This window comes from Littorina saxatilis, linkage group LG4 (assembly GCF_037325665.1).
Source record: "Littorina saxatilis isolate snail1 linkage group LG4, US_GU_Lsax_2.0, whole genome shotgun sequence".
In the NCBI taxonomy this organism is placed as follows: Eukaryota; Metazoa; Mollusca; class Gastropoda; order Littorinimorpha; family Littorinidae; genus Littorina; species Littorina saxatilis.
The window spans coordinates 13,943,130-14,015,218 of NC_090248.1; the positions used below are offsets into that span (position 1 = coordinate 13,943,130).

The following is a 72,089-nucleotide window of genomic DNA, read 5'->3' on the forward strand; positions in this document are numbered from 1 at the left end:
CTCGCCTGCGCACACGTCTGTCCAATTCATCCCAGAGGTGTTCTATCGGGTTCATGTCTGGCGACATGGATGGCCAGGGAAGCACCTGGACATGGTGGTCGGTGAGGAACTGGGTGGTGAGTCGTGCTGTGTGCGGGCGAGCGTTGTCCTGCTGGAATATGGCATCCTGGTCAGCCAGAAGAGGAAGGGCGTGTGGGCGCAGAATTTCCTCCACGTATCGCTGGGCAGTTATGCGCCCTTGGACGTGCACCAGGGTGCTCCTTCCAGCGGTATTGATCGCCCCCACACCATGACGCCTCCACCACCATGAACGGGTGCCTCATCCACACAGTTGGGCGCGTAACGTTCGTTTACTCTCCGGTAGACCCTCCTCCGACCATCATGTCGCTGGAGCAGGAAGTAGGACTCGTCGCTGAACCACACGTGTCTCCAGTGATTCCGGACGGTCCAGCGAAGGTGCTGGTTGCCCCACTGCACTCGGTTCTGGCGATGGCGGCGGGTGAGGACAGCTCCTCTGTGAGGTCTGCGAGCTCTCAAACCAGCTTCATGCAGGCGGTTCCGCACGGTCTAGTCCGATAATCGGTGTGGCCCGGGGAGAGCCTGGACAGAAGATGAGGCCGACAGGAAACGATTCCGGAGGTGGCGGAGCCGTATGAAGCGGTCGTGAGCAGCAGTTGTCGCCCTTGGTCTTCCCGCTCGTGGCAAGTCAGCAACGGAGCCAGTGGCTTGAAACCTGACCCACAGTCTACTGATGGTGCTCTGGGACACGTGGAAGTGCCTGGCGATTGCACTTTGACTTTGGCCTGCTTGTAAACGACCCAATGCAATTTGGCGGTCTTCTCTGCTCAATCGGGCCATCTTTCGTCGGTGAATTGTCGTCTGATTTCTTTGTGGCGAACAATCCGCTTTTATGGGTTTTGGAAGACATGGTGAGAGCTCAATATTCCCCGAGTTTCACGAGATTACACTGAAGCATGACGAGTGGTCATGCCAAATGAGCAATTTTGACATTGTAGCCACTGATAACGCATGCGTCACGTGCAGAGCTCACTTGTGGCAATGGACGAAAGGTCACGACCAGATAAACATTTTCTGCAGTTTGGTGGATATCCTTGTAGCCATATAACTAAATTAACCAAATATTACAAGCTATGCGTTTCTTTTTTTGAACAGTATATTAGAAGTAAGGACCGGTTGTAAGAAAAGGCGTCGCCTTAAACCTCTATCCTTGAAAAATAAAGTTCCATCATCATCATCATCATCATCTCTCTCTCTCTCTTTCTCTCTCTCTCTCTCTCTCTCTCTCTCTCTCTCTCTCTCTCTCTCTCTCTCTTTCCCCGTCTCTCTCAGTCTCGTTCTCTCTCTTTCTCTCTTTCTCTCTCTCTCTCGTTCTCTCTCTCTCTCTCTCTCTCTCTCTCTCTCTCTCTCTCTCTCTCTCGCTCTCTCCCTCTCCCTCTCTCTCTCGCTCTATCTCTCTCTCTCCGTCTCTCTCTCTCTCTCTCTCTCTCTCATTCTCTCTCTCTCCCTCTCTCTCTCTTCAAATGTAGAGCACTCTCTCTCTCTCTCTCTCTCTCTCTCTCTCTCTCTCTCTCTCTTTTATCTATTTAGATAGGCATCAACGTTTTTTTAACCGTATAAGTGACTTTTTCCTGACTTGACGTCACTGGGCGAAAAGTCACGTTTTGGCACTATAACGTGGCATATAACATGAAACATGAAGTTAATCAACTGAATTTTGTGGCATTATACCTGTGCGATTCACATCAAGTTAGAAAAACTGCCGTAACGCAATAAAATCCCTGAGATTTTAGCGGGCTGCAAAACACAGTAAAACATCGAGTTTGGGTGTCTGCGTTTTGGACGTTTTCGCTACATTAACGCACGGCGATTCACGTCGTGTTAAACGCGTTTCAGCAGTGCGCAAAACACCACGAAACCTATGGAGTTTCGATAAGTTTTTCTGGTTTCTAAAACTTGATGTTAGAGTGTTGTTTTGATGGATTATTCTGCGTTTTCATCAGCCTGGTGCCGAACCTGCAGAATCAGACGATTATCGGCTCCCTCTCTCTCTCTCTAGTTTCTCTCTCAGCACGGTCACACACACACACACACACACACATACACACACTGCACATACATCATACACACACACACACCGTCACACACATTCACACTGTCACTGCACACGGCACACACACATGCACACACATGCACACACACACACACACACACACACACACACACACTGTGACTGACACTGACTGACCGTCACACACACACACACACACACACGGGCACACACTGACTGACCGTCACACACACACACACGGGCACACAGTGACACACACACACACCCCTTCCCTTGAACTGACACACACACACGCACACACAACTGAACACACACATACACACACTGATCATCAGTTTATAAATGTGAAAAAAAGTGCAGTGCACAAACATTTTTGGGGGTATCTCTTATTTTCTCTATAATTATGAGCCTTGTCACAGTACAGTGTACACGAGAGACTGCATTGCCCGTGCGTTGAGCAGAGAAAGTAGGTCATTCTAACCTGACTATTTAGCGCGGTCAGATTTTAGTTTTCTTCTATATTCCTTTGCACTTTTGCTGGGGTAGGCTACTGGCCGAGTTAATCGTTTTCCCATGTGTGTGGGACCTGTAAGGAATTCGAAGCGGCGAAGGACCACAGATAGGCATTTGTTCTACTCCCCCCCCCCCCCCCCCCCCCTCCCCGAAACATCCGTCCGAGATGGTGGCTACTGACTGGACTTGCAACTTTCTCAACTTGTACAGTACGAACTGCAGTGACTCGAATTTGAGTTTTGGGATTTCTCTTGCTCTACCTTTTCTGATAATGTTTTACTTAGCTCGTGTTTAGATGCAATACATACTGTCTCTTTACATTTAGTCAAGTTTGTGTGTGTGTGTGTGTGTGCGTGTGCATGTGTGTGTGTAGAGCGATTCAGACCAAACTACTGAACCGATCTTTATGAAATTTTACATGAGAGTTCCTGGGTATGATATCCCCGGACATTTTTTTAATTTTTTTCGATAAATACCTTTGATGACGTCATATCCGGCTTTTTGTAAAAGTTGAGGCGGCACTGTCACACCCTCATTTTTCAATCAAATTAATTGAAATTCTAGTCAAGCAATCTTCGACAAAGGCCGGACCTCGGTATTGCATTTCAGTTTGGTGGCTTAAAAATTAATTAATGACTTTGGTCATTAAAAATCTAAAAATTGTAGAAAAAAAATGTATAAAACGATCCAAATGTACGTTCATTTTATTCTTCATCTGACATCATTTTCTGATTCCAAAAACATATAAATAAAGATATAATTTTTTTTATCAAAATTAAATTTTCGAAATCAATTTAAAAACACTTTCATCTTATTCCTTGTCGGTTCCTGATTCCAAAAAAATATAGAGATGATATGTTTGGATTAAAAACACGCTCAGAAAGTTAAAACGAAGAGAGGTACAGAAAAGCGTGCCGTCCTTCTCAGAGCAACTACTACCCCGCTCTTCTTGTCAATTCCACTGCATTTGCCATGAGCGGTGGACTGACGATGCTACGAGTATACGGTCTTGCTGAAAAATTGCATTGCGTTCAGTTTCATTCTGTGAGTTCGACAGCTTGACTAAATGTTGTATTTTCGCCTTACGCGACTTGTTTTGTTTTAGGATCGATTTTGATAATGATTGAGAAAGGAGAATAGCCGGTGTTAGTTTTACAGTCGGTTTTATGAAGTTTGAGTAAAGAAGTGCGTGGTTTTTACCCTCCCTTTCGTTTCCCTTCCCCTTCTTTAGTTTGCTATTATTGTGCCTAAGAGCCGAAATGGCTGCACTCTAACTCATCTTTGATCTCCCAAAAGACTCCATAAACAAACTAGTGTATCAAGAGGCTGGCTGGCTGCCCCTCGATGAAGAAAGAAGACTAAAGTCGGCCCAGTACGTATCAAGAGCAAGTACTTTTGACAATGCTGTGAACGAAGAGCTCACTGCTGAGTTCGACACAATAACCTCGGCCTCTTACCAAAACCTAAAAAGAAAAACACCCAAAATACACGAAGCAACGATCCCACTAGCAGACTATATGTTCAACCGATATTTCAAGAAAGTGGGGGTAAACCCAGGTAGGATGGCCCACATTCCCATTCACCCCTTCCCATTTTGGTTCATGGAATCCCCCATTATCATCCCTGATCATGATCTGGGTGTAACAAAAAAAGATAACCCTGTACTTGTCTCATCAATAGTAAAAGAAATAATCTCAAACAATAACAAAGATCACCTACAAATATTTACTGACGGCTCCAAAAAAATGATGACCAAGCTGACTGTGCTTTTGTCATTCCTGACCTCAAAATAAGTTAAAAAAAATTAAACTCAACAAGGATGTGTCCATTTTCACTGCAGAAATGCTGGCTACGTTATCTTAAGAGCATGCCACTATATCAATGACCCCCCTCGACCTCCAACAAGAGTCGTGATTCTCTCCGACTCAAAACCAGCATAACTGCTCTTCAAAATGGTTCCAGAAACCGAGAAGAGCTTCAGACGGAAATATTGTTCCTCTGTCACCAGATCATTGCCTCTTGAACAGAACTGACCCTTAGGCTACGTACTTCCCCTCACACACATGGATCAGAGGCAAGGATATGGCTGACAGAGAAGCAAAAGAGGCTGTTACAGATCAAGCAGCATTTCATGACATAAAATTAACAAAGACGGGAGCAAAACACAAAATGGCCAAAGTTGCCTGGCGTCACTGGGAAACAGAATTGAAAATAGAAGGCAATGCCCATGGTTGGCTTATTCTGCCCCGACAAACAAAACAAAACAGGCCTACACTCCCCACCTCCCTCCTTAAAATACTTCTCAGAATTCGCACGGATGGCCATGGATGCGCTCACAAGTGCTTTCCCCGTCTCTGTGAATGTGGACAGTTTATATCTTTGTTACACCTCTTTGACCGCTGCCAATCACTCCAGCAAGATTTCTGCAACCTACACACCCTTGTCAACGAACATAACCTGAAACCCCATGAGTTTTTTTTTAGATAAACATTGCACGCTTCAATGGAAGCTAGCATACACCCTGTGTCTCTCAATAGTAGAAGGCTGAAATAGGATATCTGTTTTAAAAAAAAACCCTGATCTCCGTTCCTCACACCGAGCTTTTTCTTCTTCATTGTATTATTTTTCCAGTTATCTATTTACTTACCTATTCAGCCAAAAATATAACAATATCCCACATAACAAAAATTAAAAAAATAAGCCTACAAAACCGCTCCAGTCCAACCATATTCCGCGTACACAATCTTTACTTCCATCCCCATTTTGAAATATCGCAAAAGACTTCCAGATATAATTATAACACGATCATATATGTGTTCTCTGGTTGCATGTTTGTTCAGTGTCTTGTCCCCACATAAAGCATATTAACTCTACCTGTCCTAAAGCAAGTTGCGGTTCTAAGAGGACGTTAAAACTAGTTATCATCATCAACACACACACACACACATATGAAAGAACCCATGTATATTTTTATGATTGTTGTTTTGGTCTGAATACAATTTGGAATCTTACTACACTCTTGTTAATTGATTTTACATTTTGTTGTCAGAAGTATTTTGTTCGTCGGTTCGTGTCTGGTGCGTGTGGTTTGAATGCCGTCCTGTCAAATGTCTTTTAAAAACACATTCACGGTAACATCTTCGACGCAGACACAGACAGTTAGGAAGGGCTCCTAATATGGACCACTTTTTGTTTCATGCTGATAACTAGCTTGTTTTCTTGCGAAGAAGTTTTATTTTGTGTTTGGTAGTCCTTTTCTCTTAGGTTAACCGTTAGGCCTTATTAAAGTGAAATAGCTTTGATAAACATTCAACAAAAATTAAATACAGACAAAATCACAAATGGTCCATAATAGGAGCCTGGGCGCCTAATATGGATCAGTGAAGCGGCCTTCACAAATCACTGTAAAAAGCCCCCTATACTTCAAAATAACATGATACAACTTAGTGTACAAGTCAGTCTAATTCAAATATGCTTTATATTGATCTGTTTCGGGTTGATGAGAGCATTATTTGAAGCACACCAGGAAACTAAAGAAGCTTATCAAAAACAGAGTGAAAATAAGTGAAATTATCAACTTCCACGAAAAGAAGACTTTTTTTTTTAAATCTCGAGGACTAGATAGGTTATTTCCAGCAAGCTTCTTAATGAATTATTGAAAATAGCTTTTAGCTTTTTTTTCTCGATTTGTTGAAGGCGGTCCATATTAGGGGACTCGCACATACTTTGAGATCTTGCTAATATTTTTTGTTTGCACGGTAAAAACTCGGGGTCAACCCTGCTAAAATGTAACAAATGCGGTCTTAGCTGTCATATATAGCAATTTTTGTGTGATAAAAGCTTTGGCTGTGGACAGAAACGAGTCCGTTTTCGGCGGCAAAGCCGTTTAGAGTGAACGCTGCCAAACTGAGTGAAAAAAAGAGAAAAAGCCTAACGGTTTTGAGATTTGTGTTTCTGCAATACAGCGAACAAAACTTTTTTGAGCGCTCAAGCGCCGTTAGTTTTTCAGAACAGGAGGTGGTCCATATTAGGAGCCGGTCCATATTAGGAGCTACGTGAAGCTACCACCGCTCGGCTTTACACACACACACACACTTTTAATTAGTTGCTTTTGGCAGCGCACACGGCCTCATCATCTGAACTTGAAACAAGATCGCGTAAGGCGAAAATACAATATTTAGTCAAGTAGCTGTCGAACTCACAGAATGAAACTGAACGCAATGCCATTTTTCAGCAAGACCGTATACTCGTAGCATCGTCAGTCCACCGCTCATGGCAAAGGCAGTGAAATTGACAAGAAGAGCGGGGTAGCAGTTGCGCTAAGAAAGATAGCACGCTTTTCTGTACCTCTCTTTGTTTTAACTTTCTGAGCGTGTTTTTAATCCAAACATATCATATCTATATGTTTTTGGAATCAGGAACCGACAAGGAATAAGATGAAAGTGTTTTTAAATTGATTTGGACCGAATTTAATTTTGATAATAATTTTTATATATTTAATTTTCAGAGCTTGTTTTTAATCCGAATATAACATATTTATATGTTTTTGGAATCAGCAAATGATGGAGAATAAGATAAACGTAAATTTGGATCGTTTTATAAATTTTTTTTTTTTTTTTACAATTTTCAGATTTTTAATGACCAAAGTCATTAATTAATTTTTAAGCCACCACGCTGAAATGCAATACCGAAGTCCGGGCTTCGTCGAAGATTACTTGACCAAAATTTCAACCAATTTGGTTGAAAAATGAGGGCGTGACAGTGCCGCCTCAACTTTCACGAAAAGCCGGATATGACGTCATCAAAGACATTTATCCAAAAAATGAAAAAAACCGTTCGGGGATTTCATACCCAGGAACTCTCATGTCAAATTTCATAAAGATCGGTACAGTAGTTTAGTCTGAATCGCTCTACACACACACACAGACACACACACGCGCACACGCACATACACCACGACCCTCGTTTCGATTCCCCCTCGATGTTAAAATATTTAGTCAAAACTTGACTAAATATAACAACTACAAAACACAACAACGTACAACAACAGCATGGTTGTGCCTGTCGGGTTATCAGTCACCATAAGGTGCCTGTACTTGTCAGTCTCTCTTTTTAGATCAGTGCCAGTGGCCTGTGACGGCGATAGTTTGGTAACGTCGCGCAGACCGCGCATGCGCCATGTACAGTAAACTGTTATCACAAATGGCGGATAAATCTAACTCGTGCAAAGAAACGTTTCAAAACCAAGCTTTATGGACGTTTTTATGACTACGTACTCCAGCAGACATCAACTTGAGGTCGACGTGTGTGGGGTTTGCTCAAAATACGTAAGTATTCGTCAGCCGTTTGGCTTCTCGAATTAAGTTTCAACTTTGTCTCTGTCTCGAACCACAGGCACAGGCGGAAGGTATTCACTCAATCACTGGACCACAACTTCCTTATTATGTACAGTGTTTGGTATTGAGTATGAAAGTAGTCTGGTGGTCCAGTGGACGATACCTTTCGCCTGTGCTCGAACCAAATACTAAGCTTACCAGTTACCACACTGTCATACTCATAGTGATAGCACTGATACATTTGTACAGGTAAACATGGCTGTTTGCTGAAAATCAGTCTTTGTGAAAAATTGCAATGATGTCTCTGAAGTTTGATTCAGTCCCTAATTCATTCAGTGATTCATTTTGATGGGACGTCAACCCATGGTGAGACTAATAATGATATTTGATCGTATTCTGCCAGTGCCATTGCCAACTGCCATTGTTGTTCTTGTGTGCACTAATTAGTAATTTACTAGCAATAGGAGTTCGAGTTCTACTATAGTAGTATTTTACTAAATCATTACTACTAGTACTAAATACTACTGCTACTACTAGCTTTAAACAAGCTATGGTTTGAATGACCAGCTAAATGCTAATAGTTAATAAGTACATTATTTTTGCATCAGCGAGGTATACATAAATTTAACGAAGTGGATTCACAGCGCGCGTCGCGTTGTGCAGCGTTGCGATTTACAACGCGCTGCACTACGAGGAACGCTGCGATTCACGACGCGCGATGTATTCTGCCGATACATTTCCTTCACAATCGCAAAGTTTACAACAGCTACATCTATCTGATCTATTTGAGAAATAAAACTGTCAATAAAACGAAAAACAGAGCTGAGCCATTCTCTCTCTCTCACTCTTTCAACTGAATTCACCAGTATATCGCCGCGTCGATGTAAAAACGTGCCTACCTCTGCTGAACAATCCTTCTCATTGCGGTCAATGCGCATGCGCCAATCTTGGACTTACAAAAATGCGACCCTTTGACCGATCGAACCATGGGTTAGGGTAAGGCTAAGGGTTAGGTTGTTCACGACCTGATTAATCTCCCCATGTTAGCGCATGCGCATTGACCGCAATGAGAAGGATTGTTCAGGCAGAGTTTTCAGTTTGTGACACCGACCTTGAATACTTGGCAGTCATACTCATACTCATATCACTACATGTCATTGCAATGGCTTCTACTATATATATGGAAAGGAGCTGAGTTTTTAAACTGGGATGACGTTTTTAAACAATTATCCGAGTACAGTGCCGCGGAACTGTTAATCGGTGTCACACCAGTTTAACACTTCAGCAGCCATTTTGGAATTCGCGCATGCGCAGATCATTTTTTCAGCGTGGGTTTTTTTCCAGTTGATTTGAACGCGTATATATATATATATATTCAGTCTGCATAAAGTGCAATTTTGTAGTCTTGCAGCCCTGAAGTTGCTTTCAAAGAAAGACTGTAAAATGTTGCTGATAATCATGCATACATGTACAAAAATAAAGCGCATCAACAATCTGCGCTGGTGAGAGCAATAGCCGCGCTCTGGGAATCGCTGCGCTGCACAACGTGCCGCGCTCTGTGAATTGCCGCGCTGCACAGCGCGCTGCGCTCTGTGAATCGCTTGCCTAAATTTAAATATTTTATTAAAAAAATACCGCATGGTTTTGCTTGACCAAATCATTTATCAGCTAACAATATGCTTTTATTTCAGTTGGACCTGACTTGAGCATGGTTCCGTTGTCTCCGCAACAACAGATTGGTTACTCAAGAATTGCAGGCATGTCCAGTTTGCAGCATGTGCAGGCTGACCCCGCTGAGTGTGAAGATCTGATGGCTGATCTAGACACAACATAAGCTGCTTGACACTATTCCAAGGTAAGCAAGAAGCTTTGAAAATAGTTACTTAAGTGTTACTTAGTAAGTGTACATTTTTGTGGGTGAACCATCGGTAACCGTCCCCGTCCCCCCCCCCCCCCCCCACCCCTCGACACCCACACATACAAACACGCACACAAACTTGGGTTTGTACTACAACTATTAGTATTAACTACTCTTCATAAATGAGTTATGTAATTCATCAGAGGTTTGAAGTCATTATGGTTTTGCAAATTAGTAAGAGACTATGTGGGTGCATGGATTCAGTAATGCGCAATTAATACATGCAATACTCCTGCTGGTGAGTTCACTACAAACAGGTACTACATTAGAACTGATCTATGTTATTTGTTAATGAGGATGATTAATCGTAATCTCACTGTCAAACTGTCATGATACTATTGCCATTGACAGTGCTAGATCACTTCATAAAGTTATTTTAGTAAGTAATCATATGATATTGATAATTTTGATAAAGTGATTTACTGACGGTGACAATGACATGTTATCTTCATACTATTCCAGGTACAAGATGCTAAACGTGCAGATATCAAGGGCTTGGGATTTCGGCTCCTGGAGATGCTACTTGTAACTCTTTTGTGAGTACCGATGTATACTGGGTGTTTTCTCAGTTTTTGTCCGCTGTCAGTGTGAGATTTATATTGTGGTACAGTGGAACCCCCCAATTTAAGACTCCCTCCTTTTAAAGACCTTGTTTTCTCAGACTTTCTGTTCACAACCTCTGTAAAATTACCCCCCTTTTAAGACTCCCTCCTTTTTAAGACTGAATTTTCTCAGATTATTGTAGGTCTTAAAAGGGGTGTTCCACTGTATAACCTGTTTTTCTAGTTTCATGGTTTAGCCACGACTCACTTTGAATGAGGGTCATCTGCCAGGCATTTAGCTGATTATCTGATAGTGATAAGTGATATTTATTAATTTGCTATTTATAAATTACAGTTGCAGTAAACTAACACTGTCGCACAAAGTATGTGACTTTAAAAAAAGATTTGTTTGTAATCATGTGAGCTCTGTCCACTAGATGATGGAGAAGGGAATTTTTCCAGTTGAGTCTGCAACATGGATTTTTCTCTCTCAGGATAACAAATACAGCAGGGTTCGTACAGGTCATGGAAAACCTGGAAAGTCATGGAATTTGATTTTTAATTTTCCAGGCCTGGAAAGTCATGGAATTTCAATTCAAGTCATGAAAAGTCATGGAATTTAAAAAAATAAAAAAGAAAGAAAAATTAACCTTTAGCACGCCAGCGGCGATTTTCGTTGCCCAGCCATTCCACCCCCCCCCCCCCCCGCGATTTGCGTCTCCAGCACAAGGCTTGTTCGTATGACCAACTTCTCGTTCATATTTGCATACGAGAATAACGGTATTTTTAACGGCACTTGAGCCAAAGCGAGGCTCACTTCCTTCCGTTATCTCGTCGTGTCGTCTGCGCTGCATTTGAGTCGGTTTCGTCGAAGTTTTTGAGTCACTTGAGAAAATGTGACTCTATGTAATCGGTCAGTGTTAGTCTGTCCGGCCGGCCGTCCGGCCGGCCGTCCGTAGACACCACCTTAACGTTGGACTTTTCTCGGAAACTATCAAAGCGATCGGGCTCATATTTTGTTTAGTCGTGACCTCCAATGACCTCTACACTTTAACGATGGTTTCGTTGACCTTTGACCTTTTTCAAGGTCACAGGTCAGCGTCAAAGGAAAAATTAGACATTTTATATCTTTGACAAAGTTCATCGGATGTGATTGAAACTTTGTAGGATTATTCTTTACATCAAAGTATTTACATCTGTAGCCTTTTACGAACGTTATCAGAAAAACAAGGGAGATAGCTAGCCTTTTCTGTTCGGCAACACACAACTTAACGTTGGGCTTTTCTCGGAAACTATAAAAGTGACCGGGCTCAAATTTTATGTGAACGTGACTCATTGTGTTGTGAATAGCAATTTCTTCCTGTCCATCTGATGCCTCATATAATATTCAGAACTGCGAAAGTGACTCGATCGAGCGTTTGCTCTTCTTGTTTGTTTTTGCATCGATAAAGTACTTTAGCGCTTCGACAAGCAAGATGGAGGATGATGAGTTTGAAACTTTCTTTCAGTTGTTTCTTGACAACAAAAAGTATGCGGAATTGGAACGAATTACCGAGGAAGATCTTCGCAATGAACTGTGTATCGCGGTGAAAAAAATGACAGTTCGTCAAGTCACAGTGACGGTTACGAAACAGAATTTACGAAAGTGCAGATGGATACAAACAGTGGCTGGTCCAGTTTAGTGAAATGACAGGACCAGCAAACATTACCGATAATCTGACTGCCTAGCATATGCTTGACTTGCTTGTCGAAGAGACACTGCGTAGAAACTGACTCAAATTCAGTGCAAAGCAAGCCAGTGTCAAAACTGGCAGTGACAAGACGTAAAAAGTTTGCGTGTTCGGAAATGGCGACCTGTGGATCTAGTCATGGAAAATGTTATTGAGGCTCATGAAAAAGTCATGGAATTTTGTTTCTAAAAAGCAGTGGGGACCCTGTACAGTATGGAAGGAAAAATTTAGGGTTGGTGTGGCGATAACAATAAAGATATGTCATAGTGACTTGACTAATTGATTTGAATTCTGCTGCAGGTCAGTCGCCCCCCACCTCCTGCTTTGCCTACTACAACTTCGAGGAAATACGACAGGACACCCTTCAGCTTGCTGCACCATGGTGTCTCTTGGAGAACAGCAAGGAACAGATACAGGTGGGGTCGGTTGGGATACCGTAAACAGACTATTTTGTTTTGTTGGCCTTAGCATAGAGTCTGGGGATGTGAGATGTGCATGATGTGTTGTTTGAATCTGACAGTGATTGTATGAATTTTGTATACATGTATTGTTGTCACGCGCTTTGAACTTCTGATAAGGCGCTTTATAAATGCCCGTTATTATTATTATTATTATTATAAATAGATACACACTTGTAAACTTATGTTAGTTTTCACACGTGAGCATGAAGGAATGTGCCTTTATGAGGAATGTATAGTGGCTTGCAATATTGAATTTGAGGGATGTTTGCAGTTATATAATATATTAGCACAGCTCAGTTTTCTTGAGGGTTCCATGAGAACAGTGAAATTCTCCTTTGAGGACTGAAAAATATCTTGGATAATTGGTCTTAATTGGAGGGGGGGGGGGGGGGTTTAAAAAATAAGTACATTCACATGTGTTTTTCATTTTCACTGTGTTAAGGTGGGGAGGTCCTTCTCTACTTCTTTCTTTGTTTTCCCATTGACATATTTTTGTTCTTGTCTATATTTTTTACATAGGTTCACCATTAGTCCTCATCCCCAGCCGACTGTTTCCGCTGAAGCCGTGAAGGATACTTCTTCATGTAGGCGTGGACATCTTTTTCGTCGCCATGCAAGGCTTCCAGTACCATATAATTTTGTGAATACTCTGGGGACCTGTCATCGACTTTGGAAGGACGCTTTATTTTATAACACTTTGTACCCCATCTTTGTTGACCAAGATTTTTTAAGCCGAGACCAGCTGTGCTGCAGCAGGTCACTCAGAATTCTAGAAACTGTGTATCAACAGGCTAGAATGCTGGCGTTAGATCAACGTTACAGGAAGCGACTGAAGCTAACCGTCTAGGCAGGATGCGGATATGTGCCGAATGAGAACAGATGCAATGTACATAGTGACTGTGTGTACAGATATATATATATATCCATATCTGAACTTTGTTAGATAAATTATCAATCAATCAATCAATATGAGGCTTATAGTTATATCACGCGTATTCCGTGGGTACAGTTCTAAGCGCAGGGATTTTGTTTTGATTTTTTTTTTATGCAATTTATATCGCGCACATATTCAAGGCGCAGGGATTTATTTATGTCGTGTGAGATGGAATTTTTTTACACAATACATCACGCATTCACATCGGCCAGCAGATCGCAGCTATTTCGGCGCATATCCTACTTTTCACGGCCTATTATTCCAAGTCACACGGGTATTTGGTGGACATTTTTAGCTATGCCTATACAATTTTGCCCGTCGCGATATAACCTTCGTGGTTGAAAACGACGTTAAACACCAAATAAAGAAAGAATACAATTTTGCCAGGAAAGACCGTTTTGTCAATCGTGGGATCTTTAACGTGCACCCCCAATGTAGTGTACACGAAGGGACCTCGGTTTTTCGTCTCATCCGAAAGACTAGCACTTGAACCCACCACCTAGGTTAGGAAAGGGGGGAGAAATAAATAGCGGCCTGACCCAGGGTCGAACACGCAACCTCTCGATTCCGAGCGCAAGTGCGTTACCACTCGGCCACCCATGCCGGTTGTTATGATCGCCACATTTTAGGTCCCCCCCTCCCCCCCTTTTCAAACTTCCCCGCTTTTAAGACCTTACGTTTTTGGATTTTCTGTTCACAACCTGTTGTGCATTTACCTACATATTAAGCAGTGTTTCTTGTATAGAATATAGTCAATGTTTGTAAAGATTTTAGTCAAGCAGTATGTAAGAAATGTTAAGTCCTTTGTACTGGAAACTTGCATTCTCCCAGTAAGGTCATATATTGTACTACGTTGCAAGCCCCTGGAGCAGTTTTTTGAGTCACTTGAGAAAATGTGACTCTATGTAATCGGTCAGTGTTAGTCTGTCCGGCCGTCCGGCCGGCCGTCCGTAGACACCACCTTAACGTTGGACTTTTCTCGAAAACTATCAAAGCGATCGGGCTCATATTTTGTTTAGTCGTGACCTCCAATGACCTCTACACTTTAACGATGGTTTCGTTGACCTTTGACATTTTTCAAGGTCACAGGTCAGCGTCAAAGGAAAAATTAGACATTTTATATCTTTGACAAAGTTCATCGGATGTGATTGAAACTTTGTAGGATTATTCTTTACATCAAAGTATTTACATCTGCAGCCTTTTACGAACGTTATCAGAAAAACAAGGGAGATAACTAGCCTTTTCTGTTCGGCAACACACAACTTAACGTTGGGCTTTTCTCGGAAACTATAAAAGTGACCGGGCTCAAATTTTATGTGAACGTGACTCATTGTGTTGTGAATAGCAATTTCTTCCTGTCCATCTGATGCCTCATATAATATTCAGAACTGCGAAAGTGACTCGATCGAGCGTTTGCTCTTCTTGTTGATTAGTGCTTTTGTGAACAAGAAACAATTGACAAGTGGCACTATCCCATCTTCCCCCTTTCCTCTATCCCATCTCCCCCTTTTCCTGTCGCAATATAACCTTGAATGGTTGAAAACGACGTTAAACAACAAATAAAGAAAGAAAAGAATTCATCAACGAGTGATTACTGCCTCACCATAGCAGTTAGGCCAGTCTTACTAACTCTTACTTTTATTAATGTGCCGTGATGCAAAGACGTTGAGCAGTTTTCAGATGTTTATGAATCTAGGGCTTTCAAAATTTACTGACATGTTGGACTCCATGACATCCAAACATGAAGTTCAGTTACCCCTTTTCAACTTTGAAGGTCACATTGTAGGCGAATTTTTAGCAAAAAGTTGGAACATTGGTGTGACTGTTCTTACTCACAAGGGAAGTGATTTAGTTATTTGCTGATTTTTATTTTGTATGTCCTTCTTTCACCCATTTAATCATTCATAAATGTTCATACCCAAGGGAAGTAATTCACATATATATCTATGGCCAATGTTTTCACAGGGCATCTGCCCCCCCCCCCCCCCCCCCCCCCCCCCCCTCCCAACACACACTCACATGGGCTAAAACTTACATGGCTTTTATGGGTATGACGCTCTTAATCACAAGGGAAGTAATTTACTGATGGTGTGTTTTCATTTCATGTGGCCTTCACCGATTTGAATAATTTATTTTAGCTTATCCAATTATAGTGTGGATGAACACTGTCTCCACTCAAAATAGTCCTTTGCTATTGTACATTGTGAATCAGCATTTTTGTTTTTGTCCTGTTTGAATAAAGTGCAATAATTTTACAACCAAAGTGTTAATGTTAAAGATGTTTACATAATGTGTGAAGGATGATGCATTTGAAAACTAATATTGTTAAATGTCAATTGACCTGTGACAAGTCAGCAAAGTGCAATATCCAAGCATGAAACCCGCACACAATTCCCAAACAACATGCTTTCTTTTCCACAAAATTCCATCCAGGTGAAAACAATTATGTGAACGTCATAACATGGTGTTTTTTTACATTAATAATCAAGCCTAACACCAACTAACATGGTGTTAATAGGCATTTGAGCAAGCTTTAACACCAACATAACATGGAGTTAATAGGCATTTGAGCAATCTTTAACACCAACATAACATGGGGTTTTGCATGTTAAACCAGCAATAACATGATGTTAATCACATTACAAGCAAGCTGTAACACCACCAAAACAAGCAGTTTTGCAAGTTAAGTCTACGATAACATGATGTTACTTGGCGTTAAACCAAAGCTTTAATGCCATCAAAACTTGACATTTTTGCATGTTACAGACATGCTGTAACATGGTTTAACATGATGTTTTGACCGTCGCAAAACGCGCTGAAATTCCAGGCAATTTCGCAGCGATAACTTCAACAAAATCCAATCAAAATCTGGCGTTGTCGTGAACACCAAAATGTGATAAACCCATTGAAACTTGAAGTTTTGTTGGGATTTTGAGTAGTTTTGTAAGATACAAAACGCCACTTTTCGCCCAGTGCGTCAACTGGCCTTTGTCTTCCTGAAAGCCCGATGCACAAGAGACAATGTGTAGGTATTTTCGGCCCTCACATTTAAAGAAAATGGGTTGATTGACACTACGTTCGCATGCTTCGGGTTTAGGCTAGCGAAGCCTTTGTTCGTGTAGTCTTGGTGTTGGCTGTTCTTGTAGCGTTAATCTTTTACTTTCAGGTCGACAGATTGACTGATTGGTTTTAAATCGGCGCTTCAAGCGACTTGTTTTGTTTTTGTTTTATTTCTGTCTTTGTTTTCTTTCTTTCTGTCTTTGTTGTTGTTGTTGTTGTTGTTGTTGTTTCTTCTTCTTTTTCTATTGCTGTTATCTTTGTGGAAAAAAAAATCCTAGATGAATCAATCTGATTCCAATCAATCTTGAAGACATCTTTTTTCCATTGCAAACCGTTCGGAGATTGCAATTGATCTTTACCTGGAATGATATAGTTTTGTTTGTTTGTTCGTTCATGGGCTGAAACTCCCACGGCTTTTACGTGTATGACCGTTTTTACCCCGCCATTTAGGCAGCCATACGCCGCTTTCGGAGGAAGCATGCTGGGTATTTTTGTGTTTCTATAACCCACCGAACTCTGACATGGATTACAGGATCTTTTTCGTGCGTACTTGGTCTTGTGCTTGCGTGTACACACGGGGGTGTTCGGACACCGAGGAGAGTCTGCACACAAAGTTGACTCTGAGAAATAAATCTCTCGCCGAACGTGGGGACGAACTCACGCTGACAGCGGCCAACTGGATACAAATCCAGCGCGCTACCGACTGAGCTACATCCCCGCCCGGCCGAATGATTATAGTATAACGACCGTCTGTCGCTTGAACACATGCATGCACATCTACAGGCTTGCTGCTTTCCTGTGCAGAGTAGGCGAGTTGTGTAGGATTGATTTCGTAACTTAGTGAAACAATTGTCAATTTGCGAAATTAGTTAGCAAACAATTGCCTTTCTGCACAAGAAGCAGCCACTGAGTCTGTAGAGAAGGACTGTACGTATCTAAAAGGGGTCGTGACCTATAGCAAGGGCGTGGATACACGTGAAACACGCGTGCGTTGCTGACGTCAGTCAATACGTCCGTCATGACGTCTTGGAGACGGAGTTATAATGACCCGAGATCGTTCAATCATAGAATTGCAGCATAAAGCAGCACGTTTCTCGTCTTTGAGTGCCATAATAAGCTGAAATGAGCTTTTCAGACCAATCATTATTATGATATGGCTTCAGTGACTAGACATTTGTCTACGCCAATTGTCTGGGGTTATGATCGGCTTTGTCTGGTGTGACGTCATAGTTACTGTATGTTTCACTAAGCTAATCATACCTGTACGTTAGTCTTCAGACTATTAACAACCCGTCTGTCTCCGTTTTATCATATCTGTTGCTGAACGAAGCAAAATAAGGGAAGGTTGCCTTATATTGACCGGCTCCTAATATGGACCACCTCCTGTTCTGAAAAACTAACGGAAAACAATTTCATTCGCTGTATTCACCCTCCCTGGATAACTTGCACATGTCACTGAAAACAGTTGCAGAAACACAAACCTCAAAACCGTTAGACTTTTTCTCTTTTTTTCACTTTTGGCAGCGTTCACTCTAAATGTGCCGCCTAAAACGGACTCGTTTCTGTCCACAGCCAAAGCTTTTATCACACCATTTTTCAATATTTGACAGCTAAGATCATATTTGTTACATTTTAGCAGTGTTGACCCCGAATTTCTACTGCAAAACAAGAAATAATAACCAAATATCAAAGTATGTGTGTGTCCCCTAATATGGACCACCTTCAACAAATCGAAAAAAATAAAAATCTAAAGGCTATTTTCATCAATTCATTCAGAAGCTTGCTGGAAATAACCTATACCTAACCCTCGAAATTTCAAAAAAATAAATCAAGTAGTCTTTTTTTCGTGGTAGTTGATAATTTCACTTATTTTCACTCTGTTTTTGATAAGCTTCTTTAGTTTCCTCGTGTGTTTCAAATAATAGTTAGTTAGTTAGTTAGTTAGCTGTTGCTTTTCGGGTCCAGCGGACCATAATAGGCCAAATCAGGACCCCTTTCAAATAATGCTCTCATCAACCCGAAACAGATAAATCTAAAGCATACTTTAATTAGTCTGACTTGCACACTAAGTTGTATCATGTTATTTTGAAGTATTGGGTCCTTTTTACAGTGATTCGCGAAGGCCTCTTCACCGGTCCATATTGGGCGCCCAGGCTCCTAATATGGACCATTTGTGATTTTTTTTCTGTATTACATATAGTTTTTGCTGAATGTCTATCAAAGCTAATTCACTCTAATTAGCCCTAACAGTTAATCTAAGAGAGAAGGACTACCAAACACAAAATGAAACTTCTTCGCAAAAAAACAAGCTAGTTATCAGCATAAAACAAAAAGTGGTCCATATTAGGAGCCCTTCCACTGACGGTGCTACAGCGCTCAAAACTATTTTATTCGCTGTATTTACCCTTCTCTGGATAACTTGCACATGTCATAACAGTTGCAGAAACACAAACCACAAAACCGTTGGGTCCATATTAGGCAACCTTCCCCTTGAAGAAAACACAACAAAGGACGCACGTATCTGCACGCACACGCACGCACACACACACACACACACACACACACACACACACACACACACACACCGTGGCACACACACACACACACACAAACTCTCTCTCACACACACACACACACACACACACACACACACACACGAGGTTCACCTGTTCGTGTGTGTTGAACAAATTTGCTTCAAAATGTGTTTCAGGAGTTTCATGTTAACATTTTTCCAGGGATGCTGATGTAACTTGCTTCTAACTGGTGGCACTCCTACTGGAGGACGATCTTTCGAGTTTTGTCAAAATACGAACTAGCAGAAATTAAATAAACAAAACAAATGCAACACTGAATTTCTATCCATAGAGATAACCATAACTCTGAAATCATAAACGACCTCCACAGTCACCTGCTTTCTGTTTGTAAGTTCGAACATAACCCGTTACTGCTACACGTATCTCACGTGCAAAATGTTCCCTCTGTCCACAACAGAAATGACCATGACCCGTGAATCCTCCACGTCCTCGACCCACACCTCCGCCGCCGCTTCCCAGAACGACACGATGGTCAATCTCAACGACACGGAGAGCGTGTGGGCCACCCTGGAGCGACTCAACCACGAGCGTGCCATCTACTTCCTCCCCGCTGTCATCTGGGTCGTCATCCTCATGATCGTCGGCGTCATCGGCAACGTCCTCGTCATCTACGTCTACCGCAGAAGGTTCAAGAGAACGTCCTCCAATTACTTCATCCTGACCATGGCCATCTTCGACCTGGTGGCGTGTCTGATCGGAATGCCCACCGAGATCTACGACCTCCTCAAGCCCTTCACCTTCTACAGCGAGTTCGGCTGCAAGGTGGGGGTTGTGTTTGTTTGTTTGTTTGTTCGTTCATGGGCTGAAACTCCCACGGCTTTTACGTGTATGACCGTTTTTACCCCGCCATTTCGGCAGCCATACGCCGCTTTCGGAGGAAGCATGCTGGGTATTTTCGTGTTTCTATAACCTACCGAACTCTGACATGGATTACAGGATCTTTTTCGTGCGCACTTGGTCTTGTGCTTGCGTGTACACACGGGGGTGTTTGGACACCGAGGAGAGTCTGCACACAAAGTTGACTCTGAGAAATAAATCTCTCGCCGAACGTGGGGACGAACTCACGCTGACAGCGGCCAACTGGATACAAATCCAGCGCGCTACTGAGCTACATCCCCGCCGCGGGGGTTGTGTCATTTGTCATGGTCTTATTGTACGTCCGGTGTCACGAAATTTTCTTTCGCCAAAATATTTTTTCTCCCCCACCAACACGTTTCACTCATTTTTGTACCAAAAACAATTCTTATGCAAAACCATCCTCAGACTACGGGTTAGGGGTAAATTTGGGAATGGGTTAGGTATGTAAACAGTTTTATAATGCGTCAATTTCTGGCGATGTTTGTGAACGAAGATTTCGGGTATGTCTTAATACCGAATTCCCGCGGACGGCGTCGATTGAATTCTTAGTTCACAAACATCGCCAGAAATTGACGCATTTTAAAACTGTTTACATACCTAACCCATTCCCAAACTTACCCCTAACCCGAAGTCAGAGGATGGTTTTGCGTACCAATTGTTTTTAGTACAAAAATGAGTGATACGTGTTGGTGGGGGAGAAAAAATATTTTGGCGAAAGAAAATTTCGTGACACTGGTGCATGTCTAGATGAACGGTGGTGATTGAGGTGTGTGCAAATGTCGGAAGCGGCTGCTGGTCAGTTGTGGTTTTTTTTCGTGCCAGCATTCATACTTGCAGTAACATGTGTAAGAGAGAGAGTGTGCGTGTGTGTGTGTGTGTGTGTGTGTGTGTGTGTGTGTGTGTGTGTGTGTGGCTGGAGTGTGCGTGTCAGTGTGCCTGTCTTCGTGCCTGTCTTGCATTCGTATATTCGCGTGTATGTATGTGTGTGTCGTTTTCTCACAGTTTGTTTTATTTTTTAAGCGCAAAGAAAAGCAAAAATCTATCTCAAGTAACTGTAATATATTGCACTTTTATAACCTTGTTTCCGGAAAGATTTCTCCTAGTAATCAACTTGCTCCAATGTATATCATATGCTACATGGTATTATTGTCGCAAAGAATTTTACACTGTACTGAAATTATGTTTTATGACGTTATAATCTCAAAGCTGCCGTCAATGATTATGTTACCAGGTGTTGTATGCAATGAACCGTAAAGTCTTCTGTGTTTCCAGGTGTCGTATGCACTGAACCGTACTATGTTATATGTGGGCAGGTGTTCCGGACTACGGAGAATTTCACGGTATACGGGTCTGTGGTGGTGCTGGTGGAAATTGCGTTTGATCGTTACTTCAAAATCTGCCGCCCGCTCATGGTCGTCAGCCTCTTTAAAATCAAGGTAAATTTTAATTTTGTATTATGGTATGTTTAAAAAAAAGAGGTCTTAATCAGTATTGATTTTAAGAAAAACTGAAGGCAAGAAAAAATGGTTTGTGTTTTTAAGACAGTGTTTATGCATTTATAGTGAAACTGTGACACTAACTTTCTGGGTAAAAGAGTGTAAAGTTCAGATATGACAATGTGTCACAGTAAGCGGTGTGGGAAAACTGATTTTTGAATGATCAAGAATTACAAATCTGTTCGCTTAATATGTTCCCCTAGTTGTTACAACCACCGAGTGAGTTCACTATAAGGGGCTCCGCTCATCTATGTAACTTCAGCAGGACCGACGACGCACTGCAGTTTATCCCAGCCCTCTACACGTTGCATGAAAGGAAAACAGGCCAAGTACTCGTCATAATCCCTATCGCGGCATAAATAATAGGCCGTGCGTCGTCTGTGCCGCTGAAACTGCGCAGGTATATTCTGCCGATAACCGGCGTCCCACTTTTACATTCCCTCCCCACAGTTGCTGTGCGTGGTGGCAGTGGGCACCGCCTTCCTGATGGCCACGCCGTCCTTCGTGCTGTACGGCATCACCCGCAACGAGACGCCCGTGCCCGGTATCCGAGGCTACGACTGCTCCATCGCCGACCTCTACCGCCACTCCGCCTTCCAGTCCGCCTACTTCATCTGCCTGGCCGTGGTCTTCGTCGTCACGCTGGTCATCCTCACCGTGCTGTACGTGCGCATCTGGCTGGAGCTGCGCCAGCGCCGTCGTATGGTCATCGGCGACCAACTGTCCAAGCCCAAGGCTGAGGTTGAGGATGTGTCCGAAGCGAAGAAGTTCCGTGTCAGGTGAGCGGGATGGAAGGAGGACGAGTGTACATTTTAAGGTTTTCCTTGTAATTGAACCCGAAGTTGATTTTGTGAAGATTTCGCCGAGTTCTTTTTTTTTATTTAAAAATTCAGTGCCAAAGCTTCGTGCAGCAAGCTTCGCGAAGTCGACTTTGCGCTATTAATATCATGGATTTGGACGGTTTGGATGTTGGCCTTTAAATGTCCATTTCTCGTCTTCTCCACACAAGGATTTATCTTTTGCAATTCCGTCTCGGTCCATATATGACATATGTCCTTTGTCATGCACAACATATCACAACATGTAAACCCTTTTGTCAGTCATCATTGCCGTCATATATATATCTCAGCCGTTGTCGGGTGTGTGTGTGTTTTTTTATGAAAGCCACCCATGATATACGTTGTCGTTCAACATGATCTACATGCAGCATGTCATCTCTTGTTGTACTTCACGACTGCAAGACAGCCTGTGATCTCTCGGAATAGACGAGGTGGGAAATAACTCTGTCGGGTTTGTATGGGTTGTGAAAGAGTGAATGCCCTTGCTTCTAGTCAGATTACTAATCCTACGTGCTCCTTGTCCAAGTCTTTCAGACACACCCCTCGTTGGTGACTGGCCCGTGGATTGTGTGTCTCACTAAAAGCAAGGGTGTTCATTCTCTTACAACCCATACTAACCCGAGAGAGTTATTTACAGAATTCTCTCTCCACTAAAGACGTCCTTTGATAATGTCCTGTGTCATTCCTCACGACCATCCTTGACGCTCGCCACTAAAGATGTCCTTTGATAATGTCCTTTGTCATTCTCCACGACCGTCCTTGACGCTCGCCACTAAAGATGTCCTTTGATAATGTCCTTTAATTGTCATTCCCCACGACCGTCCTTGACGCTCGCCACTAAAGATGTCCTTTGATAATGTCCTTTGTCATTCCCCTCGACAGTTCTTGACGCTCGCCACTAAAGATGTCCTTTGATAATGTCTTTTAATTGCCATTCCCCACGACCGTCGTTGACGCTCGCCACTAAAGATGTCCTTTGATAATGTCCTTTGTCATTCTCCACGACCGTCCTTGACGCTCGCCACTAAAGACGTCCTTTGATAATGTCCTGTGTCATTCCTCACGACCATCCTTGACGCTCGCCACTAAAGATGTCCTTTGATAATGTCCTTTGTCATTCTCCACGACCGTCCTTGACGCTCGCCACTAAAGATGTCCTTTGATAATGTCCTGTGTCATTCCTCACGACCGTCGTTGACACTCGCCACTAAAGATGTCCTTTGATAATGTCCTGTGTCATTCCTCACGACCGTCGTTGACACTCGCCACTAAAGATGTCCTTTGATAATGTCCTGTGTCATTCCTCACGACCATCCTTGACGCTCGCCACTAAAGATGTCCTTTGATAATGTCCTTTGTCATTCTCCACGACCGTCCTTGACGCTCGCCACTAAAGATGTCCTTTGATAATGTCCTGTGTCATTCCTCACGACAACCGGCACGGTTGGCCTAGTGGTAAGGCGTCCGCCCCGTGATCGGGAGGTCGTGGGTTCGAACCCCGGCCGGGTCATACCTAAGACCTTAAATTTGGCAATCTAGTTGCTGCTCCGCCTGGCGTCTGGCATTATGGGGTTAGTGCTAGGACTGGTTGGTCCGGTGTCAGAATAATGTGACTGGGTGAGACATGAAGCCAGTGCTGCGACTTCTGTCTTGTGTGTGGCGCACGCTATATGTCAAAGCAGCACCGCCCTGATATGGCCCTTCGTGGTCGGCTGGGCGTTAAACAAACAAACAAACAAACAAATTCCTCACGACCGTCGTTGACACTCGCCACTAAAGATGTCCTTTGTGCACCTACAGGTACGTGCCCAGCATGAGCGAGGACGAGATGATCGCCACCAACTCGCGCACCAACTCCGCCACGCAGCTCAACAGCGTCAGCACCGCCACCAGCCTCAACAACTCCTCCACAACCACCACCACCACCACATCCACCACAGCCCCCCTCACCGCCGCAGCCAAGCGCTCGCGCTTCACGAGCCTGGCCCAGCTGTCCACACGCCTGCACGTGAGCCGCACCACCGTGGTGCTGTTCGCCGTCACCGTGGCCTTTGTGCTCAGCTTCTTCCCGGCGCTGACCGTCATGGTGGTGCGCACGGTGGTCAAGGACTTTGACGAGACGCAGAGCATGGCCAGCTTGGCCGCCACCAAGATCTTCTCCAAGTTCAACTTCATCAACAACGCCATCAACCCCATCATCTACAGCTTCCTCAACGTCAATTTCCGCCGCCAGGCGTGCAAGGCCGTGGAGAAGCTCCTGTGCTGCTTCAGACGGCGCCGCCACACACACGTGCCCCAGAAGGCCGACTCGGACCGCAGCACCAAGAAGGAGTTTCTGCACGTATGACTAGCACGCCGCGGTAAGACCGCCAGACTGTAAGGCAACTTGCTAAAAAGACCTTTGCGGGCTATATTGTATGAGTCATCCTCTTGGCGTTCAGGGCATCTTGCTACCAGGACATTACGGGCTACTGTGCGCTTCATCTTCTTGGTGTTCGCGGACAAGTATTCTACCAGGTCTACTCCTGAGAGCATGTCCAAAAGAGCGTATATATACTCGCACGTGTGACTTACTCCGAAAGCGGCGTATGGCTGCCTGAATGGCGGGGTAAAAACCCACTCGTGCAAAAACATGAGTGAACGTGGGAATTTCAGCCCATGACCGAAAAAGGAAGAAGAAGGAGAAGCACGTGTGACTAGCGCGCGACAAGACCGTTACAAGAACCTTACAGGGCAAAGTTGCAATCATTCTGCTTTCAAGAAAATCGCTGACAAGTATTCTGCCAGGTGTAGGAGCATGTCCGAAAGAGAACTTATACTTGTACGTAAGACTAGCACACGGCGAGAACGCCAGGCTGTGGTAGAACTTGTTGGGACAAAACTACGGGCCTCTGGAAGCGTGCGTGGGCAAAATTACAAGCACCCTGCCTTATCCTCATGGCGTTCGCGGACAAGTATTCTGACAGGTACAGCACTAAAGTATGTCCGATAGAGTGCTTATCGGTACTTGCCAGGCACACAATGGCTAGCCTGCACGAACGCCAGACTGTAGAAGCACGTGCTAGAAGAGCACCATTGTGTTGACCTCGTTTGGAGCTGGTGCATAATGGGAAACCCCTGATCCTAAAACGCTCGAAGAGACAGAATGTGTATCTACTGAGGGACTGCGTATTCGGTAAAAAGCTGCTCCTCAAACACTGCAGGAGGCAGTACTGTATCTACTAAAGTAAGTTGACCGAGTTGTCCTTCTAATTGTGACGTGTGTAATAGAGTGAGAGTTATTCGGAACTATTAACAGAACAATTAACAGAAGTATTCATTTCATTTCATGTGAGGTTCTACATTTTCAGCCATGCACAAGGCTGCCATAACGTGACATTAGTAATGTCTGTTCGTGTTGACTGTTGTCGGTTCTAATTCAATGCTCTTAATACAAACGTAGCATTCCAACGTTGCTTTTCTAAGACATATTGCATCATTTGAATGCAATGTAATGGTATGCTGTAATTCAACGCGTAATGTTATTGACAAAACTGTAAATAGCTGTTACACAACTGTAGTAATAATAATAACATTATTTTTGTTCATAACGCTGTTGACTTGAATGATACTCTGTAAATAGTACTCGCATTTGTGCAATATGACTCCTGTTGTAATCGTTGATACATATATGTATAAGACAATATCTAAAAACAATCTCCTCAGAAAGTTTTAACGATGAATATGGAAAGTTTAATGAGTCCAAATTATGATTAAAATTAAATTTCCGGAATCGTTTTAAAAACAATTTTATCTTATATCTGGTCGGTTCCTGATTCCAAAAACATATAGATATGATATGTTTGGATTAAAAACACGCTCAGAAAGTTAAAACGAAGAGAGGTACAGTAAAGCGTGCTATGCAGCAGAGCGCAACCGCTACCGCGCTAAACAGGCTCGTCACTTTCACTGCCTTTTGTCCCCGAAAGAACTGAAGGCCAACCTCAAGCTCTGCGGACAGACGCTGCAGGCTGACAACACCCCCACGTACCTTGGCGTAACCTTTGACAGGCGACTCACCTGGAAACAGCAGACAGAGAAAGTCGAAGCCAGAGCCAAGCTAAGGTTAGCACTAATGAAAAAGCTAACTGGCACAACGTGGGGCGCAGATGCAGCAATCCTCAAGAAGATGTACGTGGGCAGCGTCAGACCAGTACTTGAGTACGGAGTGACAGCATGGGGCACAGCAACCAAGTCAAAGTTTGACAGAGTCAGCAAGGTGCAGAACCAGGCGGCCAGAATCATCACTGGCGCCATGCGGTCAACCCCTATCCAAGAGCTGGAAAACATCATGGGCCTTGAGCCCATGGAAGACAGAAGGGACACCAAACTCCTCACCCAGGCAGCTAAATTCAAACGACTGCCAACTCACCCCATGAAAGACAGACTGTGCCAACCAACAAAAGGAAGACTGAAGAGAGGAAGCTTCATCCACCAGACGAGGGTGTTGGAAAGGAGACACCAAGATATCATGGACCAGCAACCCAAAGATATCATTCTCTCACACACACACACACACACACACACACACACACACACACACACACACACACACACACACATAAATGCTTGTCAATTGCTTTAGATTTCATTCGAGTTAACGTCATACAGGATCTATCACGGACTTGTGATTTGTGGGATGTCTTCTTATGTATTGTATACATATATAAATGAGGCTTTGCCAAAAGGTGCTGGGGGGGTGCTTGGACATTTGTGACAAACTAAACCTTTTCAGTTGATTTTTTTTGGTGTTTTAAGTGATACATTAGTCTTTGATGAACACATTTGTGTAATAAAAGAATGGTTTGTGCATTTGGGAAATGTGTACGGTTTGATAATATGCCATAAAACGCCAATTTTGAGAAAAGCCACATGTGCAACAAAACTGACCACAGAAGCCATTAATATCATTTCATACAACTGGTAATGATTTATTTCTAGTAAACAGACCCTGCAGAAGCATTATCAGTCTTTAAAAGTACATTTGGAGCCAAATCTTGAATGCAGTGTCACGTAATGTCGCAAAACACTCAAACATCATAAAAGTCAAAACTGATACTTTCTGCTAAGTAACCACAAGAAGTATAAACCCTAAAATAAAATATAGCACTTCAACAGAAACACTGACACATGTTAAAAATATCCCTAAAAGTTGTTACAGTTTGCTCAAACTAGTTAAACATGTTGTTGTAGGTGTCACGTGTTACAAAAATATTGATGGACATGAAAATATTCATAATATTTGAAATAACAACCAGAATGTTATACATACACTAACTTTTCATTTACAATCTAAAGATTAGGTTATTTATGGAATATGAAAACAGAAACAATAGCAAAACATGTTAAAAGCAAGTCATAACAGCATTCTACGTGTCACATGTTACACTGTGTCAGTGGACATGAAATTATTCAAAATGTTATAAATGACAACTGTGATATTAAATAGACCTTTAGGATACATTCATATTTTGAAGATTAGGTAATTATGGAACATCAAAGCACCACAAAAAAAGTAACATCATGTTCAAAACAGGTCAAATCTGCGTTCTACCTGTCACGTGTTACATGGAGTCAGTGGACATGAAATCAATGAAAATGTCAAAAATAACTACAATATTCAAACAGACATTTAGAATACAGTTTTAACCTAATGTCTAGGTACATCTGGAACAAGGTTCTCAATCAAATCGATTTTTTTTAATTAGTTGTACGTAAAATCCTAGCAAAATCCAAATTTTAAAAAAAAAACTTTGATTTTTTTTTTATGTTGGGGAGGGGGGGGGGTGGTGTTAAAACAATCTCATGAAAATATTCCTTCCCCCTGCTAACCCAAAAGCATTTTTTCAGCTTTGGCTACAATATTTACAAAGACATAAATGTCTCCTCCTAAATCGTTACACGGATATGAACGTATCCTCCTGAATCGTAACACGGATATTAACAAAACAGAGGATCGAATTTTTCTTCAATCAAATTTGCCTCCAAAAGTAGCAAGCAGTTGTATATAGGTTACACAATATGCAAGATAATCAGAACTCGGAGTGTGTAAGCTATTTATCCCATTACTCCGACGTTTTCATTAAAAACACTTACTTTTTCCACTAAAACCTGCCCGTGCCTGTTTTCAGCTTGCCAAAAGCCTCCGCAGTCGGAAATTCATGTCAATGAATTCATGCGCATAGCTAGTTCCCATTTGTCAGCATAATGGACGGCGTCATTCGACTTGTAGTGTAGACATTCAGTCATTCAAATTGCTTATAAAAAGGTCTGCTATCTGCTTTTACATTTTGAAAGTCATTTTAAAATATCCTTGTGTATATTTGACATCGACTTTCGTTATACTCAATTCGGCATACCGGGTTTATATTTTTACCAGAATTGCGCACGATAATGGCAGCGCAACAAATTCAGTTCGGGCCGTGCTGGTTTGATCGTTGACCCAAGTCAGTTTGCATGCAGTGTTACTGTTTGTCAGTCGGGGATAGAAATGTTGGCTGTCATCGCGCTGTTATGTTTTGGTTTTCACACGTGGATCACTTACATATTCAGTCGTCGGGTTCTGTGTGTGTGCGTGTGTGTGTGTGTGTGTGTGTGTGTGTGTGTGTGTGTGTGTGTGTGTGTGTGTGTGTGTGTGTGGCCCTTCGTGGTCGGCTGGGCGTTAAGCAAACAAACAAACAAACAAACAAACAAACAAACAAACAAAAAATCTCTCTCTCTCTTTCTCTTTCTCTCTCTTTCTCTCTCTCTCTCTCTCTCTCTCACTCTCTCTATTTCTTTCTCTCTCTCTCTCTCTCTCTCTCTCTCTCTCTCTCTCTCTCTCTCTCTCTCTCTCTCTCTCTCTCTCTCTCTCTCTTCAGGAACCAACAAGGAATAAGATGAAAGTGTTTTTAAATTGATTTCGAAAATTTAATTTTGATAATAATTTTTATATTTTTAATTTTTTGACCTTTTTTTTAATCCGAATATAACATATTTATATGTTTTTGGAATCAGAAAATAATGGAGAATAAGATGAACGTAAATTTGGATCGTTTTATAAAAAAAAAAATTTTTTTTTACAATTTTCAGAGTTTTAATGACCAAAGTCATAAATTAATTTTTAAGCCACCAAGCTGAAATGCAATACCGAAGTCCGGGCTTCGTCGAATATTACTTGACCAAAATTTCAACCAATTTGGTTGAAAAATGAGAGCGTGACAGTGCCGCCTCAACTTTCACGAAAAGCCGGATATGACGTCATCAAAGACATTTATAAAAAAAATGAAGAAAAAAAGTCTGGGGATATCATACCCAGGAACTATCAAGTCAAATTTCATAAAGATCGGTCCAGTAGTTTAGTCTGAATCGCTCTACACACACACACACACACACACACACACACACACACACACACACACACACACACACACACACGACCCTCGTCTCGATTCCCCCCTCTACGTTAAAACATTTAGTCAAAACTTGACTAAATGTAAAAAGTAGTCCATCTGTAAACTCTGAATATGCAGATGACCTCTATAAATTATTCAATTGTACTCTGAAATCAAAGACAATGACCAATGACAGTTGAGATCGAAACTCGGTTGTGATGGGATATCCATAGGATATCCATATGGTTGTGATGGAATATTCAGAATAATCACCTCCTCAGCTAACAGAGATAAAGAGGCAGGTCATGGGATAATATAAGCTAATTCAATTCGTTGGGAGAAGAATTATGGGCAAATTATGTGTCAAACATATTAGATCTACAAAGTGTCAAACGTTACGTATAGATCTACACCTTACCCTGAACAGACAGTACAATATTTTCTCAACTTTACGGCTCGTCGTCTCCATAATTTCAATCGAATCGGTGACCAGAAACGCCAAAGAAGCAAAGCTAGTGGTTTCCACGCTTTTGTATCAAATACTCGCGAAACTTCTTTGTGAAAATTGCAAAAATAACAAAATGTGTCAAACGTTACTTTCGGACATTAACTCCATCGATTCTTTTTAGCTGCTAGATACAATAACTTCGCAAATTCTGACTCAAATGCAACACACTGCTTTTATTTTACTCGAACACGAAACTATCGTTTTCATCCAAAATGGCGGCCATTCAAAGCACCAAGACCGGCGAAAATCGAATCTGTAAACAAGTTGGTCTGCGGACATGAGCCCTTCGAAAATAACCGGGTATTTACTGGGCGAGGTTTTCGGTAAATTCTGGTTCTAATTACGATTGTTGCACATTCTACAAAGAGTTGCATGCTTAGACTGTATGAAATACGCTGATTAAAACCGATGCAGTGATGCAGACCATGAAAAATCGAAAATTCCCCGAGGACACCAAACATGTCCAACATTTTTCGGGGCCGTTTCTGGTGTATGTTTGAAATATTTTATTTTTTATTTAACATTCACAACAACAACAGGCTTCAAAACATTAAAAAAAGCATTCATCAAACTCACTTTGTCAAAGCACAATGCATGTAAACATGTTGGGGTAATCCAGTTAATTACACTTGCTTTCCAAAAATACATGGGTCCGAAATGGCACCTTTTGGCAAAGGCTCATATATATACTGCCACTGCCACTGAAATAATTGGATTGTTTGTTAAATGTTGTTGTCAGCTGTATAACTGTTCTACTGTGATTGGATGTCATTGCAAAAATAAACACAGCTCTATGTGAAATCAAAAGATTAAAGTGTATTATTATCTCTCTCTCTCTCTCTCCCTCTCTCTCTCCCTCTCTCTCTCTCTCTCTCCTCTCTCTCTCTCTCTCTCTCTCTCTCTCTCTCTGACGCCCCAACATATCTTATACAACTCTTCAATTCATCTCCGTCATATTATTCAAACACTCGAAATAACCTTGCCTTGTCAAGGCCCCGCATCGATTTGTTTAAAACTAGTTTTTCTTATTCTGGTGCGTTCCTTTGGAATTCACTACCTGTAAATATCAAGTCATGTCTGTCATTATCTTCTTTTAAAAGACAGCTCCGAAAGCACCTCTCTAACGACTAAGTCGGTGTACACTTTGTGCGAGTGTGTGTGAGGATGTGTAAAAGAGAAAGTGTATAGTATGCTTCCATTAACAAGCACACTTTTGAATTTTTAATTTTTATTTTGTTATGCCTTTCCCCATTGTCTTTTTTTGTATATTTTTTTTTTTATAAATTCTTCATATTTGTTCTTTGTTTCATGTGTGTATTATAGTAGGGACTAGCTGTAAGAAAGGACCATATGGACCTAATGCTATCATCCCTCGGTAATAAAGTTTTCGAGTTCGAGTTCGAGTTCGAGTTCTCTCTCTCTCTCTCTCTCTCTCTCTCTCTCTCTCTCTCTCTCTCTCTCTCTCTCTCTCTCTCTCTCTCTCTCTCTCTCTCTCTCTCTCTCTCTCTCGTGTGTGTGTGTGTGAGAAGGAGGGGGAGGAAGATGGTGAGGATGATGATGATGATGATGACAATGAGGATGAGAATGATGATATAGTCGCGTACAGTACATTTAAGATACAGTATCCAGGAACGTGATGTGTTTTTACTGTCGAAGTTTAAGCAATTCACTGACAGATAAACTGTTGAAATGTTTCATGTCTCACATAAATTGTGTTTAACCGCACCAGGAAGGCTTCAGTGATATTCATTTAAAGAAATTAGATTTTCTGTATCGTCGCTCGGCTGAACTCATTACTGAATATTTAAATATAAACTTGTTAAGAGCTCTGACATTTCTTCCACTTGAGAAGGATCATCAGCTGAATAAAGCCTGCCAATTATTACCCCTAACACTCAGATTCGGAGAGATCAAATTAAATATCAAATAAAATTTAATTTAACAAGGGTTGTGGCATAAGCAATACAGACGAGCTTTTTCTCAACCAGCCCTCGAGCAGAGAAAGACAGACAAGAGACAGAGAGAGTGAAAGACAGACAGACAGAAAGACATACATAGAGGGAGAGAGAGAGAGACAGAAAGAGAGACAGAGAGAGAGTGCGTAGCAGTGCCAAGCCCTATGCTCTACTGACAGCTTTCTGTTGCGGAAGGGGGAAGAAACGATCGGAAACTGAAAACGGGGAAATCAAAAGAACAATAAGATATGACAGAGAAACCCGCCTCGGGTCACAACAGACGATGTTTGGAAATAACTCTGGCGTTTATGGGCTGTGCGAGACTGCATGAATACTCATGCTTTTGTTGAGGCAAACTTCATGACAAGAACCATATGAAATGGGAAAGATTGTATTACAACCATATGCAATACACAGGAATGTTGCTAACCGGGCTCTCAAACTGACAAAAGTTATTTCTTGACTTCGTCTAATAACAAAAACTACACGACCACCGATATTGTAAGGATTGTCAGCTTTGCAAACGACTGTATGAGACAGAGAAACAAAACAAAAGCAGTGGATAGACAGATAAATGAACAGGTGAGATAAAGAAAGCCACACACTGAGACAGAGACAGACAGACAGACTCGGACACACACCCACCTGCTCATATTCACATACGCATGGGCTACACAGATGAGTGAACGAACGGCAGTCACATCAACCGACAGGATTGCATAAACACACACACACACACACAAACACACGATCAGACACATACACACACACACACACGGACACACACAAAGAGGCTTCAAACAGAAAACTATTTTATGTTTCTTTGCATTGTCAAAATGACAAGTGAGACCACAACTAAAAGTAAAAAATGCGTTAATTTGATTAATTACACATTACTACACGTGTCTGCCTGTTTGTTTGCTTGATTGGTTGGTTGGTTTGTGACAAGCTCAGGCAAAATAAAATGTCATTTACATTGTGTACATTTTGCATGACCAGTCTTGTCCCCAAAAAGAAAACTGGCCAGGAGTATTTGGCCCGATTTGATATGTGTATTTATTAAATATCTAAGCCCTACAAATTAGACAATCATCAACCTTTTCAACATTATCATCACACACGCACACAAACAAACATACAAACTAACACACACACACACACACACACACACATGCGCGTGCGCACACACACAGCACAGACACACACTGTAAATACTGTATCAGAGACAAAAAGTATTCAAGAACATACATGGTGATTTTCAAGTGCAAGAGGGAAAGCTAAAATATCCTTAGAAAACATTACACACTTTAGTACTACAGTAGTAGAATGGATTACTCTCTCTCTCTCTCTCTCTCTCTCTCTCTCACACACACACACACACACACACACACACACACACACACACACACACACACTCACTCACTCACCCACACACACACTCTTACACATGTTACTGCAAGTATGCATGCACATTACATACATCAGTGATCATTTCTTTCTTTCTTTATTTGGTGTTTAACGTCGTTTTCAACCATTCAAGGTTATATCGCGACGGGGGAAGATGGGATAGGGGAAAGGGGGGAGATGGAATAGAGCCACTTGTTAATTGTTTCTTGTTCACAAAAGCACTAATAAAAAAATTGCTCCAGGGGCTTGCAACGTAGTACAATATATGACCTTACTGGGAGAATGCAAGTTTCCAGTACAAAGGACGTAACATTTCTTACATACTGCTTGACTAAAATCTTTACAAACATTGACTATATTCTATACAAGAAACACTTAACAAGGGTAAAAGGAGAAACAGAACCTGTTAGTCGCCTCTTACGACGTGCTGGTTAGCATCGGGTAAATTCTTTCTCGTCCCAACCAATATGGGACTCCCCCTAACCCGCGGGGGGAATCAGTGATCATTTACTTGTACACATTCCATAAATCTTTTCACACAATAAAATGAATTCATGCAGATAAACTGTCTGACCAATAAAACGTACAGTGTCGATGCGTCTCACTATAAAGGCTACATCAGATATATACATATGAATATGTTCAAAACGTGGATTTGTCTCATTCAAATTTTATATTATAAGGATGTTCATAAACTAAAATATACACACATTCATGTGTGCGTGTGAAAGTATGAACAACATTCTGTTCAAACCAACAAAGCACAGGATCTATCAAGGTCCGCATTTCCTCACAGTATATATATATATGATAAATTTATATATATAATATATATATATATAGAAATTTATGATGACGTAATTTCTCTGCATTCTCGCTCTTGACGTCATTCTATATATGGGTCACTCTCCTGGAAACTGGTCAGTCGGGACAGCGTACAAAAACATTTAAATAAACAACAAAATAATTACTTTCCTTTATTTTTATGTGTTTTGTTGTCTTCAGTGTTATTTGGAGCAACAGTGTGAACAAGAACTAAAGCGTTTGTAAATTCTGTGATTTGCTTTGCACTGCAGAAGCTCTGAAATCGCCACTTTTTTCCATTCGAAAGTGTGACATGCTATCTCTGCACATACACATGCCTCAAATTTACCCATTTGATAACACATTTTTCTACAATTGTTGCAAATTCCTGTGTATGAATTTGATTTCACCCGCCCGATGCGCCCAAACGATCTTTTGATAATAACTTGGTTGCATTTGACCATGTAGAAACAATCGTCTCGCACGTCACGCCTGGTGTCCTATTTTTAGCTTCAACGCCATGCCCAAACATAACTTGTGCATACTGTTTCAGGGGATGGATAATTCTACTCTGACATAGTAAAATATTCGATGTGGTTAATCGCGATTGAATGAGATTCAAGTTGAGTCTGTAAAGCAAGTTTAATGAGATGTTCTGATAGATCTGCAAGTGGTGTCCGAAAATTTGCGATACGTGTGAGCACATTGCAGAACTATTTTCTGGCAAACTTGCGATCTTTCAACCCATTCGCGCATGAATATAAGGGAGTCCCTGTGGGGGTTACACGGTGCAAACGTGTTTTCGTACAATCGAGCACGCGGTTAGACGCAGGAAAACTTTGTTGTTGCGGGGTCCGCGCCAAAGTTGACGAGACGTGCGAGACGGTACATGTGATCACAACCTTTGAGGTAAGTTTGAGCTTTACGACGGCTCTATTTTTACTATTTTGCGTGTAGAACTTAAACCACTAATATGATTTTGTCATGTTTACAAACTGAATTCGAAAAAAAATGCCTTTCTGTCAGAAAAACGCAACCAAGTGGCAAATTCATGGGTAGAGTAGATCTAGGTACAGTCCAACGTGAAAAGAAGTTTTCGTTTTCTATGATTGTTTTGCGCCTCTTGTTAGTTTATTTTCTATTTTTTTAAATGAAGATTAGATCATGTGGTTCAGGTTCATTTGTTTTGTTGAGAATCTCAAGAAATAGCGTTTGAATCTCTCATCATAGCCAGAGCTGTCTCGTTCGTATAGCAGACGCCATTGCTGCTTTCCGCATGCGGTGACAGCGATGCGTGCGGGGCAGAAATTATGACAGATACTGGCATTTTCATTTGCACTGGAGCAGATTTTACACAGCGTGTAGTCATTTTTACATTTAGTCAAGTTTTGACTAAATTTTTTAACATAGAGGGGGAATCGAGACGAGGGTCGTGGTGTATATGTGTGTGTGTGTGTCTGTGCGTGTGTGTGTGTAGAGCGATTCAGAGTAAACTACTGGACCGATCGTTATGAAATTTTACATGAGAGTTCCTGGGCATGATATCCCCAGATGTTTTTTTCTTTTTTTGGATAAATGTCTTTGATGATGTCATATCCGGCTTTTTGTAAAAGTTGAAGCGGCACTGTCACACCCTCATTTTTCAATCAAATTGATTGAAATTTTGGCAAAGCAATCTTCGACGAAGGCCGGACTTTGTGTTGCATTTCAGCTTGGAGGTTTAAAAATTGATTAATGACTTTGGTCATTAAAAATCTGAATTGTAATTAAAATTTTATTTTTTATAAAACGATCCAAAACTACGTTCATTTTATTCTTCATCATTTTCTGATCCAAAAACATATAAATATGTTATATTCGGATTAAAAACAAGCTCTGAAAATTAAAAATATAAACATTATGATTAAAATTAAATTTCGGAAATCGATTTAAAAACAATTCCATCTTATTCCTTGTCGGTTCCTGATTCCAAAAACATATAGATATGATATGTTTGGATTAAAAACACGCTCAGAAAGTTAAAACGAAGAGAGGCACAGAAAAGTGTGCTATGCAGCACAGCGAAACCACTACCGCCCTAAACAGGCTCGTCAGTTTCACTGCGGTCATTGTTAAAAAATGCAGTGCGTTCAGTTTCATTCTGTGAGTTCCACAGCTTGACTAAATGTAGTAATTTCGCCTTACGCGACTTGTTGTTTCTTTGTGTTACGAGGATGTGTTCAGGACAGAACCACTCTGATTTCCAATGTGTGTATCTTGGGATCTTGACGGTTGTAACATGCACTGTTATGTACCTCAATGTGCGATGTAAAGCTGTGGTAGCAATTAAAATATCTGACTCCAACTGTTGCATACTTTTTTCAGATGCCAGGATGCTGCTAATGCTCCTATCCTTTCTGCCAGTCCAGTCAATGCTGATCCAGGAGCAGATCAGAGAGACCGGTACGTTTCTACTGTAAATAATTGTTTTAACATGTTTTTCATTAATCTTAATCTTATTATACTGGAATGACTTTGCTTGCATGCAGTCATTTTTTTAAATTTTCTGTATCCATACTGATTTGTGCAGACATTCCTAGCAAAGTCTTTCCATGGCATGGTAAGTGCAGGTTACATATGGAATCAATTACATTTATACATGTATTTCAAGTACCAAATTACCCCTAGTTGGTATGAATGGAGAGCTTCAGTTGTCTGCTTTTCTGAGGTAGACATTTCCAAGTTTATTGGTGTCATTTGCTCCTTGTATTTTTAATTCATGATGTAAACCTTTTCAGTTACTATTTTTAATTTTTCTATTTTAAGAAAGGTTCATTTGTTTGTCCACAGATTGACACACTGGATGGGAATGGGGTGGTTGTCCGTTTACTTAGGAAACAAGGATCATCGTTTGTGTGGCCTGCTGTGGAGGAGATATTTTTTGTGAAGTTTGAGGAAGTAGTTGAGGTGCTGCCTGTCCCAACTCTTGACAGGCGTGGCAGACACACATTTCAATAAAAAGTTGTTTCGTTTTGACTGAAATAAACCCATGGTTAACTGATATTGGTGTCTGTGTTTGTTTGCGGTGTCCATGATTACACGCGAGACGTTCTGTGTCATTTGATGAATATCTGCATGCATTACCAAGATTTTTCAAAGTATGTCCATATTCCTGTTTTAAGTATTCATGGAGATTCTTTAAATCATACAATTTTGCAGATAGCAATATCTGATCACTTGCTGGAAAGGTTTTCTGTAAATGAGGAAATTGTTGATCTGGCGTCCTCATAGTAATCCCCCCATTATGTAAGTGTATGGTATATTTTGAAACTTCTGGTACTTCTATGAAGCAATTTCTATTGTATCTCATTGGAAATTGCATGATAATCACTTGTATTTTTTATGATAAGAGTAAAAATGTGCCTCTAATGGTGTCCTGTGTTACACGCGAGACGAGGCAACCTTCAACACATTATCTTAAATTACAACATTTCCAAAAGTTTATCTTGCTTTTCAAAACCTTGTGTTGGAAAGTTGAGATGTTAAACAAACCAAACACACCAAAATATTTCAATTTTGACTAACTTTATTTTTGGGCACTCAAGTCACACATCTGACCAGTTTTCAGGAGAGTGACCCATATATGATACATTTAGTTTCCACACTTTGACCTTAAATCAAAACGTTTCCTTTCACAGATGTCCTCTTGGGATTGTCAGATGAGGGTAGTCTCCCATGCCAACAGAAGCTACCACTCAGAGAGTGGTTTGCTTCTTGGTTGGATACCATGGGTTGACAACTTTCGCCATATCTACCATCAGACCACTGATGAGACACATTAGTGTCGAAACACGTGTCTGGTCACGGTAGTAAAACAATGGTCCTCCTCTGGACTAGTTTCCTCTGTTGATACTCTCTCCCCTCGGGGTAGAAGATTCTCTTTGGAAACTCGGTCCCGTCCGAAGAAGGTCTGATTTCCCCAATAGGGCTGTCTGTGAAGGGACACATTTTTTTGTTTCCTCTCTCTTTTGCTCTGCTAAGAGATTTTAACAAATCTCAGAAGAAAGTCTCTTCTGACTTTCAATTGTTTCTTTCACAACTTCTGATGTGATATATATATTACCTGCTATTCCGACTTGGTCGTGTGACAGACGTTTTCTTCCACACGAGATTACGTTGATAGTCTAACATCGAAGCCGTCAGGCTGAGTTAGACATCAGCTAATCGAGTGTGGAAGAAAACTCTGTCACACGACCAAGTCGGAATAGCATTTATGTCTCACAGCTTCAACAGAGGAGAGAACAAACACGTTTTGTTTACTCAAGCTTCACAAACCTAAACACAGGAGCAGCCATTGTGGAGAGATCTACTTTTTGACGGAAGTGACCGAACAACTGTGAACGACGTCTCGGTATATGTGAATGACGTCACAGTCATCGTCACAGTCTGTATCTTTTGAAGCATCGCATTCTTCATGACGTCTTTCTGTGTCTGCATCCGCGAAATGTTTGTTCATTCCGGAATCTTTGTCATCTATGTTCAGAACCCTGTCCTTATAGTGTCAGACTAACAGGTCTCCTGAGCGAGCCACTTTTCAAGGGAAGCTAAATTCGCGTATGGAAACAGTACTGTCGTCTGGGATGCCGTTTTCAGTTTTCTGAGCGTTGAAGAATTTGTAAAGAGAAGAAACAATAACAGCAGGAGAAATGAAAGTCGTGCATTTTGGGGCTTTTGGAGGGACGATTTCGAGTTTGAATTCGTTCTTGCACATGCTCCAAAGCGTGTAACATACAATCTTGCACACGTTTGCTTTAGTAGTGGCAAAGAAGGAAAGCGTGTGACATATATATATGTCACACGCTTTCCTTCTTTGCCACTACTAAAGCAAACGTGTGCAAGATTGTATGTTACACGCTTTGGAGCATGTGCAAGAACGGATTCAAACTCGAAATCGTCCCTCCAAAAGCCCCAAAATGCACACACGACTTTTATTTCTCCTGTTGTTGTCGTGTCTTCTCTTTACAAATTCTTCAACGCTGAGAATACTGAAAACGGCATCCCAGACTACAGTACTGTTTCCATACGCGAGTTTAGCTTCCCTTGGAAAGTGGCTCGCTCAGGAGGCCTGTTAGTCTGAAACTAGAAGGACAGAGTTCTGAACATAGATGACAAAGACCCCGGAAAGAACAAACATTTCGCGGATGCAGACACAGAAAGACGTCATGAAGAATGGAATGCTTCAAAAGATTCAGACTGTGACGATGACTGTGACGTCATTCACATATACCGAGACGTCATTCATAGTTGTTCGTTCACTTTCGTCAAAAAGTAGATCTCTCCACAATGGCTGCTCCTGTGTTTAGGTTTATCAAGCGTGAGTACGCAAAACGTGTTTGTTCTCTCCTCTGTTGAAGCTGTGAGACATAATCGCCATTACGAGCTAGTCGTGTGACAGAGAGTTTTCTTGCACACTCGACTGCTGCTGTTTCACTCCGGCTAAAGCCGTCGTGAAACATCTACAGTCTCGTGTGCAAGAAAACTCTCTGTCACACGACTAGCTCGTAATAGCGGGTAATATATATGTATAGGTTACAACACGAGTGGTTTTTTATATGGCTTGTATTTCAGTCAAGACCCAGCGGATGAATATCATCGGGAGACACGAGCCTTTGGCGAGTGTCTCTCGATTGATATTCCCGCTGGGTCTTGACTGAAATACAAGCCATATAAAAAACCACGAGTGTTGTAATCTGTATATCCCATTCTACCATCAAACACAAAGTGTAGACTACTAGCGGCACTGTTGCGATCTGTGCAGGGTAAAACTGTTGCCAGCGAGACTTAGCCCTTTTGCAACCTTAAACTAAGTGACCGTCGCTGAAAAAATAAAACGAATGAGTGCATCGATAAGTACGCGGTAACACTACTTTCAGACCATTTAAAAGCTTTAAGTAAAGGTTCATAAGTTGCAAGAAAGTAATGAAGTCGAATAGAAATTAATTTAGTTGAAGCGCACAATTCTTTTGTTTTGCGTTTCAGGTCGGCAGAACGGGCGAAACGGGTTTGGGACCCATTTGGCTTACTCGATTCAGAATTGATTCCACGTTGTTTTTCTCGAACGTGTGTAATTAGGCTTATTGACAGAGAAGCAAATCTTAGGGAACAAATATGTAGGTTTAGATTTAACCATTTGCTCCCTATTTGAAATGTATCTACGTGATTAACTGTTTTGCGAGTGTGTTTGCATGGATGAACTTAAACTGGTATGGGTGAGAGGAAAACGCGACCGACACGTCTGTCACCGCCGATTGATTGCATTTTGAAGGAATATGACTGGATTACGGAAAAATATGTGGACTTACTGCAGAGCCAGGCAAAAGAGTAGACTTGCTCGCAAAACATGTGAAACAGCCGATGTTTGATAGCTGAAGGCGCACACCGGCAAAACACACTACCGACAGATTCTCAAAAGTCGTCTGCTAACGATGCAAGGGGAGGGTACTCGTGTTTTTGTTTTGGTTCGCTAGCATCTGGTTATCTTGTAAGTTGAATGTTCGTTTTTTTCGACCTGCATTGCATTCATTATGAAAGAAACTTTTGCTTATTGCATCTCATACATCAGATCAGTTCTGAGATTCATTTTTGCGTGCAACTGATATGGTTTTCTGAGCCGTGCAATACGATTTTAGAACTTCATACAAATGTGTCACATTGTTCGGCGCGAGCGAGGTCAAAGGTCGGGAGGAAAGTAGTCCTTTGCCCAAATCGGAATCTGCACTATCATATATTTTTTGGAGTCCATGATGTATTTATTGAGCTATAAAAATACAACATATATACCCATACTGAAGTAACAGAGACAAAGAAGGGAGGTCATGGGATATATATATATATATATATATAATATCAGAAATATATGTATAGGTTACAACACATGCCTGAGTGTTTGTGTGTGTGTGTGTGTGTGTGTGTGTGTGTGTGTGTGTGTGTGTGTGTGTGTGTGAGTATGAGTGCGTGTGTGTGTGTCTGACTGAACTACTGGATTTCTGCAGGCACCACAACAGCCATGATATAATGTCTGCATTGTAAGTAGTCAGGCAGTTGAATTGTGGCATGAGTTAAAGATGAAAGGTGCTTTTATCCCATGACATAGTCTGTACAGAGCTGTGATGGCTGACATGATGAGTTAGATGAGAAGGATTGTGCCTAGAAGGTGTAACTTCATAAACCGTAAAACATCGATGTCAACAATGTTACAGTAAGATGATAAAATCTAATAAGTTTGTCAATCTTATAAATCATCAAGTGCAGTTTAGGTGAAGAATGTGCACAGATGTGGTTTCATAACATAAGACAAAAAAATGAAAAGGCTGTACTGGTTAAAATAGCAAGTCTAAAATCAAGGCATGCAAGCTCAACATTGTTTAAAATGTACAAAAGGCATAAAACAAAGGTACACTCAGCTTTTCAGCACAAATGTCACTTCCGCACATAAATCTATTTACAAAACACTCTACAGTCATATTTAAAAACACAAGCACAAGACATTTAAAAACGGAGTGCTGGCCGGACCCTAAAGTGCATCCAATTAAACAAAATTAACAAACAAAACTATGTTTTTAACTGAAAATAAAAGATGCAACACAGACTTTAAAACATTTAGCAATTGTACATCTATGCTGCCTTTTAATCATTGATCATTTTTAACTGAGAAAAAAAAAACCAAGCACCAAAATCTGAGCTCTGTTGTTTAAAAGTGATACTCCAGAGCAGTGATTCCTGGCTAATACTAATAGACACCCCACTACCCCACCCCCCACCCCTCCTTGCCCCACCCACCTGATTTAAAATAAAACTTAACAGACAGTTGCCAGTCATCTTAAATCTTTTTCGTGTTTACAGTATATGCAAATCTCTAACTTTTCAAGGGTGTACCCTTACTCTTATGGCCACAGCCTGAATTTCTCGCATCAACATTGCCTATATACCTACCGCTACTGATAGTAACTAGTCCACACATTCTCACATTGTAGGATCCATACTGAGACAGGTTAGGACAATTTAAATTAAGTAAAAACGTCACGACTGGACAGTACGTTTTCTGAGCAAAAAATCAAGTTTTACTCTTTCGCGCCAAAGCTGTCAGGATGTCTTAATTACTTTAGAAACGAGTTCATTAGAAGTTGTTTCAATTGCTCATTTAATCACATCAAGGAATCCATCCATGCAGGGCAACTACTCTGAATGGCATCTGCCCAGCAGGCATGGAAATTATATCCAGGGTCATTCTGGCCTTTTCATATCAGTGTTCTTTCTTATAATTTCAGCTGTGTCTTTGCCTGGCAAAAAAAAAAAGATTGAAAAAATGGACACAAGTTCATACATTTCAAATCAGAAACTCAGTTGTTTCTTCGCCAACAGAATCCCTCATTGTCAGCTCCTTTCCAGAGTCGTTTCTATCACATTGTAATTACCTTGTTGTGATCCCCCGCTTCCCCCGCAAAAAAAGAAGATATCTATTATCATTTCTCCAATAAAGAAAGCAGGGCCCAGAAGTCTTGCCACTTTCAAAAAGGCTCACACGCTTTTGCCCTTGCATCTTCAAAACCATCATTTCTTGGGTAGCAGACACCCATTCAGTAATGGTTCTATTTCGAGGCCACAAAGGGCATCAACAATTTTGCATTGGGAGAATTTTGTTTCTGTGCATGCAAACTCTTTCTTCAACTGATTTTAGTATCAGAGAGGATTACATTCAGATATCAATCGCAAGAGTGAAATAGAAAAAAATACTAATGATAAATCCTCCTCATCAAGCAGTTGAATCCCTCAGGGTAACTCTGTCTCTAATGGCGTTGTTTCGGGAAGGACCCGAGTGAACTACATCGAGGGCTCTGACCGGGGCTGACCCTGCCCCTTGACCCATGTAGTAGTCCACGTTGGTGGTGTTTGGAGTGATGGCGGCACGGTTGTGTAGCGGTTGCTGTGGGGTGGAGGGGGCCAGGAATGCCGGGTTTGGATCCTGATAGTCCAGCACTGTTAGAAAGATCGAGAATTGCAATAAAGTGAACTTGTTTGCTGACCAATAAAAATAAAATGAAACATGTTCGCTTCGTGCACAGCTGTGTATAATACTACCCGAGGAACACAAAAACGACTGTGCCTGTTTTTACGAAAAAATGCGGTAAACGTACTAAAAAAAGACAACAGTATGTGAGAGTTATATACACACACATGCAAGCACGCACCCACACACAAAGCAGCAATCACAAATCATTAAAGGCACACAAACACTCACTAGTATGCGTTTGCGTAGGCAGGTCCCCTTTCCCGCTGCGGGTGGTGACTCGGGTGGTGGTCTTACGGGTGACCTGCGAGTTGTCCTCAGGGCCTGGGTCTGTGGGGTCAGGTACATTGTCCGTCCACAACACCTGGGTGGTCTGCATGCCCGTGTCGGGGTCGGCAAAAGACTTCATGGCCATGGAGCGATGCCCGGGGCCCGGGTCTGGCGGGGCTACACCGGCAGCGATCAAGGCCATATCGGGAGGGGAAGAGGGGTGGGTTCCCGGGCGGGGGGAAGCCCCGGGGGTGGAGGTATAGTCTGGAGCCCCCGGGTGGCCTAGCCCCCCACCACCCCCACCCTTCCCCTTGCTGCCCTTGCGTTTCGGGGTGCGGGTACTCTGCATGGCGAAGGCTGTGTTCTGCATATCGCCGTCCGCTGTGGGCACGCTCTGCACAAAGTAGGCACCCTGGTTGGCCGGATGGGTTCCACCTGCGTACTGCGGCATCTGCTGGTAGGCGTAAGCATAGGTCTGCTGCCCGGGTACCATGGGGTACATGCCGTAGGGTGCGAAGGGCATGGGAGGCATGAACTGCTGCTGGGCTGGTCTGAACTCCCCGGGGTATTGCTCCTGGGAGGTGGGGGTGGTGAACACGGGGTCAAAGGCCTCAGGGGGCAAGGCCATGGGGTCAGGCTCCTGACCTTGACCTCTGTGCTTCTTGCGCGACTTGGGAGAGGTGCTGCTGCGCTTCTTGGCGCGAGGGGAGTGAGAGGGGGAGCGGTGGGGCCCGCTGAGGTCGGGGATGCTGGAACGGACGCCAGCGTTGAGGTGCATGGTGCTGGCGATGGTGTCCACGTCTGCCTCGCTCTCAAACCTACATCAAGGGGTCAATAATGTAATATTCACGTGTTTGTGGTATGAAAGAGACGAGAGAGATTCCATCGCTGCCACCATGTAATATTGGCGTGTTTGTGGTATGAGAGAGACGAGACAGTGAAGATGAATAATGGAGACATGGCACATGTTAGAGTAGATCCATTTATTATCTGACAGGAAGTGACCAGAGTTGTTCCAGTCACAGGAGGGTTGTCTCCCTTGCGTCGTCTACTAGCATGCATGTACGATGATTCAACAAATAATAGTTATTTTAGATGGAGAGGGGGGTTGATTTATTGATTGACTCATGTTTACTACAGAGAGGATAGAGATTTTATGCACAAGTCTAGTTCTTAAAATTGTCCTTACGACTCCACAACACACCCACATAAACCGCAAAACACCAACGGTATGTGATGTGACACTTGCATACAAAATTGAACTATTAGAGAGAGAGACAGACAGGTTGAGGAAAGGGGGAGGCGAAGGGGGAGGGGGTACAGCAAGCTTTATCAGAAAGCCTGTCCTAAAATAGAATTTGGTCAGTGCTCTTCTTGGCTGCTTCATTTTCACCATGTCCCCAGGTATAGTAGTGGAGTAATAGTGCAGTGGAACCCCTCATTAAGACCCCCCAATTTAAGACTCCCTCCTTTTTCAGACCCGATTTTCTAAGATTTTGGGAGGTCTTAACTCATTGTCTCCCAGGTACGGATATATCCGTACCCACTCATTTGGCTCTATCTGACCAGGTACGGATATATCCATACCCACTCATTTGGCTCTATCTGACCAGGTACGGATATATCCGCACCCACTCATTTGGCTCTATCTGACCTGGTATGGATATATCCGTACCCACTCATTTGGCTCTATCTGACCATGTACGGATATATCCGTACCCACTCATTTGGCTCTATCTGACCAGGTATGGATATATCCGTACCCACTCATTTGGCTCTATCTGACCAGGTATGGATATATCCGTACCCACTCATTTGGCTCTATCTGACCAGGTACGGATATATCCGTACCCACTCATTTGGCTCTTTCTGACCATGTACGGATATATCCATACCCACTCATTTGGCTCTATCTGACCAGGTACGGATATATCCGTACCCACTCATTTGGCTCTATCTGACCAGGTACGGATATATCCGTACCCACTCATTTGGCTCTATCTGACCAGGTACGGATATATTTGCTCAGACTGTTAGCTTCAGTCGCTTCCTGTAAAGTCGATCTAACGCCTGCATTCCAGCGTGTTGATACACAGTTTCTACACAGTTACTACAATTCTGAGTGACCTGCTGCAGCACAGCTGGTCTTGGCTAAAAAAAACTTGGTCAACACAGGTGGGGTAGAAAGTGTCAAGGGGGGTTCCACTGTACTCCCCTCCCCCCCCCCCCCCCCCCCCCCCCCCCCCCAGCTGACGTCCCGGCTAACTTGCTTTAACAGGTAACAAACTGTTCAATAAATAACAACAACAGAAGAAGAAGAAAAACAACAAACAAACAATTGAATTTGTGTGTGTGTGTGTGGTAAATTCATTTATACATCAAGGGTGCACTGTAAAAGCTGCCCTTTCAGGTAAACACAGTTAATACTTTGTATACAAATATTTCCTGGTAGAAAACAGGTTAAACAGTTTCTCTAATGTGGCCAAATTCTTGATCTAATTGTTCAGTTTAATGATGGTTTCATCAGTCTTAATCCAACTTCTGTTCTTTCGCAGACACCGGCGATCAAAAATTGCCTCTTTCTGGCAACATCACAATCAGTGTTACCCCATTATTCGTTCCTCAATCATTTATGCACATAAATCGCGACAGCTGAAGGCATACACTGCAGGCTCATAGAAATACATGAAGGTGCAAGGGAAACAACTCTTCCCTTATATCTCACCTCAACCGTTCTTCAGTCTTTGTCTGTATCTGTGCCTGCGTGTGTGAGCGCATGCATGGGTATGTGTGTGCGTGCCCCCCCCCCTCCCCCCACCACCAGCAAACACACCGCCTTCCTCACCTGTTCAGTTTAGACTCCTCGTCATCAGTCGTATCCTCCAGAGGTGGTTTTTGGAGACTGTCATCATCAGTGGACCCTGTCCCAGGGTCGTCGATAACAGTCTCCTTCCCTCCTCCACCTTCTCCCTCCCCTCCCTCTCCTCCTGCGGCCGAATTCCTGGAGCGTCTGGAACCTCGGCTTCTGTTGCTGCCACCCTGGTTGTCTTGACGCTTGCGGAAACGCGGAGAACGGTCTGCTTCTGCGTCGTACGGTTCGTATGCGTGCGAGTCTCTCTGCCCTGTAGGTCCGTCCTGTCGACGGCCTGAGTTCTCGTAGTTCTGTCCCCTGTACGTGTCTCTCTCCATGCGCGATCTTGAGGTTGTTTTTTGAGAAGAAATAAGAAGGTTACAATGGGGAAGAAAAAACAAACAATACGATGAATGTGACTTCATTTTGCTGAGATTTTTAAAGAAAAAATACCACACACAAAAAAACCAATGAGTTAAAAAACAAATGCCTGTTCAAAATGACTGTTTTTAACGCTTATATACTTGTTTATTTTTCCTCAAAATGATGACGACACATGAAAGACAACTGTGATTTTACTTATGGTGGTTTTATCAGGTGTATTTTTCATAAGATACAGTGTCGGGCAATCAGCTTTCTTCAGTATGGTTATGTTTTAAAACGGGTATTAGGAAAAGTCACAAAACAAAATATAACACAATTTCCACTCTTGTCTTCTGCCACTTATACACAGAAGCAACCATCTACAACAATGTGTGAAGACGATACTTTCACACTTTTTAGATGAAGGACCTTTAACATGCGCATACCTCATTTCCACGTTACTGTTGGTGTCATTAACTCTCCCGGCAGCTTTGCGAGGCATGCCCTGGCGAAAATTTCTGTTGTTGCCATCATTGAGACCCGTGAGGCTGGACCATACTGCTGGATCCTGAACAAGAATACAGAAAGAAGACAGTAGAACCCCCACCCTTTTCAGACCTACAGGAGCTGAGAAAATCAGGTCAAAAATTGAGATGGTTTTAAAACTGACATGATGTAAAGCCTGTCATTTGTATATATATTCCCATGATTTTTGTTTTCTGCTTTTTTTTTATGTGAACGTCCCTGTATACATGTATATGTATGTGATTTGAGTAGTCCCTCTCTGGGCGAGGGCTGGTTGAAAAAAGCTTGTTTTTAATGCTCGTGCCCCAACCCTCCTAAAATAAACAAGTTATTTTTTCTCTCTCGGACCTGGTAACCCCAGTTTTGTTTTCTAGCTCAAACAAACTTGGTGTATTTTCAGAAAAATACTCAACAGGGCATTTGAACATACATGATTCAAATATGCTTCACACGCATCAGTTGTAACCTTCACCTTGCTTCGTGGGTCGTGGACGACCCAGAGCCTCACAAAATCGTCTTTATCTAAAAGACCTTTCTATTGCCCAACTTTTGAAAGATTGTCCTTGTAAACAAACAAATAAACGATGACGTAATTTGAACTACACAGTCTGGATATGGAATTACTTAAGGAATTTTACGCTGTTTATCCTTATTCGGATGGAGTGGGTCGTGCACGACCCAAAATTAGCAAAGAGGCAGCAAAACGTTTATCCCTATTCGGATGGCGTGGGTCGTGTACGACCCATACTTTAAACATTGAATCCTTCTTTGGAAAGTATGGGTCGTACATGACCCACATCATCCGGACTGAGTAGTCCAAAGCGTGATCCGATGAAGATTAATTAATTTTACCACTACATTTTAGATTTAAAACAAATGCTTCTTTCAATGTTTACTGACAAAAAACTAATCATGTGTCAAAATACTGGATCAGCTTCAGGATGCACTTGTGAAGAAAAGTAGTCTGGAATTGTTCTTGTAGTATTTTTTTCCAGCTGACCATACTGATCGTATTCGAGACAATCATACGTACAAAATACAGCGAAATCGTATGGGTTTCCAGGTCTGCTCTTGCTCTCTCTCTCTTTTTTACTTCATTTTATGTGTGCATTGTAGTAGGGACTAACTGTAAGAAAGGGCCATATGGACCTAATGCTATCATCCCTCCGTAATAGTTCTCTCTGTCTCTGTCTCTCTCCAAAATCATAATCCTCACCACAACCACCATCAACAACATCAGCAACAAGAACAAACAATGAAAACAAACAACATGAATATCCTACATCATAGTTGATGCCGTTCTTCAACTGCTGAGTGGAGGAAGTGGTGGACATCTTCTCCAGGTTGCTGTCCACGCTGCCTTTGGTGTAGGGCGCTCCGGACACCCCCACCCCCGCCCTTGTCCCCCTCCCCCCGCCCCAGGTTTTCTCCCCGGGGTGGATGAAGTTGTGGATGTAGCCGGTACAGCAACACCAGCAGAGGATGATGGCGAGAGCGATGAGGACGACCAGACCGACGACGATGCCGATGATTGCTCCTGTGGACAGTTTGTCCAGCCCCACTGCTGTTCCTATTTCATTGCCGTCCGCTAATGGTACAGATAAGGATAAGATTCCATATAGTCTTGTGAGGCTACCTTCATGGAAATTCTGGCTGCCTTCTCACTGGAGAAAGCGAGCTGCCATACTGTACGGCGCTACCCACTTTTTATTTTTTCCTGCATGCGTGTATTCATGTTTCCAAGCCCTGAGACTTTTAATGTGGACTTCGTTCTTGATCGTGCCCATGAATGCACAGGGGGGTGTTCGGACACCGAGGAGAGTCTGCACAAGGTTGGTTTGGGGAAATAAATCCTCGCCCAATGTGGGGATACATTAGTGACAACTGGTTTTGAAGCCAGCGCCGCTACCGACTGAGCTATTCCCCGCTCTTCTTCTTCTTCTGCGTTCGTGGGCTGAAACTCCCACGTACACTCGTGTTTTTTGCACGAGTGGAATTTTACGTGTATGACCGTTTTTACCCCGCCATTTAGGCAGCCATACGCCGCTTTCGGAGGAAGCATGCTGGGTATTTTCGTGTTTCTATAACCCACCAAACTCTGACATGGATTACAGGATCTTTTCCGTGCGTACTTGGTCTTGTGCTTGCGTGTACACACAAAGGGGGAAAAGCCACTAGCAGGTCTGCACATAAGTTGACCTGGGAGATCGGAAAAATTTCCACACTTAACCCACCAGGCGGCCGCGGCCGGGATTCGAACCCTCAACCTTCCGATTAAGAGGCCGACGTCTTACCACCCCGCCACAGCGCCCGTCATTTCCCCGCTCAAATCAAAAGTCAGTTTATTACATTTGTTTGTATGCTTATTGTAGTGGTTAAAACAATAATGTGTAAAAGTCATGTCCAAAGATATCATTTGCATGAAGTTTAAGATCACTACCATAGCTTGTTATGGATTTTGAATATGTTTATCGTCTATCGTACCATACAATTATGGATTAAAACACAGTATAAAGCAGCCGTGGCATATCACATCATTAAAATTTAAATAACAATATAACACAGCATGTGAAAACATTACAAGGTGTACACAACGAGAATAGTTTTGCTTGACGTCCTTGCAATGATACGATTACGACGACATATATTTTAAGAGTGAGCTATTTCTTGTACTCATATGTATGTCTGTACAATTATGAAGATATATGCTTCACGGCTAACGTATGTAACACTCGGTATTGCCCTCATTAACTTAAGAGAATACTTTTGTGATAGAGTGCCCAAAGCACAAAAATCACCTTTGGAGGCAAAGCCAGTCAAACAGGATTGAGTTCTTAGAGCTAATTTAATAGCCCTATAAAAACTGCTATGGGTACGCAGAGGTTCCCAAGAGCATACCAGGAGACAACAGCAGTCGGACCCCATCACAAACAGTTCTCTACAATTGACAGGTGCCTAACCGACGACTGACGTACAAGAAACATCGAGCTACTATAAATAGCCCACGCTCAAGGCTGGCAGACAACTCTGTCAGTACAGAGCTGCTGTGAAGGGGGACTACTGCATCACCCTGTAACACTTGTTTCTCACCATAAGTTTTAATGGTGAGTGTAACAGCATAGGCAGTCTGGTAGAGAGTCTGAGGCCGACTGAAGCGCACGGTTGCCTGGCGACCAGTCGTATAAATGATGTCCGTAGAACCGCTCGAGCAGCCAAGCTGACGCTGAAACATATACTCAGCTAAATAAAAATAAAAAAGCGCACAAGACCCGCAAGCAAAAATCAAACAGCTGTGAACAGAGTGAGTCCGGCTTCAAATATGAGCACGTCTATTTCTAACACCTTATAAGATAAAGGCCAAGTCTCTGTGTGTCCTTATAAACAAGTAATTGAATTTTATTTTTGTAATACACCTTTAAAAAAAAATTTGTTTTGTTAAAATTTGTGGTGGTTGTGATAATATTGCGGTCAATAATGATGACGACAACAACAATGATGTTGTTGTTGTTATGGCTGCTGTTGATGATGGTGATGGTGGCCTTACCAGGTAATTTCCAGTGTACCCACGTCCATTGAAGATTGCGAGTGACACGCTGCAGTCTTCAATCTGCAGCTGCTCAACAATGATCTGCAGGCGATACCGACCATCTGCAACCTGCACACACACAAATCTCTACTGTTCAAAATGGGAATTTTTTTCTGATTTAACGCCACAGATTGACAATAAAGTTAAATTAGCGGAAAAAAAAAGAACCACTCTGCCCAGAAAGCAGTCAAAGTGATGCGGGAGTGAGGCTATCTTCACAATCAATCTTCAGTCAAAGTGATGCGGGAGTGAGGGTATCTTCACAATCAATCTTCAGTCAAAGTGATGCGGGAGTGAGGGTATCTTCACAATCAATCTTCAGTCAAAGTGATGCGGGAGTGAGGGTATCTTCACAATCAATCTTCAGTCAAAGTGATGCGGGAGTGAGGGTATCTTTACAATCAATCTTCAGTCAACCAGCTCTTGCATTTCAGTCGTGTTCTGCGAATCGTCTATTTTTTTTTTAATGCACGTGTGCGTGCAAGAGTATGTGTCAGTGTATCAGACAGACAGAGGGAGAGAGAGAGAGATGGGGGGAAAGAGAGTATGTGTCAGTGTATCAGACAGAGGGAGAGAGGGAGAGAGATGGGGAAAGAGAGTATGTGTCAGTGTATCAGACAGACAGAGGGAGAGAGATGGGGGGAAAGAGAGTATGTGTCAGTGTATCAGACAGACAGAGGGAGAGAGATGGGGGAAAGAGAGTATGTGTCAGTGTATCAGACAGACAGAGGGAGAGAGAGAGAGATGGGGAGAGAGAGTATGTGCGTGCGTGCTTTCTCTTTGTATCCATTGTTCTCTCAGTTGCTGTCGTTGTAACTCGTTGTTGTTAACAGTGCCCTGTTGCAACATATACCCATTTGAACTTCAAAGCTAAACACAATGACTTTCACACTTTAAGTATTTTTTATGACAAGAATTTCCCACTGCACGCAGGCAAGTCAGCACACATGGGGATTGATGAAGATGGTAGGGGCGAGGAGTTGGGGGGTGGGGGGTATGAAGGGTTCACGCAACACCAACACACAGACAAACAATAAAACGGGCGGAATGGCTAACTGGCATAAAGACGAAGCATAAACAAGGATGGTCAAATCTCAAAATTTTAACTCGCCAACCGGGCAAGTAACTTCAAGAAAGTTACTCGCCCACCAGACATTTTGCTGGCCCGGTACATACCACAGTTGCTGCATCTGCAGGGTTTATATGGCTTTGAAACTCGATATTACAACCAAAAGTGTTGCATTGGACCAGAATTGTCACTGGCCAGCCAGGGGATGTAGCTCAGTCGGTAGTGCGCTGGATTTGTATCCAGTTGGCCACTGTCAGCGTGAGTTCTTCCCCACGTTCGGCGAGAGATTTATTTCTCAGAGTCAACTTTGTGTGCAGACTCTCCTCGGTGTCTGAACACCCCCGTGTGTACACGCAAGCACAAGACCAAGTGCGCACAAAAAAGATCCTGTAATCCATGTCAGAGTTGGTGGGTTATAGAAACACAAAAATACCCAGCATGCTTCCTCCGAAAGCGGCGTATGGCTGCCTAAATGGCAGGGTAAAAACAGTCATACACGTAAAAGCCGTGGGAGTTTCAGCCCATGAACGAACAAACAAAAAAGCACTACACACACACATACACACACAGTTGCCACACATACACCCTAAGTCACCCACAAACACACACACACACACTCTCTCTCTCTCTCTCTCCCTCAACCCACCTCAAAAGCTGACTGCAGGTAGACGATACACTCCAGAGGGGGGTTGGCTGGAGCTACATTGGAGCGAGCTGTTAGTGTAAGCTCAGCTTCGTAGACTGTAATTTCCTTGCCGCATGTTGACTGCCGATCCAAAGCGTCTGCAAACACAGGACAATAAAAAAATATATATATATTTGTGATACATGTGGCCACATCAAAAAGGGGGTTGCAGGTACCACTGTACTGTCAGTCTCAATTGTCATTTTCAAGACTTTTACAAGTTTTAGCTGACTTTTTCATGCATGTGGCTGTAAAGTCGAACCCCCTAATTTCAGACTCAATCCCTAAAGATCCGTTTTTATATTTAGTCAAGTTTTGACTAAATATTTTAACATCGAGGGGGAATCGAAACGAGGGTCGTGGTGTATGTGCGTGTGTGTGTGCGTGTGTGCGTGTGTGTGTGTCTCTGTGTGTGTGTAGAGCGATTCAACTACTGGACCGATCTTTATGAAATTTGACATGAGAGTTCCTGGGTATGAAATCCCCATAGGTTTTTTTCATTTTTTTGATAAATGTCTTTGATGACGTCATATCCGGCTTTTCGTGAAAGTTGAGGCGGCACTGTCACGCCCTCATTTTTCAACCAAATTGGTTCAAATTTTGGTCAAGTAATCTTTGACGAAGCCCGGACTTCGGTATTGCATTTCAGCTTGGTGGCTTAAAAATTAATCAATGACTTTGGTCATTAAAAATCTGAAAATTGTAAAAAAAAATAAAAATTTATAAAACGATCCAAATTTACGTTTATCTTATTCTCCATCATTTGCTGATTCCAAAAACATATAAATATGTTATATTCGGATTAAAAACAAGCTCTGAAAATTAAATATATAAAAATTATTATCAAAATTAAATTGTCCAAATCAATTTAAAAACACTTTCATCTTATTCCTTGTCGGTTCCTGATTCCAAAAACATATAGATATGATATGTTTGGATTAAAAACACGCTCAGAAAGTTAAAACAAAGAGATGTACAGAAAAGCGTGCTATCCTTCTTAGCGCAACTACTACCCCGCTCTTCTTGTCAATTTCACTGCCTATGCCGTGAGCGGTGGACTACGAGTATACGGTCTTGCTGCGTTGCATTGCGTTCAGTTTCATTCTGTGAGTTCGACAGCTACTTGACTAAATATTGTATTTTCGCCTTACGCGACTTGTTTAGAGTTTCTGTTGATAAACTGTGTAAATTTACTCCCATTGTAAGACTCCCTCCTTTTAAAGGCTTAATTTTCTCAGATTAATGAAGGTCATAAAACTAAAAGGAGAGAAAACAGAAGTACTCACTTATGATGTTCAGTTCATGCACACATTGACAAAATCTTATACAGAGAAAGATTGAAAGACAGGCACAGACAGAACACTCAAATAGACACATACTCACAAAGGCAGACATAGACTCTCTTTCCGTCTGCCTTTCTATCGGTCTCTCTCTTTCTCTCACTCTCCAAGCAAAAAGGGAAATTTGAAATTGAACAAAGGGAACCACGTAAAAGGAGTTACTCTGCCTCTTGACGTTTCAAACCTGCATTGTACTATTCCAAAATGAATCAAGTGTGCATTGTAAGCATACCAAAAGACACTGCTCACTTGACAAACACACAAACTCATATATATGCATTACTTATACATGTACAGGTAGGTCTCTTTTTTCATTGCACAACACAATGGACAACAAAGTCAGTGTTGCACAGGTCTTCACAGACTGTGACCTAGGCGATTCTTTGCATTTCTGGCATGGGTGTATGTATATATATCTTAAACATGTTCAAATAAATCAAAGGTTTAACTGTATCTCTCAGAAATATTTACTACCACTACTACTTGAAAGTACTACAGTGACACCCCCCTTTTAAGACCTCCAAAAATCAGAGAAAACTAGGTCTTAAAAAGGAGGTAAATTTACTGTTATGAACAGAAAAATGTGAAAAATCAAGGTCTTAAAAAGGAGGGAGTCTTAAAAAGGAGGTTAATTTACTGTTATGAACACAGACCTGTTTACCCCCATAAGTGTTTTGGAGTAATGCTCAGCCCCAAAAATAGTAATCCTGGCACAAAAATAGTAATCATCCAGCATTCGTCGCCAATTACAACGCACATGACAACTGTGTCTGCGAAACGCAATCATGCACATATATCCATCATTCACAAACAAAACACATCAGTCAGTTTTTGAAGTCATCATAATTTCAAAGAAGATCACATCAAAAGCACATGCATCACTGATTCTTTTTCTTTTGCTCGTAGTAGGCCTTTTTCAGTCTTTCTTTCTTTATTTGGTGTTTAACGTCGTTTTCAACCATTCAAGGTTATATCGCGACGGCCTTTTTCAGTGTGTCAAGCGCTTCTCTACTGTACTTGCCGAATGAGTGAGGGCGAGACTTCACCACTAGAAGGCTCTCCAGCGTCTCATCAGACAGACATGATCTCTGGTCAGTCCTGTGCTTTTTCACCCCATTTTGCCATTGAAATAAACAATGCCAAACATGTGAATTAATAAAAATAATTAAAAAAAGTTAAAAAAATTAAAAAAAATTTATCATTTATGAAAATCGTAGTCTTGACACGGATAGCGGAATGGCGTATTTTTTGCAGAAAATCGTAATAAATTACGCCAAAATCGTAAGGGTAAACAGGTCTATGAAGAGAAAAATGTGAAAAATCAAGGTCTTTAAAAAGGAGGGAGTCTTAAAATTGGGGGTCTTAATCGGGAGAGGGGGGGTTCCACTGTACCAATAAAATGAAACAAACAGGACTTACAAGTATTAGCCTGTGGCAGTGTGTGGGGTACCAGGCACCCAAGGATTATTGCCAAGGGCACCAGGTAGGGCATTCCATCCATGTTGTTGATTTTATTGTTGTCTTTCTTTGCAAAGTAATTCCTGTGCTGTTGTTACCACTGGTTCCCCCTTCCCTTGTCCATTTGATGATGGTCAATGTCAGCTGATCATTTTGGACACAACTCTGCAATCAGTAATCATACAAAACATTATGGAGAGAAAAAAAAGCCATGTGTATTACTGAATAAACCCTGTCAAGAAGCACTTCTTTCAATTGTCATTATTATATTATTGCAATTATCATTATGAAAAGTAGTAGTAGTCTGACAATGCAGTAGTACTTGTACTGTAGTAGTAGTGAGGGGTAGTAGGTGTAGTCCTGGTAGTAGTAGTACTAGAACCATTAGTAGTGGTAGTATAATAATTAATACATTAGCAGAACAATGTTGTACTGAATGTATCTAGCTTACCTAGACTCTAACAAATCAAAAGTTTCCATATTATATTTAACGGAGTGGCTCGGGAACTGTTAGCGAACTGTGCTAGTGTTCGTTAGGTCGTAGGTTCGAGCCCCGCCTTCGCGTTTATTATTTTTTTCTAAACAAATTTAATCTTTTTACTTTCTTTTTTTCCGGGCCCCTCTTAACTCATTGTCTCCCAAGTACGGATATATCCGTACCCACTCATATGGCTCTATCTGACCAAGTACGGATATATATATATATATATCCGTACCCACAGTCACCACATTGCATCTGCTCTCATTCGGCACATATCCACATTCTGCTTTGATTGTTAGCTTCAGTCGCTTCCTGTAACGTTGATCTAACGCCTGCATTCCAGCACGTTACTACACAGTTACTACAATTCTGAGTGACCTGCTGCGACACAGCTGGTCTCGGCTAAAAAAAACACTTAGTGAACATAGGTGGGGTACAAAGTGTTAACTCTCCTTTATAATTATATTCTTCTTTATTCCAAAGCATTTCGGTGATTGAACTGAGATTGCAACAACAAAGCTCATGCGTCATTGATTCGGCATTGACCACAGAATTCGTCCGCGAACCAAGCGGCAACGTGAATCAGACCGTCCCGACACTAGAAGCAGCATTAGGTAAACAAAATGCTGTACATAAATCATTAACATGGAAACAAACAATAAACAACAAACATGTTTCAGTGATGGCAAAACAGAAATTAAATCTGCTTCGTTTCGAGTTACTTCGACCTATGTCTCTGCCTCGACAGAATCTCGGACACCTGCGAACCGCATCTCTTGATCGCTACGGTCAGTCTCTCACAAATGATTAGCCAGTGATCGCGCTGTTGCCGAAATACAAGTCTCTCTGAGTCTAAAAGCTGATCAGCATTAATCTTGCTCCAAAAAATCAAAAACCACATTTCTTTGAATTGAACTTTAGATGAACGACCCATCAGACTTAGAAAAATAAGGTAGCTTGCAGAGAGTGCTGGTCCCCGAGCCTGGGGGTTCCGTGACAGGCTCGTCGGACCTCAAGCCACGGTCTATATATATTTAAAGCGACACTGACAGCTAGTATGCATTCCACACTAATAGTCATATAATACTTTTTAACTGTAGTCTTGTGGAAATGTGCAGGCAGCCTAGGTGGTCTCTAATTGTAAATTTTAAACAGTGGCACAGCTAGGTACGCACATAAACACACAAACACACACAGTGACAGTTGACACACACATCTTAAAATTGTGTTTCTGTGAATCTCGGGCCCTAACAGTAACAACGAACCGTCTTTGCATTGCCTCTCGAACACAGAGTCATTTAAACCTGGTTGAAATTCGTACGTCACTCTCAGGAGGGACCTATATTAGAGGGACCTATATTCTAATATAGGTCTATGCTCTCAGTAATTCATATAATCACAAAAACCAGAACCTGAAAATTTACTTTTACACTTTCAGTTTCAGGAAGTAACAATTTAAAAACAATGCTTCACCGTTTTGAAAGTAAATTGATTTTAAATTTAATAGAATATACCTCACACATATAGGCACACCACGCGTCTAAACTGAAAACACTAACATGACATTCGATCATGATCAAAAACTAAGATTCACCGTTCAAGTTCTCACCTGTAAGTTTGTATTGCATTGTCACCAGTTCGTCTGTTACGGTCGCCATTTTGGCTTCGACCTACTTTTCCACCTGTGTCACAGCCTTTCGCATGCACACACCTGAGTAGGCAAAACCAAATGATAAACCCAACTAAAAAAGGATTGATATATATTTGCTGGAAATCTTCGTTGAAACAAGTGCATGCCCTCGGACCATAAACAGTGCAATGTAAAGTGCACTAGTAAGATAAACTACAATAGTGACACAAAGAAAAGGGGTACAGTTACTGAAAGGCCATCAGTAAACAGACAGAGCAGTCACGGGTCGGACGGGGAGGGCCCCGCGGGTGGGTTGAGGGGGGGGGGGGTGAATCTCAGTCTCTCACTCAGCAGTCTCTCTCCCTCACACGCACACACACACACACACACACACACACACACATCTGGATCTGGATGCCTCTCTCTCCCTCTCTTTTTCTCTCTATATTTCAAGTTGTACGTGCGTCCGTCTTTACGTGTTGTATAAAGGACAGGTTGGCAAGAATAGGCTTTGCCTAAAACCTTTATCCTTTTGTAATAAAGTTCTGAGTCTGACTGAGTCTGAGTCTGTAAGAAAGTAAGGCAAATCACTGCTTGTTTTATTACCCTCATTAAATAAAGAATTCTCTCTCTCTCCCTCTCTCTCTCTCTCTCTCTCTCTCTCTCTCTCTCTCTCTCTCTCTCTCTCTCTCTCTCTCTCTCTCTCTCTCTCGCTTCGTTACTTAGTTTTTAGTATTGTCTTAAACATTTATTTCCCCAGCATGTTTAGCGGGGAGGTCTGCCGGGATGCCATACACAATATGAGAATGCTTATTTGGCTATTACTCTCGGAAAAAATTAAGATTTATCTTATCTTATCATATCTCTCTGTTGTTTCTGTAAACTGTGCAGCATTACAGAAAAGGTAAAAAAAGGAATGGTCATTTAAATAACCAAAGGTAACACCGTCTCCCTGGTTACGCGAGGCACTGTACACTCGCGGGTAAGACGTGGACAGTAAACTTTGATGTTGTACTACATCAAAACACCCTCCCCTCACTCCCTGCTATTTATGACAAGATCGTTCCCCCCCAAAAAAAAAATCTAACAGTGGTTCTATTACAAATGTTTTGCCTACAAAATACAGGGGACAAGTCATTCCTTCTTTATTTCACCGTCGCGCTTGTATGGGGGAAGTTTTCAGAAATGACAAAATTTCGTGGACCAAGGGAAAGAACTCGTACATTGTATCTTCGGTTTTGTGCATCAGGGGCGGCAACTACAACTGAGGCACCTTTATCGTGTAGTTCTACCTGACACCTGTCCCCAAGTTGCGGAAGTAATCAAACATGGCGACGGTCGTTTGAAGAGTTTCTCATTCAAAATATTCTGTGTTCAACAGGTAAAAGAAAACAATTTTGGCTTCTGTGTCCTTAGTTAGTATACATGAAACGGCTAGTGTTACCTTATTTGCACACCTGTATCAATTTCAGGTGTGAATACCGGGAATTAGGCAGAAGAAATGCTTTTGTTGACAATGACAATTGACATACCAAGGCTGATGTCGTCTGCATGCTAAAGGAAGCATGGTTTTGTTCTGCTACTAGTTTTTTAAATGCTCTTGATAAAAAGCTGCAGGCTGCTTTGCTCACCTGTTCATATTGATAGGTGTTGTTTTTTGTTGTTGTATACTTCAACAGCAGATCGAGGCATACAATGTCTCTGACTTCAAGTTCAAAATTGAAAAAAGTGTGCCTTCTTAATTTTCTAAATTGTTTGTCTGTTTTCTGCAATTTGTCACCAGAAGTGATTCATGGTGTGAGCAGCTGGTTGCCATGGCGATGGTGCCAGTAACGGTGCTTTTGTTGCTGTCGATGGTGGCCCCCGTGGGGTGGTGCCAGTCTAACAACCAACCAATACAGCCTGGAACCTGTGAGTCTTTTGATCTGTGTGTCTGCAATAAAATTTTAAAAAGTGTCTGTGCATGTGTCTGTGCATGTGTCTGCCTGTCTTGATTTATATTTGTCCGCAGGAATAATTAACTTGTAGTTCTATCAATAAAACGCTGTTGAATATCCCACTCCTACACTGTAGTGTAATAATACTAGTGTATTAGTAATTAGAGCTCTAATACAATATTAACACTTTAGTAAGGGTGCATGAAGGAGTAGGACACTGAAATTTACTGACGCTGTGATACAACTTATTCCCGAGTACGCTAGTACAAGGGTCCAGCAGACTTTAATTGTGTGTCTGTGTGTGTCTCGACTTAACAGCTTATTGCTGCGAAACTACTGGGCGCAGTTCGTTCAAAAGTTGATACACTAACTTGATAATAGGTCCGATTGATCGTATTAAAACTTCATAATGTTACCTGGGACCTAAATGCGAAATAAACCACAAAAAAACGACTTGGCGGTGGGAGGAATTCGCGGTGCAACAGCCAGCCAGGCAGTCTGATAGAACGGTGCAAGGTCTCGGCAAACCAAGACTATGCCATACTCGTAGCAAAGCCGCCGAATGGTACCGTAAACCAAGAATAGTGACGTAAGAAAATAGAATGTCGTCTTTTGATTTGGAACGTGACGTGTTTTAGAATGGAGATGTGGTAGTGTGTGTGTGTGTGTGTGTGCGTGTGTGTGTGTGCGTGTGTGTGTGAGAGAGAGAGAGGGAGAGAGAGAAGGAGTGAGGGAGAGAGAGTGTGTGTGTGTGTGTGTGTGTGAATGTCTGAAGAGTACTCGGGTCCAGCGCGAGCGTTTTTTATTTTATATTTTTTTTACAAGCTCCTGTGATTTTGTCTGTGTCCTCTGTTTGGGGGTTTGGGGTATTGAAAAAGGAAAAAGGTTTTGTCAGTGTGTGTGTGTGTGTGCGTGCGCACTTGTTTGCATATATATATGCATACATGTGTATATGTGGGCACACTGGTGAATGCATAAATATTATAATATGTGTATGCATGTGTGTTTTTTGTGTGGGATGTATATATTGTAATAATGTTCAGCATTCCATCAAATGTGATTATTTTGGGTAACTCGATTTCACTCAAGTCTAATACAGTATTAGATTTTTAGTACCAACTCTTGTTTAATTTCAATCATTTGTGATGAAAAAATGACACAATAAAAGTGTGATGCATAAATATATAATGCATCTCACCGAGTATTGTTTTGAAGTTTGTCATCTACAAATTTCTAATACACTGCAATTTGTGAGTAAAAACATGGAGATCGCCCTAGCTATATCAGTATATGGTTGATTTTTCTTGAGCAAAAACTTTAAAAGATCTTTTCTGCTACATGCATAGCATTGATATTTCATGAGTAAAAACTGATACATCTTCCCAGCTGTTGTACTGATTTTGTTCACCTTTTCTCCCTATATCCAGACTACCTGGACAGCAACGCAGACTGCAATGGCCCAGTGCGAGAGATCTATGCGCAGAAGGTGAGAGTCATTGGCCACGGTACAATCCAGGAGCAACAAAGTCCCCAGAGTTGTACGCTGCAGCTGAGGTCAACTTCGGCCCTGGAGCAAACGCAGCTTCGCATTGAGGTGGTGGCTGCGACCATCCGCGACTGCGACGTCAGAGTGTCCATCTCAGACGGTGACCCTGATCAGAATATCCTGGTGAGTACAGTGGAAGATCTCAACAAAAATCTGAGAAAATCAGGTCTTGAAGCGGAGGTTAATTTACCGAGGTTCAGAACCAAAAAGCACAATCTTAAAAGAGTGGAAAATCTTATATCAGGAGGGGGGGTTCTATTCTACCATTTAAACAATTTAAAGTTACAATGGAACCCGTCTTTTGAGGCCCGGGCGCCCTCTTTTTTTTTTCAAATGTCTCTATTTATGATCTGAATTTGTCCAGGTTGATAGAGGTTTTTAAAGGGGGGTTCAGGGGCTCACATCCATGAGAGGTTGCATAGGACAAATGTCCTGGACAATGCAAAAGTGATAGTACATTTGTCCTGAACAAAAATAAATCAATAGGACTTTTTTGTCTCGCAATAAAACGTAAATTTTATTAAACTTCACTAGTTTCTTGTCACAAAGGAAACAGAACAAATATGTCGATGTCAACTATTCGTATTACAATGCACGAGACGCAACAAAAGAAATATCACTTTATGACACTTTATGACAGCTGGTCCTTATAGTTATGTATATAAAGTTGTAGGTATAATATGCCATTGAATTTTTGTTTCGGCGGCATGTTGCTTTTTTCGGAGAACAAAACCGCGAAGCGAGGCAACTGTCAACCGGCTTGGAGCATTCAGAGTTGCGACCCTTGGAAGATCTTCTCTATAAAAAGCACCTACAGTCTCCCCAAGTTTCGTCTGCTTGGAGAGACACATCGCTTCGCAAAACATTGATAAAATAGCAAATCAAGCTACTGTAAATTGGAAAGTACTGACAATGTCCGGATCGAATACAAGCATAATCGGACAATGACCACTTTGTGACAAGATCAGTACAATTCGAAGTTTTGAAAGTTTGAAAAAAAGAAAAGCCCGGAAGCAGGGTCGCGCAAGGTCATGGTTCTCGTAGCAGACGACGGTTTATGCCTAACGCCAGTTCCTCTGAACAGTCAAAAGCCATTGCTAGAGTTCTTGTGAACCACAGCCGTTTGTTTCGTGCATAGTCAGAGGTACATAATAACGTGCTATTGCAGATAAGCTCACATCGAGTCGCATTCAAATTACTAACAGACGACTACATTATGAAAAAGGGAAACTGGATCACACGGGTTCATGATGGCTCAGGGGTAAGATAAACCACGCAAAAATAAATTCTTTGAAAATTGCTCGCTCTTTACGGAGGGCACCAAGGATGTTCTCAAGCGGTGAGTGTTTAAATGAAAGGGTGTTTGTACTGTGTGTAAAAGCCTGACAGTATCTGTGATGGTTTACGGGAGGCTTACTGTGCCTTTAAGTCTTACAACTGGGTATACTGTTTCAATAAACAGAATATCTTATTGCCCAAGGTTGGGAATTCGTGTTAATCACTCTATATCCTCTCCTACCATCAGTCGCTAGCACACACACCCACAAACAGACACACACACTCACATCATATCGTTAAATAAATCCCAGTAGCTGTTATAATTGAAACGTATACATGTATAATATTGTACCTAAACCAACTTCTTACATTGTATTCTTATATTTCTTCATGCATTTTGTGTCATACAGCATTACATGTGTGCCCATATGATTAAGCCTGATGACAAATTTTCTGTGTTCATATTTTCACATTTCATTTAGTGACATACATACATGTCTCTCCACCATTATATATATATATAGCTATTCTGATGGACACGTGGGGGAATTCGGGGGCTGTGATTGGATGGTCTCTTCCGATCATCAAAGCATAATGCTACGGAAGTCGGCCATTTTTGCCAATATCCAAAAGCATATTGTCAATAACAAAGACGCATGGTTCCGGTTTACCCATCTGTACCACACGATGTTTCACTGATCGACAACAGCATACACTGACAACTTGAAATTCTTCTCGGGAATGTTTTTCAGCTTTACAAATGTCGATAGCATACCCTTTTCTGCTAACTTCCCGATGAAACAGGACTAAACCTATTATTTTCTGTCCCTAAACACCACAAAATGCCCAAAGTCGAAAGATGTAGTACAAACAGGGGAGTAAAACGGAACAGCCGTTTTTGTGTGCCTGTGAGCTTAGTTCACAGTTGCCGACTGACACAAACTTTCGCATTCGGCTTTTCTTATCTCGTAACTCCACACTAAATACCCCACTTCCCCTCTGAAGTATTGATGTACAACCCATGGCACTAACATTCATGTAGTCGTTTATAACTGAGGTTGAAAAATTCGCTTCATGACGAGACAAGTATAAATGCCATTCACCCAAACTGAAAACGTCGCTGCCGTCTGCTCGCTTTGTACGGATTAGCTGTTCTCTTTTCCTCCCCTTGTTGCATCCTAGTTCTTCAGTTGTTTCTAGTTTTCCGTTGATGTTGTGTTTTGGTCTTCTTCATAAGTAGTCTTGTTCAAAATTAAAAAAAACTCAAACTTCTTTTTGTTGTATACGAATGAACTAATAAAAAGCTGTTTAACAGCTGTGTTGTCAAATCGGTTTTTTTCCAAAGTCAGTGTGGCGCCTGCGCAAAACTAATGCGCATAAGAAACGGCGTCTGCTATCAAAACCTGAGATCAACGCATCGACGCAAAAACTGTCATTTTGTAAGTTTGAAACAACAAATAAAGGTCAGAACAGCTATATAATCGCTATTGTATTTTCAGCGTAGCAATAGGGTCCGATATTTAGACTCGAACAAGTATAATGCGACTCGTCTTCGACTCGTCTGCATTATACTCGTCTTCGACTCGTCGGCATTATACTTGTCTCGTCTAAATATCGGACCCTATTGCTACGCTGAAAACACAATAGCTGTTAATATTTTCTTCTTTTTTTAAAACACCATCATTTTTGCAGTGTTGCTGACCGAAAAGAATGTTTGGTAGGTTATTAAATGAAATTTAAACATTTTTTTGTTTGTTTTGTCTTTTTCAGAGAGGTTTTGATTGTAACTCACCGACAAAACCCAATGAGCGTGATTATGTCACCACCGGTGACTTGGTGTCTATCACTCTCACCAGACGAGATTCCATCAACACTCTCTTTGACATTGAGTTTTTTGTCACGCCTCTTGTCTGTAAGTTTGGGTTATTGTGTCAGAGATGGGGGAAAATGAAGGCCATGGACAAAATCATGTATACTACTGTTCTAGAGGATTTTTCTATTGCATCCATGTCACGGTTTGCAGGGTATGTCATTTGTTGTGAAGCAAAATAATGTGTCATTTAGACATGTGTGTATGTGATATGTGTCATTTAGACATGTGTGTATGTGATATGTGGGGAGGGAGAGCAAGAGGCAGCATGTTTCAAAAAGATGGGGAACTAACAAAGAGAAGATGGGGAAGAATAAAAATGGGTGACTGAGTTTGCTGCAGTTTCTTCCTTTTACGCATACTTTGTTTGATCTGACGCATTGTTCTCACTCCAGGCCGGTGAAATGGCTGATAACTTACATGTAGGATGTCTTCTCACACAACAATTTGTTTGCGGCCTGGACATTTTGACCAATATATATATATTTAGAATCCAGGTCCAACTGACCTATTGTTCTCTGGATCTGGGAACAACACTGACTGTGTACAATGTCTTTTTGTTTGTTTGTTGCTCCATGGTGACAGCTAGTGTGTGCATATTTCAATGTTTGTTTGTCGAATGCAATGTCAGTTCACTGAACTTCGAACACTTGTAATCAGTCCAATACATTTTGCAGCTGGTAACAAGCCCGGCTATGAAAATGATTACGGAGACTCTTATGGATTCTTCAAAGAGAAGCTGGAAAATGACGCTGCCATCGGCATTGTGGGAGCTGTTTTTGCGGTCACTGTCATTCTCGTCATAATCGGCATCTTCTGCTGCCGCAGGCGTTATGAGGCATGTTTTATTTATTTCTCATTGTCACAAACTTTCTTCTTCTCGCATTCCCATGTCAAGCGATATGAAAGACAAGTAAGTTCAAAAATGCTTCTTGAATGCTGTCAAAGTCAAAATCCCCCCCCCCCCAAAAAAGGTAAGGTCTTGGAGGTGCTGTAAAGTTTAAACAATCTTTTAACTAGGAAGTTCGAGTTTAAAAAAACTAAAATGATAAGTTTGTGTAACGTTTCCTTTATTTGAAAGTAATTGAAAGTACAAATTCTTCCACACAGGGCAAAAACAAGCCATGGGAGCAGCACCAGCTCGCATCCTTCCAACCAGAACACTCAGTGTACGAGACAAAGAGCAAGATGAGCGACACATCGTCGGGCGTGTGGGCGTCCAATATGTCTCGCAGCCAAGCACAATCTGCGCCCCGACATCGGGTCGAGCCCACAAGACACATGGCGAGGCCCAGTGAGGATGAGGATAGCGTCTTTGATGGTAACTTGCTTTTGTTGTGTTTGTTTTTTGTGTGTGTTTTTAAACGCTAAATATGCTGGAGCCCAATTATCAGTTGCAAAAACATCATAACCATTCAAAGTAAAGGGGTTGAAATGTGGGTGTATATCTACATTTGTATGTAATATATTAGGAATCTTTGCAAGGTAGTTTTGTCCCTCCCTCCCCAAAAAATACAAGCTGATTGTAGTCTACAGAAGGCTTTACAGTTTTTGTGTGTGTTGATTTTGGTGTTTTCTTATATGATGTTAAAGTAACTGTATGCTCAAAGTCTGATCATCTGGCAATGTTTTTTTGTAGACAATGCTGACCGTTTCATAACTAGGGAAACTATTTGCTGATCTCCATTGGAAACTCATCAAGATCTATGAAGTAGCCTATGATTGATTGACTTCTCGATTGACCTGAAAACTGATTTCTCGTACAATCTTGCCAGCGACTGATGAGCCACCCAAGAAACAGCTGATGGACCGGGACAGGAGGTGGCAAAGGGAGAGAGAGCGTGAGCGAGACAAACAGAGGGGTCGCGGCCGAGAGTACGCCTCCCAGAACAACTCCTTTGTTCAGGCGGATGATGATCATCCACAGGTGGGGGCAAGTTCTGGATCACCTTTAACATTGCTTTTTCACATGGTTTCTTCATTACTTGCTGTGGCAGTGCATGTGTGACCGACTTCTCTTGAGCTAGCTTTTATTTAACATTCTGAGTTTAGGCCAATTATTTGTTACCATGCATACCGTCCTTCTCACTGTACTGAGACTGCCCTGCTCAAGGTGACCAATGACATTCTGTCTGCTCTGGATGGTGGTGATGTGTCTGTGCTCACCCTACTGGACCTCTCGGCAGCGTTTGACACAATAGATCATGTCACACTGCTGAGCAGGCTCCAGACCTTGTATGGCATCTCTGGTCCAGCGCTGGCATGGTTTGAGTCCTACCTTACGGACAGAACTCAGGCTGTGCTTGTCGATGGCCAGAGATCAGCCCCAGCCCCCCTTGTTTTCGGTGTCCCTCAAGGCTCTGTACTTGGCCCCGTCCTCTTCATTATGTATACCAAACCCTTGTCTGCCCTCATTCAAAATCATTCCGTTTCAAACCAGTCTTTTGCTGATGATACCCAGTTGTATAAGCCTAGTTCCCCCGCTGAGACACATGCCGCCATCCAGACCATTCAGACCTGTATCTTAGATGTTAAGTCATGGATGGTAGAAAATAAGTTAAAACTAAATGATGATAAGACAGAGGCACTTCTGTGCATGAAAAAGTCCACTAAGTTCCCAAATTCTCAACCTTCGTCTGTCCAAGTAGGCAATACCGACATCTCTTTCTCTTCTTCAGCTAGAAACCTCGGCTTCACCATCTCCTCAGACATGACACTCAAAAGCACATCTCCAACATCTGTAGGTCCGCATACTTTGAACTCCGCAAGATCGCAACCATCCGCCATACTCTGTCCGTTCAAACTACAAACACTCTAGTCTGCTCTCTTGTTCTTTCTAAACTTGACTACTGTAACTCTCTTCTCTCTGGCTGTCCACTCTACCTCCTGCACAAACTACAGAAAGTTCAAAATTCTGCAGCACGCCTGATCCTCAAAGCACGAAAAAAAGATCATGTCACACCACTTCGCCGCACACTCCACTGGTTACCCATCCAAGCCCGCATTGAATACAAACTGTCCACTCTCTGCTTTCACTTCTTCTCTGCCTCGTCTCCTGCTTATTTCTCTGAACTTCTCACTGTATACACTCCTGCTAGACAACTCCGCTCCTCTTCTGATAGCCGCACCCTAGTCATCCCACACACAAAATCAAAAGCATATGGACAACGCACTTTTGCATTTTGCGCATCTACTCAATGGAACTCTCTCCCCTCTCACATTCGCCACTCTCAGTCAGTACAGTCATTCAAGCGAGCACTCAAAACTCACCTCTTCCAGAAACACAACTCCTAAAGTCGCAACATTTTGCCATCCTGTTCTGTAACGGTTCCATCTCTATTCAGCTTGTTATTTTTGTCTTTTGTTTTAAATTATTATAAATATAATTTTTCACTGCAGTAGTCCTTTAACTTTAACCCTTAGCTGTAGGCTAGATATGCACAAGTCATGTCGGTGCCACATAATGCTGACACACATGTTCCTGTGCATAGTTTATGGATAACGTGTAGTTGGGAAGTTAAGAGTAGAAATAATTAGTATTTAGTGTAGGAGGGTTGGGGGTGGGTAGGGAGGGGGTGGGTATGGTTTACTTTGAGCAGGTCGGTTTCAGTTTTAATAAACAATTTTAGAGAATTGTGTATCTTATATTTGAGTCTTTCGTGTTTTAGACATTGATGCATTTAATAGTTTTAACGAGTTGTCTTTTGTTTTATCATTCTGGTGTTTATCTAGCTGTGCTGTGTATCTTATAAGAAGTTCTTAAAAGTTCGAAGTTATTTTAGCATATAGGTTTTTTTTATTTTTATGGTCTTAACAGTTAAACATGTATTACGTTATCATTAAGATTCATGCTTTGTTAGCACTAAGCAGTTGTTTTAATCAGTCTGGTTTTCTCTTGTTTTCATCTTATGAACATTCTAAATGTTAGACTAACTTATTGTCTTGTACAGAATAACAACTGTGTGAATGGTGCTATACTGAATGAAAGAGTGTGACATGAAGTTCTTGTACATCATTGTAAAGAGTGTGAATGACGTTTTAGTTTAGATGTCAAGCGCTTAGAGCAAGCCTTTTTAACGAAAGTTTTTGATTTAGCGCTATATAAATGTTCTTATTCTTATTATTAATTACTAAAGATTAAATTCAAATGACTTGTTGGAGTTCTAAACTCCAAACACTTGTGTGTAAAGTGTACACAGCCTCTGTTCTATGCCATGATCTGCATGTAACCTAAATGTGCATCTGTCTGCTTTTCCCAAGCATTCTTGGTGTCATCAAGCTGTGTGACAAGTGCACACTGCATGCGTAACACATCAGCTTGAATCAATATGCCAGTCAAAATCTCAGTTTCATTTGCTATTCCAATTTCAGGACACATTTGTGGAGCGAGTGATCACACCTCGTGTGCGACCAAGTCGCTCTCATAAACCACCGCCCTACGAAGAAGCCCTGGAAGAGTCGGAGACAGAGAGATCGGAACTGGAAGAAGAGGAGGACAGCGATGATGTCGACCACAAAGAAACTTCAGAAGAGGAGAGCGAAGAGCCATCATCAGAGGAAGAAGAGGAGGAGGAGAAGGCAGGAGCAGCAGCGCCCAGACCGGCACCTCGTCCCAAACCACAACCCGGGTATCCTCCCAACGCTTTCCCTCTTCAGCCAGGCATGCCTCCGCCGGGTGCCTACCCTGGCTACCCCCCTATGGGATACCCTGTTCCCCAGGGTCAGTTTGTACCCATCATGGCCCCACCCCCGGGCCAGCAGTACGCCCAAATGGGGCCGGGGTATCCACCCCCGCGCTACCAAGGACAACCACAGCCACAACCACAGCCGCCCCAGAGTAACATTCGTCCGACGGATCCTCCCATCTATTCCTACCTTGTGCAGCGGGGCTACACTCCTCTGGACATGGGTCGTGACAGTCCTGTGTCCCTGGCCAACACCAGCCAATCCCAGGCATCCGCCGATGACTCTGATAAGAACATTCTGTCCCCTGGTGTTGAATACATGAGAAGATGAGCAGCCTTCTGCTTTGACTTGCGAATGTAGGCATGATTCAGTGTCTTTGAGCATGACTTGTGAACGTAGGCATGATTCAGTGTCTTTGAACATGACTTGTGAATTCGGATCATTGCCTGAAAGCAGTTCTTTGTCATTGATCTGAATTGTCTTTAAAAAAAAATAGTAATCATGTTAAACTAAAAACTTTGAATCAAAAATATGCCTTTGAGAGTAGGATGATAAGAGACGGATGGGGGTGGTGGGGGGGCGGGGGAGGGGGTGTCTGCCTAAAAGCTATTATCTGCAAGTAATTGCTTTAAACTGCCAGTGCCAGGTTAAAAAAGCTACTCCCAGACTTCATCAATAAAAAGACTTACTACTGCTAGGTTCAAATATGTAAAACAAAGAAGATTCATTTGTGTTTATTGTTGTATGTCTGTGGCTTTTCTTGATATACAGCATTCTTGTAGACCAAAAAGCATTGGACAAATAAGTTGACTTGATCTGCTAAATATTTTGAATTATCATCTGGAAATAGTTAGTATAGATGTATTCTGACGAGTTGATTATTATTGTGTGAGTGTTTGGGTGTGTGTATGTTTGGTTGTGTGTGTTAAGTGTATGTGCACACATTTGTCTGACTGTCCCGAAACATTAGAGTAGAGGAAGGTGAAACACTATCTAGTTTATATTTGGTATATATAACTATGTTTCATTAGTGTCAGGTGCCTAGATCTTAGAAGGTTCGTAGGATTTGAGCCATATCAATAACCTGATTACATGTATTATTTCAAAATTGTCTCACATTGATTGTAACAAAGGGGATGAATGATTTTGCTCAGTTTGCGTTGCGTCTCCTTGTTTGTAAATGAAAAATAGGGCTACAGGTATAGAAAACTGCCATTTTGTGTGGAAATGTATACTGTACAATAAGTATCATTAGCAATGAACAATCAACTTTGCTAAAACTGTTTTATTGTGCAGTTATGAATGCAAGTTAGCAAAAGTAAACTTCTGCGATGATTAAGACCACACAAACAAAAAGAAAATGTTGACAGTCTGAGTTTTCAATGTTACTATGTTTTGTTTTTTATATTTCACAATACGTTTCAGAGTTGCTCGTTGTGCTGTAGTTTGAATTTCAAAACATATTTATGCACGCAATATGTTTACACTTTAAATGTTCCAATGTTGCTACATGTAGTTTCAAAATCAACTTAGAAATTGTTTTTTTGTTTTAACCCGCTGTGTAATCATTGGTACATTCAAATCTGTATTTTCAACTTGTCAATGTCATTCCAGAAATTCCATTGTTCATTTTATCGTAAACATTTTTGTACATATACAAATACTATTCATGACTGAATGCCACATGTGTATTAACAATTTTACATTCCAGTAATGTCTGTTTTTCTCTTACCATAAATGTTGCTGAATTAGATGTAGTTGATTCTGCCTGTTATTGATCTCTCGGAGAATATCATTATCAGGTACATGTACTACTAAAACATCCTGTAAATAACAAATTAAGTAGATGTGCAACGCCAAGGCACTGCATACCCCAGCGAAAGACAAACCTCTCTCTCTCTCTCTCTCTCTCTCTCTCTCTCTCTCTCTCTCTTTCTCTCTCTCTCTCTCTCTCTCTCTCTCTCTCTCTCTCTCTCTCTCTCTCTCTCTCTCTCTCTCTCTCTCTCTCTCTCTCTCTCTCTCTCTCTCTCTCTCTCTCTCTCTCTCAAACACACACACACACACACACAAACACACACACACGCACTTACACACAAACACACACACACACACTCACACACACACACACACACCAAGTCACACACCAAGTCACACACGCACACATACACACACTCACTCACACGCACTCACTCACTCTCTCACAAAAACTTCATACACACAAAACACACACCCATACGCACATATGGACAGACATACACACCTTTACAAACAAACACACATACACGCACACACATACACGTATGTACACACACACACACACACCACACACACACTCACACACACACGAGTACAGACTCATGCACGCGTGCGCGCGCACACACACACACACAAATACACACACACACACACACACACACCCCACACCCACTCACACACACACGAGTACAGACTCATGCACGCGTGCACACACCCACAGATACACACACACACACACACACACACACACACACACTCACACACACACACGAGTACAGACTCATGCACGCGTGCGCACTCACACACACACACACACACACACACACACACAAATACACACACACACACACACCACACACACACTCACACACACACGAGTACAGACTCATGCACGCGTGCGCACACACAAATACACACACACACACCACACACACACCCACACACACGCACACACAAATACACACACACACACACACACACCACACACACACACACACACACGAGTACAGACTCATGCACACGTGCGCACACACAAATACACACACACACACACGCACACACACCACACACACACGAGTACAGACTCATGCACGCGTGCGCACACACACACAAATACACACACACACACACACACACACACGTACACACACACACACACTTGTGCACACAAACAGTAACACTAACACATATGTGCACAAAATGAACATAAACACACACACCGCGCGAGAGAGAAAGACTACAGGGAGGCATGCCGTC

The 72,089-nt window shown here is 42.0% G+C and overlaps 4 protein-coding genes and 2 long non-coding RNA genes across 7 annotated transcripts in view; 4 read left to right on the forward strand and 2 right to left on the reverse strand.

Moving 5' to 3' along the window:
- Positions 1-7,768: 7,768 nt before the first annotated feature.
- LOC138964024 (uncharacterized) lies at positions 7,769-15,786 on the forward strand. The gene is made up of 5 exons (XR_011454990.1): positions 7,769-7,929; positions 9,630-9,793; positions 10,319-10,392; positions 12,429-12,544; positions 13,109-15,786. It is a non-coding gene; the product is annotated as an uncharacterized lncRNA (long non-coding RNA).
- A 3,550-nt stretch (positions 15,787-19,336) lies between these two features.
- LOC138964025 (neuromedin-U receptor 1-like) lies at positions 19,337-26,544 on the forward strand. The gene is made up of 4 exons (XM_070335899.1): positions 19,337-19,939; positions 21,349-21,471; positions 21,982-22,310; positions 24,171-26,544. The coding sequence occupies exons 1-4, from the start codon at positions 19,553-19,555 to the stop codon at positions 24,715-24,717; spliced, it is 1,386 nt and encodes a 461-aa protein (XP_070192000.1). The 5' UTR covers positions 19,337-19,552; the 3' UTR covers positions 24,718-26,544.
- Positions 26,545-35,327: 8,783 nt separating this feature from the next.
- LOC138964027 (uncharacterized) lies at positions 35,328-37,496 on the forward strand. 2 transcript variants are annotated; one of them, XR_011454992.1, is made up of 3 exons: positions 35,328-35,365; positions 36,821-36,898; positions 37,286-37,496. It is a non-coding gene; the product is annotated as an uncharacterized lncRNA (long non-coding RNA). The 2 variants fall into 2 exon arrangements; XR_011454991.1 differs by lacking the exon at positions 35,328-35,365 and having other exon boundaries at positions 35,579-36,898.
- A 4,057-nt stretch (positions 37,497-41,553) lies between these two features.
- Positions 41,554-57,817, reverse strand: LOC138964026 (uncharacterized). The gene is made up of 10 exons (XM_070335900.1): positions 57,740-57,817; positions 55,611-55,814; positions 52,813-52,949; positions 51,056-51,166; positions 50,602-50,734; positions 48,795-49,099; positions 47,433-47,554; positions 46,618-46,968; positions 43,734-44,590; positions 41,554-43,471 (listed from the first exon to the last, which is right to left on the reverse strand). The coding sequence occupies exons 2-10, from the start codon at positions 55,690-55,692 to the stop codon at positions 43,248-43,250; spliced, it is 2,322 nt and encodes a 773-aa protein (XP_070192001.1). The 5' UTR covers positions 55,693-55,814; positions 57,740-57,817; the 3' UTR covers positions 41,554-43,247.
- A 1,235-nt stretch (positions 57,818-59,052) lies between these two features.
- LOC138964028 (uncharacterized) lies at positions 59,053-69,627 on the forward strand. Its single transcript, XM_070335902.1, has 8 exons — positions 59,053-59,141; positions 59,544-59,671; positions 61,125-61,366; positions 64,292-64,433; positions 65,069-65,229; positions 65,502-65,712; positions 66,167-66,318; positions 68,763-69,627. The coding sequence occupies exons 2-8, from the start codon at positions 59,575-59,577 to the stop codon at positions 69,405-69,407; spliced, it is 1,650 nt and encodes a 549-aa protein (XP_070192003.1). The 5' UTR covers positions 59,053-59,141; positions 59,544-59,574; the 3' UTR covers positions 69,408-69,627.
- Positions 69,628-72,009: 2,382 nt separating this feature from the next.
- Positions 72,010-72,089, reverse strand: part of LOC138964029 (DNA-(apurinic or apyrimidinic site) endonuclease 2-like) — a 10,766-nt gene continuing 10,686 nt past the window's right edge. The window contains exon 6 of the mRNA XM_070335903.1: positions 72,010-72,089. This exon is cut by the window's right edge and continues 3,369 nt beyond it. The gene's annotated coding sequence lies outside the window, so the exon portion shown is untranslated.

Bases quoted from the DNA above. Each gene is read 5' to 3' on its own strand.
- LOC138964028 (XM_070335902.1), top strand. From the start codon at position 59,575: ATGGCGATGGTGCCAGTAACGGTGCTTTTGTTGCTGTCGATGGTGGCC. The intron at 65,230-65,501 runs GCATGTTTTATT...TCTTCCACACAG, and splicing joins GCTGCCGCAGGCGTTATGAG to GGCAAAAACAAGCCATGGGA. The intron at 65,713-66,166 runs GTAACTTGCTTT...CAATCTTGCCAG, and splicing joins TGAGGATAGCGTCTTTGATG to CGACTGATGAGCCACCCAAG.
- LOC138964025 (XM_070335899.1), top strand. From the start codon at position 19,553: ATGTTCCCTCTGTCCACAACAGAAATGACCATGACCCGTGAATCCTCC. The intron at 21,472-21,981 runs GTAAATTTTAAT...CCCTCCCCACAG, and splicing joins TCAGCCTCTTTAAAATCAAG to TTGCTGTGCGTGGTGGCAGT. The intron at 22,311-24,170 runs GTGAGCGGGATG...GTGCACCTACAG, and splicing joins GCGAAGAAGTTCCGTGTCAG to GTACGTGCCCAGCATGAGCG.
- LOC138964026 (XM_070335900.1), bottom strand. From the start codon at position 55,692: ATGGATGGAATGCCCTACCTGGTGCCCTTGGCAATAATCCTTGGGTGC. The intron at 49,100-50,601 runs GTGAGAAACAAG...CTGTACCATTAG, and splicing joins ACTCACCATTAAAACTTATG to CGGACGGCAATGAAATAGGA. The intron at 43,472-43,733 runs GTGAGTGTTTGT...TCTTTCTAACAG, and splicing joins GCCTACGCAAACGCATACTA to TGCTGGACTATCAGGATCCA.